General features: G+C 34.6%; 2 protein-coding genes and 1 long non-coding RNA gene across 21 annotated transcripts; 2 read left to right on the forward strand and 1 right to left on the reverse strand.

Moving 5' to 3' along the window:
- The first annotated feature begins 16,257 nt into the window (after nucleotides 1-16,257).
- On the forward strand, nucleotides 16,258-60,396 carry LOC125680722 (uncharacterized). Of its 19 annotated transcripts, XR_008800131.1 has the most exons (15): nucleotides 24,928-25,150; nucleotides 40,834-41,235; nucleotides 41,346-41,479; nucleotides 41,632-41,857; nucleotides 44,081-44,104; nucleotides 44,484-44,609; nucleotides 44,725-44,743; nucleotides 47,576-47,634; nucleotides 47,815-47,836; nucleotides 53,140-53,204; nucleotides 53,337-53,355; nucleotides 53,451-53,518; nucleotides 53,782-53,911; nucleotides 55,514-56,736; nucleotides 56,966-60,396. XR_008800131.1 is itself a non-coding variant. In XM_056154858.1 (14 exons), the coding sequence occupies exons 1-13, from the start codon at nucleotides 16,288-16,290 to the stop codon at nucleotides 53,865-53,867; spliced, it is 1,311 nt and encodes a 436-aa protein (XP_056010833.1). In that variant the 5' UTR covers nucleotides 16,258-16,287; the 3' UTR covers nucleotides 53,868-53,911; nucleotides 55,514-60,396. The 19 variants fall into 19 exon arrangements, 16 of the variants coding, with proteins under 16 accessions (XP_056010833.1, XP_056010834.1, XP_056010832.1 ...); XM_056154858.1 differs by lacking the exon at nucleotides 24,928-25,150 and adding an exon at nucleotides 16,258-16,348 and having other exon boundaries at nucleotides 55,514-60,396; XM_056154859.1 differs by lacking the exon at nucleotides 44,081-44,104 and adding an exon at nucleotides 43,949-43,972 and having other exon boundaries at nucleotides 55,514-60,396.
- Nucleotides 25,672-28,186, reverse strand: LOC130046401 (uncharacterized). Its single transcript, XM_056154875.1, has 2 exons — nucleotides 26,172-28,186; nucleotides 25,672-25,995 (listed from the first exon to the last, which is right to left on the reverse strand). The coding sequence occupies exons 1-2, from the start codon at nucleotides 26,304-26,306 to the stop codon at nucleotides 25,729-25,731; spliced, it is 402 nt and encodes a 133-aa protein (XP_056010850.1). The 5' UTR covers nucleotides 26,307-28,186; the 3' UTR covers nucleotides 25,672-25,728.
- Nucleotides 47,892-50,210, forward strand: LOC125674062 (uncharacterized). Its single transcript, XR_008800134.1, has 2 exons — nucleotides 47,892-48,346; nucleotides 49,960-50,210. It is a non-coding gene; the product is annotated as an uncharacterized LOC125674062 (long non-coding RNA).
- Nucleotides 60,397-71,697: the final 11,301 nt, after the last annotated feature.

The following is a 71,697-nucleotide window of genomic DNA, read 5'->3' on the forward strand; positions in this document are numbered from 1 at the left end:
AAATGGCCCATTCGTATACAACGAAAAGGAGAACCAAGAGATGGCCTGTTGTTCTATTATTGAACATGCTCGACATCAGCGGGATAGCAGCATACCTTGCAAGGACTATGGTCTGCAAGGGTCTGGGCCTCGAGAACCCGGAATTGCAATTAGTACGTTTTTTAAGTATCATGAACAGCAAGAGATTAGACAATGTTACGATGGATGATAATTATATTAAGTTATGTATGATAAACTGGAAAATGAGTTCAGTGTGTAACAAATAGGATAATAAAATTTATTTCGATTTCAGTCGACGATAATAAGCAAAATTCTATTTTGTGAAAATTGTCAAAAATACCAATATGACATTCATGTTAGATATTTTCTTGATAGAAAAACATATCTTGCACAGGTTTATCATAGGAAGTCGGTAAGGGTTCAGGCTAGACACACATAAACTAAAAAAAAGTCTGTCGATATATTTTGGGGTATTATGATCAAAATTTCTACTATCGGACTTCGAAGCAATCAGTGTGATTTTTTTTATCCTGCTACCGAAGGGTTAATGAAATCATTAATTATATGATTAATTTGCAGTGGTGTAGATGCCCAGACTGGTTTTAAGGCTCGTAATTTTAATTCTGTGTCTAGTATTGGGGCGATGTATATCACAATGTTTCCATTTATTCTTTCTGTTTTATTCCAGAGGACTTCTTTATTTAAGTCTTATATATTTTTTGTTGTGTAGCTCTAGTAATGTGGCAAAGTGTGTGAATTGGGACGTGCTAAAGTAATTACTATTGCACATTTTCCATACAAGAGTTGCTGGGTTTTTTCCATGATTCAAATGATACTATGATGTTGTGTTAGACGTTCGTCCCCTTTTTATTCTAAGAAAGTGCCTAAAAGAATACATTCTGTTTATTTGGAATTGCTTGCAGCATATTTTCAAAATAAATCTATTGTGAATAATGCTTGTGATAGTATTATATCATTTTCATGTTGCACATTTCTAATTTCTTTTATTTATGGAGTTGTATTTAAATGCTTCAATGTTGGAGTTATTTTTAATCCTTTCTGACAGAATTTTTGCAACATATCAATACACATTTGTGTATAGCAGAATTTCTTTATTCATTTGATATTTTTTTCGAGGTCCATCCGTTATTATTAACTCGATAAACATTGAATTTTTCAAGAGCTTTCAAATGAAGAAGTAATTCCATTGTGTATATTGTGTTTAGCATACCATAGAGATTCGGGTGTTTTTTGGTGGCTTTTTTGGAGTTGTTGTTGTTGTTGTTGTTGTTGTTGTGTGTGTGTGTGTGCGTGCGTGCGTGCGTGCGTGCGTGCGTGTGTTTTCTTTTCATTTTTATATTTCTACTATTATATTACTATACTATTACTATAAGTGTACTATTGTATTATATAAGTCTATTGTTGTATTACTATACTATTACTATAAGTCTATTATTGTATTACTATACTATTACTATAAGTCTACTATTGTATTATATAAGTCTACTATTGTATTACTATACTATTACTATAAGTCTATTATTGTATTACTATACTATTGCTATCAGTCTATTATTGTATTACTATATTATTACTATAAGTCTACTATTGTATTACTATACTATTACTATAAGTCTACTATTGTATTATATAAGTCTACTATTGTATTACTATACTATTACTATAAGTCTATTATTGTATTACTATACTATTACTATAAGTCTACTATTGTATTACTATACTATTACTATAAGTCTAATATTGTATTACTATACTATTACTATAAGTCTACTATTGTATTACTATACTATTACTATAAGTCTACTATTGTATTATATAAGTCTACTATTGTATTACTATACTATTACTATAAGTCTACTATTGTATTACTATACTATTACTATAAGTATATTATTGTATTACTATACTATTACTATAAGTATATTATTGTATTACTATACTATTACTATAAGTCTAATATTGTATTACTATACTATTACTATAAGTCTACTATTGTATTACTATACTATTACTATAAGTCTACTATTGTATTACTATACTATTACTATAAGTCTACTATTGTATTACTATACTATTACTATAAGTCTACTATTGTATTATATAAGTCTATTATTGTATTACTATACTTTTACTATAAGTCTACTATTGTATTACTATACTATTACTATAAGTCTACTATTGTATTATATAAGTCTATTATTGTATTACTATACTATTACTATAAGTCTATTATTGTATTAATATACTATTACTATAAGTCTACTATTGTATTACTATAAGTCTACTATTGCATCCAAACTTTATAATTGTAAACACCACCGCGGGTCATGGAAGATATTCCTTCCGAACCATGCTGCCAGTTGCTTAAATTTGCAAACAAAGGATAGATAAGCAACATTCTTGTCATAAAAGAGTTCAGTTAAGTATTCCAACATAATTCAAGTTCAAGTCTACAACGTGTATTTCTTACAGCTATACTTCTACTATTGCATCCAAACTTTATAATTATAAACACACTTTCCAGTACTTAGATATAGACCATCTTATTCTTAATCCACCTACGTCTTCTTCTTATAGTTAACAATGAGAACCTCAAATTACTTACGTTACAAAGACCTGGATACAGAGAACCTCCGTCTTTCAATTGGCGATAAAACTTCATCTCTATTGTGGATTCTGTCGAAGATTATTCCAGACGATGGACTAAATATGAAAAAGAACTTGATACATTGTCAGAATGGATTAAAAATGTAAGAGGGATATTAAAATCCCGCATTAGACACATCAAATCAAAAGTACGCACCATCTATCATTCTGTGTTTAGTAAAGCAGAAGTGATAAAAGAATTCGATAGGTTACATAAGGTTATGTGAAAGGTGAAGATAACGAATAGTGATCAATCTCATAACTCCTACAAGCAATACAAAATAGATAGTTGGGCAAACACGGACCCCTGGACACACCAGAGGTGGGATCAGGTGCCTAAGAGGAGTAAGCATCCCCTGTTGACCGGTCACACCCACCGTGAGCCCTATATCCTGATCAGGTAAACGGAGTTATACGCAGTCAAAATCAGTGTGCCAAGAACGGCTTAACAATCGGTATGAAACACGTCAGACAGCATTTGACCCAATGATATATATGTTTTGGTTCCAGTTGACAAAGCTTATAACAACTTTGTCTTTGTAAGGCTACCGTAATTATTACGACTGTATTTTAATCGAATTTGGCATTAATTCCACTTTTAGTAGTAATCGTACTTAAACTCCAATTGCCCTTTCAAATGATGAAATTGTTTACAACCATGCTTCAGTTTTACATTTAATATCCCAGTCAATGGGTCGGAGGAATATGAGTTACTGGTATATATTGAATTCCTAAACTTCATCAAAACCTTTACAAAGATACATGTACATTGCTGGATCCTGTAAATGGTCTACCAAGCCCCTATATTTGCTTCTCACGAAAATTCCAACAGCTGTGAAGGAGAAACCTCAGATGTACTGTACGACTATATATGTCAGATCTGGTGTAAATCAAATGTAGACCTAAAAAAATTAAAGAACTTTTAGTAAATTTGAAATCGCAACTTTTTCTGAAATCAACATCAAAACGCTTGACTTTTCAACACCTTACAAGACCATTCTTCACGATAAATTAAAGACTAGGCTTTTTGACATCATAGACAGTTGCTTTTACAACAAAAATGGAAAACGAAAATATATCTAGTGATCAGTCATCCAAAACATTACTTTGTTAAACACTACTCTCATTCCATGAACAAGTACTGTGAAGTTGAAATAAAAAATATTCTGGAGTTCCTCATTGACAATAACTTTGTAGGCTTTGGTGATTAGATCTTCTAACATTCTATTGGGATTCCCATAGTGTACGAATTGTACCCGTGTGTCAGCTGACCTGCGTTTATTTAGGGAATGACTTTACAGCGAATTACAAAAGACCGGTTGAGTTTTCAATTGCCTGCTGGATTGATCATTAGACTTTACAATTTGGTCAGCCAAGAATCACATTTGGTCTGAATTTAGGTCACAAAGTTACTCAAGCGTAGATTGCTTTTACAGGTAAATCTGAGTTGATTTCAGTGTCAATTAAATCAAATTGAATATATTTCTCAGATATACATTTCATTACTTTAACATGTTTAATTAAAGGTGCACCCTCTCTCTCTCTCTTTCTCTCTAATTTGAAACATTATTTCAAGTGTTTTTAAATCAATAAATTTGGAACAAAATCAAATTTGATTATATTTTTCTTTCAAAAATACTTTTGATTACTTTAAGTAAAGAAAAGGGTGCATTCTCTCTCTCTCTCTCTCTCAAATACAATTCTTTTTATTGATTAAATTGAACTTTACTAAACTCTTATCAATTTCACTTTTAAAAAAAAAATTCATTAGACATCTCACAAAGTGTCCACATGTACATGTATCATTCATCTGTTTGTCAATCTATATTTGAGGTAATTCCATTCATATCACACAAAGAAAACTTCCAGAAAACTCTTCTATTGTTACTGTTTCTGACAAATAGAATTCTTGTTATTATAGCTAACCATTTAAGTTCAGACTTTCTGTTCTATTTATAGTTTTTAGGGTTGGTTAGTGCACATCTACCTTTGGGAATTTTACAACACCTATTCAGCTTATAACCATGAAAAAAATAAGATGGAGAGATATTTTAACAAAGAAATTATTAACTTATACAATTAGAGAAATTATTTTTCCTGAAATAATCAGTAAAACTGAAGTGTTAAATTATCTTATTTATGGGGTTTTCACTCACACTGAGAAAAAAAAGTTGTCAATTCTTTGTCATACCTGAGTAACTTTGTGACCTAAATTCAGACCAAATGTGATACTTTGCTGACCAAATTGTAAAGTATGTTGATCAATCCAGCAGGCAATTGAAAACTCAACCGGTCTTTTGTAATTCACTGTAATTCTGGGGCATGTTATACGAGTATAACCTGGTTTGGGTCAGTTTACACTTTATAATCCGCGAAGCGGATTATATAAAAGCGTAAACTGACCCAAACCAGGTTATACTCATATAACTTGCCCCAGAATTATGGTCATTCCTTATAATTTAATGCAAGAGACAAAAATGCTAACCTTCGTTTATCAAAATGTACATTAAGTCGGAAAAATACAAGTCAAATGAGCTGCACAATGATTCACTTAGCAACGACACAAAGCGTCTCGATGTGAAAGTCGCCATCTTTAATTTTAGTTCTACGGAGCCTAGCCATTTATCCAAATATTGTATCGAGAGTGAAGTTTGTCATGATAGAAAATATTTGTAGACTATGCATGCAATGCGTATTTCGCTGCCTATACAGAGATCGACTTTGAAGTCGCTCGTCTCCGACAGATTGAGAAAATACGGGAAATAGCATTGTTTATGCCTACCCAAAATAAATCTTCAAATATCAAGAAATACAATAATTTGCGACTTTAACTCTGAAAACTTCTACTTCATGAAAACTTACCCTTGTATGCAACGTTATCGCTAATAGTAAATCCGACACAAGAAAATATGTAAGCAAATGACAAATTGCGATCCATATGCCAATGTGTCTGACGTCATGTGATAAAATGTGACGTATGAATTTTTGTTTGCTTTGTTGAAAGACGGATCAAGCAATGACCCCCCTCCCCCTTTTCCCCAGCGAGAAATGTATTTAAAAATGAACAGGGTAATGATAACTTGGCAAATCATTAATTCGAATATAATATCTTTGGTTTAATCTATACATACAGAGAAAGGTGTTTTATAATAGTGATTTGCGTACAAGTAGGTGCTAATATTGACAATGAGAAAACAACATGTATATCAAACCGAAGTATCTTATTGTACACGTTGACTTTCTATCCCATAAAAGGCTGAAAACAGTGCTGCGATGTAAATTTAGAGACATAGAAAAAAAATAGTTCCGGCTTTTGGTTGTCAAGGGGGTGTGTCCCCATACCAAACCAGTAATCGTAACTACTCGGCTATTTCCGTAACCGCAAATGAACCTCGTATGTGGATCGACGCCATCAGAGTTGGTTGCTACGTATACGTAAACGTAACTTTGACGTCACAGTCGTACGTTACACTATGAAACGTGAACTTTCAAATGCATCTAAGATATTATACACATCTAAGGTATTGTACCACTATCAATTTCCACTTACATGTTATGTATTAGAGTGAATAAGACGTTAATGATACCAAAACTGAATCTGTGGTGAAAATATAAATATCATATTATTCAGGGATTCAGTTCTGGCCTTTTAACACTCATCCACGGGCGTGCTTCCGGCGAAGAAATACATCGATTTGATGCAATTCTTGTGCCGATCCACGTCCGAGTCTTCTTACCGGTTACGGAAAAGGACGAGCGCGTGATCCAAACCAGGTTATACAAAAATAACTTGCATTCCTCAATTGGAAATTGACCAATCAGAGACAAGGATACAATAAGAATTAAATTATATTGTTATGAAGCAAAATTTATTCAAAAACTTCTACATGAGGAGAAAATATCTCTTGCTTTGGCCTTCAATTCGACATCGGGCCTAAAAGTTTACTGTTATTTCGGATTTCAAAAATTTCGGTCGAGCATCACTGAAGAGACATTATTTGTCGAAATGTGCATTTGGTGCATCAGAATTGGTACCGTGTAAGTTTTACATTATAACCCCTTGGTCGAGGCCTCTGCTGGTGGACTTTTGTTCCCCGAGGGTCTCTACAGCCCAGTAGCTAAGTACTTCGTTACTAGCTTGAAAATACGGATGTATATTTAATTGCTGTTATAAAATTTAGAAATTCATTTCAAAATTAAGGATTATCTCCCTCATGCATAGCTCTTATCCTTAGACGAATTTGACTCCACTTTTTGGCACTCTGTACGTTTTCCCCTAAAATAGCTCTTAGGACCTACAAGTTTACTGTTATTTCGGATTTCAAAAATTTCGGTCGAGCATCACTGAAGAGATATTATTTGTCGAAATGCGTATCTGGTGCATCAAAATTGGTACCGTGTAAGTTTTACATTACATATATCGATGACGTATTCTCTATCAACAATAATAATTTTCATTCACACGTCGATTAGATAAATCCATGTGAACTCGAAATAAAAGCCACCACATAGTCGTCTATTTCTGTTTTTATACTTCAACATATGCATTTCATTGAAAGTAACATTAATGTCAAACTAACAAAAACGGAATGATTTCAGCTTTTCCATCGTCAACTTCCCTCTTTATGTAGCAATACTCCATTACCAAATGCAAAGTACATCGAATGCATAGTAGAAAAGGCCCATTACAAATGGATCTTTCACAAATGATACAGGACCTAGAAATACTAAGAAATGAAGTCGTTTAGGTGCTAAAAGGTAGCAACAACTGCGCTCGCTAGGTGGAGCGTCATGTTCTATTTTTATTTCTACAGGAAAAGTGGGACGAGATTCCACCCTGTTTTTACGGGCTAGTATGGATAAACCTAGAGCCTACGAATAATGCGAATTTGATCGTTCGGATCTAAAATAGCTATATTTAGCGTATCTCACGTGATTAGGCACATTCCAGAAAATCCCTTTGAAATTGAAGCGGTTAAGCAGGAGTGAATATGTGTAAACATTGACTTAACGGTGAAATACGCAACAAAGAGCGACATACTAATAAATTTTATGCATAAATAAATTATACTGAGGTCAAACATGGACTATAATTGCCCGTCATATAGTATTTGATTGATTTCAATATCCAAGGAAAGATAACTCCCATTATTAACGTACTGTAGTATCTGGGGAGACTTCCCCAGTACGACTTGTTTATCCCCGGATTGCAGAGGATCAACATCCGGCAGCACGAGGAGATTTCCCGCGGTTATGGTACATGACAGACGTACAAGACCTACCCGAAGCTAGACCCGACAGCAGGCAGAACAGTTAAGTCCGCGGGACCCATGATTTATGTGTAGATACACAGTAATAAAGACTATAGATACTTCAGTACACACAACGTACCGGAAGTATACAATAATACAATGTTTATACATCACATGTATTTCTGAATGATGAGTGAATCTTTATTTTCATCAGAATCTTTTTCATCACACTCACAGACATGGTCCCCATACCCCTACCAGTGTCAATCTGTGACTGATAGTACGGTATTTAATTTGACTGGAGGAAATTCGAAATATGGTAGAATCTAGTGAAATTTCTTCCTCACTGAATTCACTGGATTTTTAGTGTTTAAAGAAAAGTGGAGTATGGTCGGGGGGGGGGGCTAAAATGCTATTTGCCAAATTTTCAACAATATTAATTACAAGGCAAGGCAAATTTAAAAGGGGTCATAAGCTACAGATGATACAATATTCGCTTGCAAGTTGCACTGCCACTAGTTACACTTAGTGACTTACTTACAGATAAATAAAGTAATTACTTACAGACAAATATTTTATTCATTTATCTATCATTTCATTTTTTTGATATCATGGTTTGTACTTTAAGAGTCATTGCAATAAAGGGACCTTATTGGGGTTACAAAAAAATCTGATCATGCAGTTTTTAATTTCTGAAAAAATAAAAGTAAATAAATAATAAACATTTCAACCATTCATTCTCAGACATATTCTGATACCACTCAGCCCCCAGACTGGCCAGAGAGTTCTGTTTCTGTCAGTTCTGATGCAAATCAGCCCCTAGACTGGCCAGAGAATCCAGTGTTTCGGTAAATTCTGATAATGATGCATCCCCCCCCCGACAGCTCTACCAGAAGTTCTTGGAAAAGACTTGCCGATGTTTAATAAATCAGTTTTCCTATTAGTTTTACTTTTGCCCCTGTTCATCAGTTCATTAGGCTATGACCAAATCTGATTAAATTTAAGATCTTTGATCCGTTCCGTATACCTCTTCCTTTCCTGTATCTGTGAAGTCCAGAGGTGAGATTATTCTTTCCAAGACAACTAAGAATGTTCATGGAACAATTTAGTATCAACTGTTTTCCTTTCTATGTTGTATGCCTTATTTCAAGAAATAACTTTGTGTCACTTTTTAATGTGAAATGGAACATTTTCCGTTTTTGACAACCTGACGGTAGGGGTGTTTAAGACACTATAACTCATTTTCTGCAAGAAAGTAGAGTAAAGGGAATTCAGATTTGGATTCAGCATACTCGAAATTGGTAATTTCACCCGATTTTTATTGTTTTGGGTAATGCTGTTTCAAGAAATAAAGTTGAGTAACTTTTTGATGTGAAATGAAACATTTTCCGTTTTTGACAACCTGACGGTAAGGGTGTTTAAGACACTATACCTCATTTTCTGTAAGAAAGTGGAGTAAAAGGAATTCAGATTTGGATTCAACATACTCAAAATTGGTAATTACATCTGATTATTATTGTTTTGGGTAATTCTTAAAAAATGAGTGGTGATTACTATAGAAAGCACAAAATTCGACATGTAAATCAAATGTGTGCATAAGGTTCCCAGAAAAAAATTCTATATGTTATTAGTACCAAATAACAAGTCCTCCAATACGGAAAAGTGATGGCCTCGTTTACTGAAATACCCTGCAATTATATTCATCGTATATATTTATTATTATTATTAGTATTTGGATAAAAACAATCTTTTAACGGAACATCAATCCGGTTTTAGACCAAAGCATTCTTGCGAAACAGCACTTCATAACATTATTGATAAATGGTTAAGTAATATAGATAGTGGCAAATTAACAGGTGTTCTTTTTATTGATCTTAGTAAAGCCTTTGACACTGTAAACCACCAGGTATTGTTACACAAACTTTCATCATTTGGTATTTGTCAAAATTCTTTTAAATGGTTTCAGTCTTATCTTAGCGGAAGATCACAATGTGTTAGATGGAAAGGTGTTTTGTCAGATGAAAAAGATGTTACAATAGGAGTGCCTCAGGGGTCCATATTGGGTCCATTGTTCTTCATTTTATTTGTTAACGATTATCCTAAATGCCTAAAGCACTCAAATGTCTCTATATATGCAGATGATACATCTCAGGATGTTTCACATCAATCTATTGATGTTATTGAGCAAAGGTTACATGATGATCTTTTAAACTCTATGAAATGGATGGAAAGTAATAAACTTACGATGAATTTAGCGAAAACACAATGTATGTTGATTGGCACTGCACAAAAACTCTCAAAGTGTAGAAAAATGTGTATCAAAGTAGGAGATATTGTTTTAGATACTGTTAAAATGGCCAAACTTCTTGGTGTACAAATAGATGAATGTCTAACCTGGTCTGTACACATTGATTCTTTATGCAAGAAACTTTCACAGAAAATAGGCATTTTACGTCGTCTGCAAACTTTTATGTCAAATGCAGCATTATTGAAAATTATAACACCTTCTACTGATTGTGCTGGTTAAGATTATTCTTATTATTCTTTTTTTCCCCTTTTTCCTAGACGCTAACTTTGAAGCTTCATATCTCGCTCATTTCTGCATGGATTTGCTCAAATTTTCAGGGTTTATAAACTTTACAGAACAATTTTAAAATCATGTTTTACATTTCAGAAATTCCCTTCTGTTCACGAGTTATTCCCCTTTGAATGAAATTTTAGGGGCTTTGGTTTCCAGACAAAGGCTCCGAGACTGTATAAGCTTGAGCAGAAAATGCATTAAAAATGAAAAGTAGGAGCATTGTAGTTGTGCACATCGGTTTTTGTTTTTTGATTACAGCGTTCGAAATGGTGGTTGACAGGGTTAAAAAATTAGGACACCTAAAGGAGCAAAAATTACACATATTTTCCTTTGTTTCTTTTAAACTAAAAATATTTTGTTAAGACGTGTAGAACAAAAGTTGTGCAAAATGTTAAGAGCTTTCTTTTGATATCCCTAAAAAGGGGCTGGTCCCTTAAATCAGGGATCTGGGGGTCTTCAAAGTTTTCGCTTTATAACTCAATATTAAACGGTAAATATTTCGATATGGCTTTCGCTGGAAAAGTTGTTCTTTAACATCTTATTGATGTCATAAATATAATATTTTGCTCGAGTATTGTGTTATATATGAGTGAAAAGCTGGACCCGCAAACAGGTAACCGTATCATTAGGTAGGTGAAAGGGGGGGGGGGGGGGGTATGCGTATAACTTAAATAAACTTGCTTTAATTGATAAATCTGACTTCATGAGGTTATCTCTTCTATGTTTGTTATTAAAACAACGATATATTTAATTTCAGACACAAACCTTCAAGCATAGAATAACTCAGTCATTAACTACACGCATCTTACATACACCGCGGGGTTTGTTTTTGTTTACAATTACGTAACCGCCTCGAGGAACCATCGCGTGTGAACCAGGGCATGTACACAAAGTAACCATTGTCATCCTAAATATAACACAGAATGTTATGTTTTTGATCATATTGGATTTTTCGAATAATTCAGTCTTTCCGGGGATGTATATACTTGTTTATACGTCCCTGGTCTTACGTTTGATTTGTTTTAAATTCAAAACTCTAGACCATTGAGTCAGGCATCAATTTTAAAATCTCCAATTTAATATACAGTTCGTTTCTCAATCATGTCTAATTGAATGTGTGTTTAATATCGGAGATTGATCGCTGCTGGACTAGCGATCTGTGATTTCACACTACTTTAACTGAACATACAAGCTTTACTCAAATTCTTCGTTGTGAAAAAGAAATTGGATACATTTTACAAACATAACGAATTATTTCTGAACATGTTTTGAAATCAATAGTTTATAATCATGATTAAACCAAATCTAAACATGGGTATAAAATATCCGAAACCCAAGACCGACCAGTCTCATTTCAAATGATTTGTTGTTTTATTATTTAAAAACAATGACTTTGATTAAACATTGATTCAGAGCTCCTGGTCCAAATTATGTAACTTCGGCACGTGCCCCTGGCGTGAAATTCATACGCGACTTCTGTGCGCACTGTGTACATAATATACCTACATGTATTTACGCAGATACATATTAAAGTTTAATAAAATACTAGTATTCAAGATTTGAGAGCAATTTATTTGATTTGTATATATAAATAATTCAAACTCGATGAATTATTCTCTTCAGTCCGAACATTATGCTATCATAATTTTGTTGTATGATAAAATATTGGTAACAGCTATAAACCTTTATTGTATGTCCTGAGCCATAAATTTCATAAATTTAAATAGTAATTTTTTCTTCATTATTGGGACTGAAAAGTTAAATGCTGAAAGAATTTAATCCCACATACACGCGCGCCTCAAAAGACTGATTCGTGGAATGAGATCATACACGCATGTACTTGAGTAGTATAAATTTATTAAACACCTTATGATAAAAATTTATAGTATACCTTTATAGCTTCATTTCAATAATATATATTAAATTCTCAAACTATTTCATAATTACATACGAGAAGTCAGAATCGCCAGCGTAGCCAAACTACTTATATCGTTACAGTACTTATCTTCCTGTCACAGTTGATCATTTTCTTTTTAAAAACTTTTATTAACTTAAAACTTGTATTCGTCTTTTGTAAAATCACTGGATAAGTATTTCAAATAATTTTTCCCGGGGTGATGTTACGTATAACATATCAAGAGGGAAAGAAGGCGAAAGTTAGATCCCACACACACATACTCATGTACGGTAATCATTGTCTTATGACATATGGTCAAGTTCAAGGTATTTATGTCACACAGCTCCGACGGAAGACCTCTCGTTGCTTTGCAACGAGCTTTGCTCTAGTTTTAACTATTGTTGCACAGTTTGGTGCTCAGCCAAAAACAGGGTTTTTATTGACAGACTTTTTAAGTTACAGAAAAGGGCAGCCAGAATTATATTGAGGGTGAAAGTAACTCAGACTTCTACAGCTGATATTTTTAGTGTTCTTAAATGGATGCCTGTTCATGATTATCTGGTATATAGAAAACTAGTGCTTGCTTTTAAGGTTCTTAATAACATGACACCAGAATATATGAACGTTTTTAATTTTGTCAGTCAAGTTGGTTCCAGAACAACAAGAAGTAGCGATAGTGGCATTTTATATTTACCAAAAGTTCGAACTGAATATTATAAACGGTCTTTTAAGGTATCCTCCACAATTTTATGGAATCAGTTGCCCGAGTCTGTCAGAAGCTGTGGTTCTATTACATCTTTTAAATCAGCATATTTGCAGCATTATTTCTCAAATAAGTGATATATAGATATGATATGATATATATATATATACATACATACATACATATATATATAAAAGCACTAAAGTTTCAACAACACCCGATACCTCAAAGTGTCGGATCCACAACATGGATACAAGGTCAAATACAAAAAATTATACAAAGCACTAAAATGACCAACGACACGAACAACGAGATTGTCAAATTTTCGGGACGACCCGTCCCTTCTTCAGGACAAACGAAAAGAATTACATAATGTGGTCAATATCAACAGAGCATAATAACAAAAACTACATATAAATACATCTAGCACTACAACTACACTAATCTACAAACGTATTTACAACGCAGACTACATGTTTTTGGTCTTTAGGCTTGCCAATCAATGTTAAAAGTGGAGCGAATTAGGACATGCCTTATTCGTCCAAAGAGCTGATCCAAAATGTCCGAAAAGAAAAATAAACTTAATTAATCTCAAGTGGAACGAGTTAACCCAATTACGTTGACAAATAGTAAAGCTAACTCGTACCCAGAGAGATTCTATTTTAACCATGCATAATTTATAAAATATAATAATAAGTAACAAATACAAAAAATAAATAAATAAATAAATGAAAATAAGCTATGTAAACGAAGTAAGAAATGAACAAAGTTTGAGAGAAAGATAATGTAAACAACAAGTTTGAATAAGTTAACAAAAAACTATTTTCCAAGAACAAGGAACAATCCTCAAAACTCATCTCACTAACAGAGGATATGATCCTTGCAAGGTACAATCTGCGATTGATGAGATGTCACTACAGGACCGACAGTATAAAGAAAACCCTCAGAATGACAGGGTTCCATTGGTCACTACGTATCATCCCGCCCTCAAGAACATCAACGGTATTCTGAAGAAACACCTGCCCATTCTGCATGCCAACAAACGAATGGCTGGTGTTTTTAAGGAACCACCGATGGCATCCTTCAGACGTCCCAGAAACCTGAAGGACATGATAGTAAGGATCAAACTGGATAACCCTTTACCCAATGGAGGTTTCAAAATATGCTCAGACCTCAGATGTCAATTACGCAAATATAGCTCAGACACTGAGGGTTTTAGCAGTCCTGTCACGGGTTGCAGTTATAAAATATTGGGAAACTTTTCCTGCAAAACCAATAACTGCATCTATCTCATCAGCTGCGATGTCTGCCAGAAGCAGTACATAGGAGAAACAACAGACCTTCGCAGACGGGTCAACAACCACCGGTCCTCCATCAGAACCAAAAAAGATTTGCCAGTAGCAACACATTTCAACGGCAATAACCACCGATGGGAGGACATGACAGTAGTGGTTATTGATCATGACCCTAGCTGGTGAGATACCGAAAGAAAACAGAAGGAAAAATTCTGGATGCACAGGTTGAAGTCATTTGAACCGCATGGTATCAACAAACCTACTGACTTCACCAGGATGAATACGGGCTAAACCCTTACTAGATTTTAAGCTTCATCTAGACCTACTCGTCTGATCATATCCCTAACAGTGGTACTATGACCATTTTTGAACACATTTTTTTTCCTTTTCAATTCTGTTTACAATCAGCCCATCTTTTTAAAAAAAATTTTGAACTTCATAACCGATTGCTTACATGTAAAACCCATTTATCAATTTCCGTGATTCTATGTTTTTTACACATCTACCCTAGACATGATCAGTACGGGAATGTCTGATGTTGATTCAATTTCCCGGGCTGCCTATTCTTTGTTTTTGTTTGGAGTTGGTCCATTTTGTTAACTTATTCAAACTTGTTGTTTACATTATCTTTCTCTGAAACTTTGTTCATTTCTTACTTCGTTTACATAGCTTATTTTCATTTATCTATTTATTTATTTTTTTGTATTTGTTACTTATTATTATCTTTTATAAATTATGCATGGTTAAAATAGAATCTCTCTGGGTACGAGTTAGCTTTACTATTTGTCAACGTAATTGGGTTAACTCGTTCCACTTGAGATTGATTAAGTTTATTTTTTGGATCAGATCTTTGGACGAATAAGGCATGTCCTAATTCGCTCCACTTTTAACATTGATTGGCAAGCCTAAAGACCAAAAACATGTAGTCTGCGTTGTAAATACGTTTGAAGATTAGTGTAGTTGTAGTGCTAGATGTATTTATATGTAGTTTTTGTTATTATGCTCTGTTGATATTGACCACATTATGTAATTCTTTTCGTTTGTCCTGAAGAAGGCACTTTATGTGGATACCCACTTCCGCCCCTACCCGGGGTTGAACTCACGACCTGCGGAACCATATCTCCTAGCAGCATGTAACCAGCGCGCTAGACCGCTCGACCATCTAGGCAAGTCATAAAACTTGCTTTCGATGACGATGGGATTCTCGCCACGCTGTCACACGCTACACGGTCATTGAGAATGGAAATGGGATACAGTTATTTAACGTACATTTAAGAGGATCATACATGATACACACTGTATTCGAAATATTCTATATAAAACACAGAAATAGCAATGAATATATATATATATACGTATATGTATGTATATGTTTATTTTCCCCCCAGTGATATCGTGTGTGTATTTTATATATATATTTTATATTATGTTATCTATTTTTCTATTCTCTCATTTATCTGTCTGTGAATATGTTTTATACAGGACCACAATGTAAACTAGTCATTTGTACTAATTGTGCTATCCTGTCTAAATAAAAGAATTTATTATTATTATTATGTCCTTTTTTTATTTTCTTGCATTAATTCAAGGGGGAACAGACAGCAGAACTCGCAATCAATGGCCCCATTATTCAGTGAACACGAAATGAAAGTAATCACATAGTGTTTCTAATCTGTATTATACAGGGATAATTTACTAAATGTACAAAAAGATATGGACATTGTGGTGTTTCACCGCTTAAAACCATATTTCCAAGCGTTTAAGAATCACTGGTTGTGTTTGAACATGTTAACCCCTTCCTTTAAAATTGATACTTCCGGGTTATAAGTAAACCACAATACACAGTTATCTATCGATCCATACCTGATAACAAAGTTTACAATGAATTCATCATGATGTATAAGAATAGTGCCCCGCTTGTTTTGTTGGAGTTACTATCACTTCTTAACCTAAGTAAGTATTACTGAATAACATTTATTTATGTTGTTTCATTTCATAATTGCAGGGTATTTATATCGTTCGTAAATATTTACCCATTTACAACAATTTCCGCTTCAGAGCAGGTAGTAAAATGAAGGAAAAACTGAACAGCAGCAAAATGATAATAATTGTCAAAATATTGGGTATACCTCCTATCGATGTAGTTCATAAACAAAGTACACATTTTTCATTTTCATATAAACAGAGAAAGTTCAATATCTGCTGAAAGACTATCAGAATCCTGTCTGTTCAGAAATGTAGAAAACACTTAAAGGTTGAGGTTTTCATCCGGTCGGTTTTCCTCAGGTAAGTTAAGTGTAAACGGGGAAGGATAGCAGACCAAACTAAAATAGTGTGTGGTAATAAGGCATTATAACGGAGAAAACAACATTTGATTTCATCGACCAGTGCTTTCCCCGTAAGTCCCGGTGTTACCATGTTGTTTGAGCCTAAGTGTATCATAAGATAGTTTGGTGGTGTATGTCTCTTGAGGAGATCCATAATAACAGGATCTAGTTGGTGCCACTGCATCCATCTGCGCCCATACCAATGGACTTTGGCCGGTAAATTGAGGTTTTTTCCCCCCGGACTGGTTGCTGCTAGCTGTCCTGCCCAGAATGGAATAGAAGATCCCAGGATCCATATTTGAGGTGTGTGATCTGAAACACTTAGTCTGAGTAAGAAATAGTACCTTTAGTCATGTATTTGTGAACTATAACAATGTAGGAAATGTTTGGGACACCTAGTGCATTCAAATGTATTTTTGGAATGCCTGAGACTTCCAGCGGCCAAATCTTTATATTAGGTGGTTGGGATGACCCTGTAGTGCCAAATCTGTTGCCCGGCCTATCCGAAAACTGTGGGTACCAAAGTGCCCAGGTGTGCCAGATAATGAGATGGATTTTTGGAGGACAGAGTTGAATTGGAATCTGGTAAGAGGGCATAGTTGTGGTAAATAAAGAAACAATGATTTCCTGAAGTGTGCGGTCGGAGTGCCAAACAAAACTGTGTATGTTTTTAACTGGGCATGCTGAAGTGTGTGGTTGTTTCTTAATGATCAGGATCGTTTTTGACCTGCTTGATCGGTTTTGGAATGCGCTATGGTTAAAGTAATTTGGGATGCCTGTCGGTCTAGAGTGACATTTTGTAGTTTGATGCAATGTGAATGTTTCCACTTGGCTGCGGTCTCGATAGTGAATTCACCCACACGGAGTAGACCAAAGTAAGCCAAAACAAAGGCACCTGTAAAAATTTGGTCTCGTACGGGGATGTGCATACTGAAGGTAAGACAACTAGCAATTTTTCTAAAAACTCGAGTGTAATAGGGTAGCGGGTATCAATTGTTTTGTTGTGACGTGTTAGGCCTTGTAAGGCTTATGGAACCAAAAATGATGAAGTAGGGTCAGAAACCTGTCTTATCTTGTGGAAAAATGACAATGCACTGATGTATAGCCGGACTGTGTTTGGGGAGAGGTTTTGGAAGGACATATGTGCAATGAAATCGAGGATGGTGGTGACAGGGAGTGGCCAGGAAGTTGACAAGTTATAAGATTTGGCGAACGCACAGAATTTCTTAAAGGCAGTATGATATGCTCTAAGTGTATTGGCTGACAATGAGTTGTTGATGAGGCGTCCTTAGATGTCCCAAAGTTGGTTGGGTAGCGGGTTTGGCCGCTGCACTGCGTCTGGGGCAAGTCGCCGGAATTTCCTCCACTGCGAATGAGAAATACTGTCAGCAATAGTATTACGTTTGGAAGGAATGTACTGGGCTTTAATTGTAATATTATGCTGTAGGGTGAGTAGAACTAATTTCCTAACAATGGTCATGACCCTAGTGGATTTTGAGGTGGCAGTGCTAAGAACCTGCACTACTGCAGCATTGTCGATGTGAAAGAGTATGCGTTGGTTGGCCAAGCGGGAAACCAGATAAAAATCGCAACGTATACTGGGAATAATTCGAGAAATGTAAGGTCCCTAATAATATCGGATTGGATCCAACTTGTGGGCCACCTTGAGTGAGCCCAGTTGCCAGCGAAATAAATACCCCCCTTTCTCCCCCCGCGCTATCAGTGAAGAGTTCCACGCAGGTATCTGAGGTCCATATGCACGAAGTAATGACGGAAACGCCATTAAAATTGGCAAGAAATTGTTTCCATACCATAAGATCGGCTTTAATGTCACGATTAATTCGTATCCGAAAATGTGGTTTGTCTACCCCGATGGTGGCATCGATTAGCCGTCTGGAGAAAGCTCTCCCCGGTGCAATGACTTTGCAAACAAAGTTAAGCATGCCTATTAATGATTGAAAGGATTTTAGAGTGGATTTTTTGCTGTCAAGGAAAAAACTTTAAAATATGTTGCTTGAGTGAAACGAGTTTATCTTGTGGTAGTCTCATGACCATACCAATCGTGTCGAATTCAATGCCCAGAAATGTTAGGGTTGTAGTGGGCTCACTCGTTTTTTCCAAAGCAATGGACACACCAATATCATCGCAGATTTGTTTAAAGGTTGTGAGTGTAACCTGACACTGATTGGAATGAAATGATCCTAAAAATAGGAAATCGTCGAGATAATGCAATATTTGCGAGTTACGGGATTTGTCTTGGATGATCCAATGAACATTTTATCGAAAAAATATTTGTTTTGAAACTTAAAGCCGAGCAGGTCGAAATCGGAGATGGCAATGGGTATTAGGCGGAATGCTGATTTGATGTCTGACTTGGCCAAGAGAGTTGCTGGTCCTAAAGAGGTAATAATGGCAGCTGTATCGTCAATAGATGCATAGTGAACTGTACACTCGGCAGGATCTATAAAATGATTAATGGAATCTGAATCGGGGAATGATAAGTGGTGGATGAGTCGGAAATCCCCATCTTTTTGGGGGGCAAGGCCTAGCGGCGAGACATGGAGATTGGGAAATGGTGGTGAATCAAATGGCCCCCCAACCCGCTGAAGTAGAACCTCTTTGTGATTTTTTTTGTTGTACTATGATAGGGTTTATGCGTACACTTTTGAGGTTATTGGCCTCTCTGAAACGCCTTGGTCCTTGGTAGTGCAGGCCGAAACCCGACTGAAAACCATTGATGAGAATTTTTTTTTCACGGTAGTTATGTAAATAGTTTGCAAGCTTAAAAACGTTGACAGGGGTCTTCCCAAGGGTGTACATGTATATATATTGATTAGTTGGTCTTACACTTGAAAGCTGGATGGCCTCCGCCGCACCTGTTGCACCTGTGGGCGAACTTGCAATTGGGTATGAATTTACAAGACATTTGGAAGAATTGAAAAAGTTGCAATACATAACCTTTGACAATGCTTTAGGCTTGTTAAACGCATCGTAGGATGAGCTGGGGGGGGGGGGGGTGTTTTGTGTTAGGTTTGACTTAATGGATTGTGTTTTGGTAGGGGTATTGATGTAAAGTAGCCATAATTTAAAATTAATGACACCCCATGATGATTGGGGGTCGGATTGTTTGCGCAGTCTGTACTGTTCGTCATATTATGCCCACCCTGGAGCTCTTGAGCGTGGGTTCTATATTTTTCTAGCATTACACTCATAAAGATCAGAAAAGTGGAAGACCAGTCGATGATTGATAACGAGGAGTTGACTTTGGGTTTAAGAAGGCACATTATGCCATTCTTAATAAGAATTTGGCCCTGAGATTCAAGTTGATCGTCCAGTTCTTGACCGGATTTCAACAAAAACGCAAGATCGATGTATTTGCCATCCCAAATTTGTTGTTTTATTTTGGGTGGGATGTGTGAACCGACTGGGTCGAAAAAGCTTGCCGTTGTGGGTGGGTTATATTCTGCGACAGTGAAATTTGGGCCTGAAAAATGGCTATATGTCTGCGTGATGTCTACCGGTGGAATTAACCAACTATTGTCACACTCACCTGCCGTATCCAGCGACTCTATTTCGTTAGTTGTGCCCAGAAGAGGTTGCACGGGGGCTTCTGGTCCTGGTGCCACTGCAGTGGCAACAGCAGGTGGCGTTGTTATAACATCTTGCCCTCGTGGTCGTGAGGTCTCAGTGGCCGGCTGTGTGGGGCGTCTTCCACGACGTGGTCGGCCCTTCCCCCTGGCTGGGGACGCAGAATTGGCCGTTTTGTCTGCATTTGAACGTCTCGTGGTTGGCCTGAAGACCGGGGGCATTGTTGATGTAAATGAATGTTGCTGAGCTAACCGAATGCTGTCTGTATAGTTCAGGTCGGTCTCCAAAAGGAAGCGGAAGTTGCGCATATATTGAAGGTCGAACCCGAGGTGATTGGGCTACCTGACGGTTGACATGCAGATAGGTTTACAGACCTGTTAAGCTATGGGTTAAAACCACGGTAAATCCTAGTCAATTAAACAGGATTATTTAGATATAGGAATCAAATAATCTCCCTTATCAAATTTGAAAACCAGATAGTTTTACCATTGTATAGTTCATGGCTGGTGTGACCGGTCAACATGGAATGCTAATTCCTCTTCAGAACCTATCAGAACTTTTTTCATTTAAACAATTTATTGCTCCATAATGATTTTTGCACTAGATTTAATGATTGAAATAAATGAGATATCTGTCAATGTTTAGATACATGAACGCGACAAAAGCTTTCTAATATATAGAACCTCAGAAGATTCAAAATAAGTGTAAATATGTTAACTTTGCTTTCATTCAACAAATTTAAATCAATACAATATGTTTAAAGATATTCGCATATTGCTTGATGTAAATTGCATGTGCTATCTATTGATCATTTTTTCAATATAATGAACAAGTGAATATAACAAACGGTGATAAATCTCATAAATCCCATAAAGAATACACAATTAACAGGAAGGCAAACATGAACCCCTCTACATAATATAGAAGGAGTAAGTGTCCCCTGTTGACTGTTACTTTCACATTTTTATTGATCACCAGGGGCGGATCCAGGAATTGTGTTTACGGGGGCGCCACTTTATGAGGCAGGAGGTCTGGGGGCCGCCTTAAGGCCCCAAGTGGGTCCAGAGCGAAGTCCTGGAGGGGGCCCGGAAGCTCCTGGATTTTACAGATTTTATAGGGCTTGAAATACGAAAACTTACATAAATCAATTCAGGAATGATTTTGCCGCAGGGAAATACAATTGAAACCATTCAATTCCACACTAAAGCAACGATAATCGTCATCATTTCAAACACTACATCCTTTCGCTATCAAATTCGCCTCCATGATAAACAATGACTTCAGCGCATGCGTCATTTCATTTTGTAAAACACCTAGAGGCCCAAGAGGGGTGAAACGCCTTACTTTAGTAAATCGCACAAAAATCTAACTTTTTCAGTTAGTTTTTTTCATCACACGCATCGTATTTTTGTGAATGGACATATTTTTCTGAATATGAAAATAAAAGTAAAAAGGAAGTTGTTACATAAATTATTCTAAGTGTTTGGTGGAATGAAAAATAAAAGAAAATGTAAATTAAATGTAATCGCATGTCCGATATTGTCTGAAATAAATGCGCATATTGTATTTGCTGTGCTCTTTGTTTTGAAAATGTCATTGTTGTAACAACAAAAAAAAAAAAAAAAAAAAAGGAAAAAAAAAAAAAGAAGTGTTGAAATATATGGGATTGAATAATATTTGATTGATCTCGATCATAATATCAGGCGCGGATCTTGATTTTCAAAGAGAGGTGAACCAAAGGATGTTGAATGTTGTTGATACAATGTACCATGATATGTGTTTTGTATAGTGCACTTATTTTATCGTATGCATGCAGTTTTATAAGTTAGTTACCGATTAAAACATCCTTTTAAAAAAATTAAAATGACAAACGTATTTACAATGTTCATTGATAAATGTTCAATGTCTGACAAAAAACTTGATTTACTTAGTCTTCATCACCCCCCCCCCCTTTAAAACAACATTTGATGATGTTGAAAATAATAATCAGTGTACATTAATATCAATGTCAGGTTGCATAAACTTGCAGGAGTTTTGAAACCCTCCCCATGAATATTTAAAATAAAATTTTGATCCGGCATTGATCATTTGACATTTTCCATAAAAGAGTTCAATTGATTCTTTTTGGATGCATGTGAATGAATCTCTTTGCTAGATAATTAATGTCCAGTTTGACATTGGGGGTAATAATTCATTAATGCCACTTCAGAAAGTCTCTCCTTGCCCATTGTGGAATGTAAGTACATCTTTACAAGTACGTGTTTGAATTAAAAGGATCTTTCTGCTTTGCAGTTGGTAACGGGTAAGGTGCAGCTGAGGTAGAATTATAATTTCTGCGGGTTGGAAAATATCTTTATTGAATTCCGACAGGCATTCCACTTGGCATCAACTCAACCTACGACTGACGACTTCTGTTTCCAAGCGCTGACCTCTTGTTGGAGAGACGTGGGCGATTGAAAATCGTTTTCCCGCATCAATAAACTCTCTCTCTCTCTCTCTCTCTCTCTCTCTCTCTCTACAAAATCAAAAGGGGGAATGCAACCCCCTCCCCCGTTGAGATCCGCCAATGAAATTAATCACGTTTACTGATTTACAGTTTAACAGTCTGTATAAACAGATAAAGTTCTTATGTCACAAGTTTGTTGTTCTGTCATAGATTCGTTGTTTTTCAATTCATGTTATGAAATTCCCTATAAGAAGAGAACACCCCCCCCCCCTCTCTAAAAAAGGAAGGTATAATGAATAAATAGAATAATATTAAAATATGAAAATAAAAGGGGAAAAATAGACACACGAGATGCGGTTCCTCTAATATGTTATTTAATCCCATTTCAGAAATGCAGTACACACTGCGCACTTTGAATGGTCTTTTAATATTTTTTATTTCCAATTACATTTTTACTTATTTTGTTTCCAGTAATTCATCATTTTCATATTCAGAAGAATAATATAAGTCCATTCACAGAAATGAAGGACAATGCGTATGATGAAAAATAAACTTAAACAGTTAGATTTTTGTGCGATTTACTAGTAGTAAGTCATTTCACCCCTCTTGGGCCTCTAGGTGTTTTACAAAATGAAGTGACGCATGCACTGAAGACATTGTTTATCATGGAGGCGAAATTGAAGTGTTTGAAATGATGACGATTATCGTTGCTTTAGTGTGGAATTGAATGGTTTCAATTGTATTCCCTTGCGGCAAAATCATTCCTGAATTGATTTATGTAAGTTTTCGAACGATTCACATCAAATGTAAGCTGAAATAAATTCATACCGAAGCGCGACTGATTTCCCACATACTTTATGAAGGCTTGGACAGAAACGAGGGGGATAGGAAAGACCGAATATAAATAACCCCCTCGTTTCCACAGAAATTAGCTGAGGGTAATATTGAAATTTTCAGCCCTCGAGAAACTACGCCTTGGTTGACAATGGTTTTCTCGGGGTGAAAATGTTCAATGTTACCCTCAACTACATGCAATATTTATATCATGTTCTAGTCCAGAGGCAATTTGAAAATGACCTTGCATTCCTCATTATCTAAATTAGATCTACATGAATGCATGGCTTAAAATAAAACCAAAATTCCTAAGTGACATTGATATTGCCAAAAGGACAATGTATCTCTGAAATATTTTTTGCGCATATGGCATCACATTATGAAACTTCGTATAATTACTCAAACATTGATAAAGATCTCGATTGCAATTCTGAAGTCTATATGGGATAAAATTACCTGAACAATATTAAAATTATTTGATATTGATAATGAATAAATTTTCAGGCACGTAATATTATCATCGTTTTTCAAAGTTAAATGAGGATGACTTTACTATTTTATCAGATCCTTCAAGCAGGGAGATGGCTAAAATAGGCTGTGCCTGCTGCCCAATACTATTTATTTTTGAATAAAATATTGTTTAAATTTAAATCAAATTAGAGCCTTCAAGCTTACATTCATCTCATTTACCACTATTGTTAAAGGGGGGACAACCAATATAGATTTTATTTGCATTACGATATAACAAACGATGGACATGGTTACCCCCTTCCGATTCTGCGTGGCTAATCTCGATGATGCATCCATGAAGGTTAGAAGTGATATCTAGAAAATGGAAATTGTTCAAAAGGAATAGCACGGTGTATTAGTAAGTTCTTAATATAAAGCCATTTGAAAAGACATGACAGATACTCTTGAAACATGGAAGGAAATATTTTGAATGTGTAGAAAAAAAAACACCTAATAATTCTTGAAAACTACTCACTGTACACCCTCACCTGGCTGATGAATACAGGTAAACTTCCATTGAGGGTACTAATTATCCAACCAAACCAATAACAAATTGCACCAATCAAGATAATAGCAAATAGCCAGTCCTCTACTAGGGGGGAAGTGGTGGCTTTCTTGACAGAAAGACCCTTCAGTTATATTTATCGTAAATAATTTTGTACAGTTTTTAAAAAGTGTGTTACCTTAACCCAAGGGGAACAGAGAGCAGAACTCACCATCCATGGTTCCATTATTCTGGGAACTCAAAATATAAGTAACCACATAATCTTTTTCATCCGTATTATACAGGGATAATTTATAAAATGTACGAAAAATGTCTGGATATTGTGGTGATAAAAAGCTGTATTCCCAAGCGTTTAGAGAGACTGATTGTGTCTGAAAGTGTTAACGGTTCCTTTAAAATAGATACTTCCGGGCTTTTTATATATTAGTGTAAGTCAACCACAATACACAGTTCACCTGGTAACAAAGTTTACAATGAATTTATCATGATGTATAAGAATAGTGCCCCGCTTGTTTTGTTGGAGTTACTATCACTTCTTAACCTAAGTAAGTATTACTGAATAACATTTATTTATGTTGTTTCATTTCATAATTGCTGGGTTTATATATATATATATATATATATATATATATATATATATCAGGCGCGTCGGCAAGTTTTTGACATTGGGGCGGCGAACTTGATTTTTTTTTAAAAAAAAAAAAAAAAAAAAAGGTGGGGGTAACGTATTTTAGCTAGTATATTCACCAACACCCCCATATTTTCCTAATATATATCTTTCCATCTATTGAAAAAATTGCAATATTTGTCTTCAATTCAAACATTTAATAACTTAAGTAATATCAAGGAAGTTGTATGCAAGTTAAACACATTAAACTCATTTTTATCAAATTATATAAATGTACATTGATTCATTGAACAGTTCAGAAACGTCCAAAAATAAGTCCTCGTCCATCCCACGCTGAGACAAACTCGTCAGCGACTTCTGATATGTCCATTTTATCCGTAGCTTCCCTGTGGGTATGTATAATCAGAATAGTGATTAAGCCTATCCTGTGTCATAGTCACACGAAGATAGGTCTTGACTCGGCGCAGTGCAGAGAATGTCCGCTCACATGCGGCATTAGTGGCTGGCATCACTAAAATGAGTCTTAAGAGAGTTACAATCTCCGAGAACAGACATTTGGTAGCTGGTTTCTCTGGGAAGTCTCACTTTTCTTTCCACAGACTCTTTGTGGCAGTCGGAATCTTGATGTTTCCTGAATTTTGACGTGGCATCCTTCCAGTTATTGTAGCCTGTAGATATAAAACTGCCCTCAGCCTTGGAATTAGAAATGTTGCCTTCCTTTGCGGCGCCCATGCAAGTGAAACAGAAAGCCAGATCTTTTGCCTGAAAATACTTTTAAATACAAGTATAAATAAACAGTATATCATTTTCAGAAATATCGACTTTAGTGTAATTACTGTAAATGAACCAATGATACATTTATTTCATTAATTCATTAAATTAACCTCTAAAATATCATGGAATAAATCAAAACATATAAAATAATCTCATACACATACCTCGTCATAATGCAACCATGGGTATGGTTTGAACCAGGAGGAGTTGAACGAACGTAGTTCTGGATTCTTTTTGCCGAAAGACCGCTTTGGAAATTTAAAATTAGCAGGTTGATTAATACGTGTTAATCCGTCCATTTTTGAAATCAAAATGCAGGAATATATGTGACAAAGGTAAACAAAAAATCTAAAAAAAGTTGTTTCAGACAGTAATTTTGATTCATCTTCGGTATTTTCCTTTAATTCACATGCTCATTCAGCTCGTGTGCTCATTTATTGTAACAGTTATTTTGTTTGATAATTGTTTAATGACTAACGACTTGCGGTAGTGTACAATGTAAAGCGTCCAAACATCGATCGATCAATTAATGAAGCATACTTAATATTATTATTGTGTTTATTCAGATAAAGGCACGTTAGACAAAGAATAACAACTGACATGACATAATATCACATAAAATAACACTTTCTATAAATAATATCACATTTTGCATTTACAGTCACAAATTGGACTTAAAAATTGTCCCAGCACTAGGCTCACTTAAAAAACAAAATTAAATACTGCCCTTTATCTTGGATAACCCAAAAAAGCCAACAGGCTTATTTCCATTGGGGTCCATTATAGGATATCGACAAAAAAAAATGTAAAAAAAAAATAATAATATATACATGGTTAAATAATCTCAATGCATCAATGACTAATTGACTAGTGTAATGAATAGCATTTAGGTACATGTAATAGTAAAATTATACTAGGTAACATTGAAAATAGCTCATTATTATGAATGTTAGATATAAAATACAAAAAGTGAAGTTCAGTAGTAAAAGAATTCATCATCTTCGAGTCTTTTCATTTCTTCCAGGTGTAATTTGACCATTCTTTTAAAGGTGAACTTATTGTTGGCAAGTTTGATGTCAATAGGAAGGGCATTCCATTCTTTAACTCCTATATAATAGAATGAAGAGGACTCTACCCCCAGCAATCTTAGGAACCACAAAGTTTGACTCGCTAGAACGTGTTCTATATGTACCAGAATTTTTCGTGAACATATTGTTTAGATAGTGAGGAGCTTTCCCATGAAATATGTTATACATGCAAGGTGAAGATAACGAACAGTGATCAATCTCATAACTCCTACAAGCAATACAAAATAGATAGTTGGGCAAACACGGACCCCTGGACACACCAGAGGTGGGATCAGGTGCCTAGGAGGAGTAAGCATCCCCTGTTGACCGGTCACACCCGCCGTGAGCCACATATGTGATTGAGTCTGAGCTGCTTAACCCTATGAGAAACATTCAAAAATTTCAAAGCATCAAATTCTCTGTGACAAATTATGTCTTGGATTAAGATTTAAGATAAAACGAATCATTTTATTTTGTGAAATCTGTAGTTTCTTTTTCAAACACTTTGTGAGACCCTCAAACCAGCTGGCACATGCATAATCTAAATGACATTGGAGTAAAGCTGTACACAAGGATTTTCTTGATGATAAAGAAAGACAACCTCTATTTCTGTATAAAAATTTCAATCTTTGATTCACCTTTCTAACTATGGAGTTAACAATGCTTTCTCCACTTAGTTTATTATCTATAAAAATACCTAAATATTTTATACAGTTTTGAACACTAATAGTGCGATTGTTCCATTTAACACAAAAATCTTCAGCTGCTTGAGATAATTTACTCTTGGGTCCAAAAATTATACTCTCTGTTTTGCCCAAATGAAGGGACAATTTGTTATCAACTAGCCAGTCATGGCACGACTCCATAACAGAAGACAATTTATTTGAAATTACTTTAGGGTCTTTATGTGAATAGAGAATGGCCGATTCGTCTGCATATAATAAAACCTTGCAATCTGCATCAATACTAATTTTCATGTCATTTACATAAATAAGAAATAAAAGTGACCCTAGTAAGCTTCACTGAGGGACCCCGCAGGTGACATCACAAACTTCTGAATTAACTCCATTAATGTTAACAATTTGTTTTCTCTGTGTTAAATATGATTGGAACCAAGAAATAGATTCAACTCCGAGAGTAGATGATTTCTCGCATAAAATTTGATGATCAACTGTGTCGAATAGTAAGTTGTTCTCTGTCAAGAAAGACTCCAACTGAGTGTAAACTGCTCTTTCAAGAATTTTAGAAACAATACTTAAAATACTTACTGGTCTATAATTTTCAGCTTTGAGTCTGTCGTTTTTTTCTATAGAGTGATTTAACCTTAGCCTCCTTGAGTTCTTCTGGTACTTTACCTTCTGAGATACTACAGTTAATGATGAATGTAATTGGTAATTTTAAGACTTCTGTGCCATCTCTTAGAAACCTAGCTGGGATACCATCAAGGCCCATGCTTTTATTTACACTAAGTCCACAAAGTTCTTTTGACACAAATCCCTCTGTTACATGTTTAAGATTAAATTTGCAGTGGCCCTTGTTTCTATAAAAAAAAAACTTAAAAAGTAACTGGATGTTAAAAATTTCCCTTTGCCAATAGGCAGTTTTTCAACAAGTTTTGATGCAACATTGGTAAAAAATCTGTTAAAATGGTTTGCAATGGTAATACCTTCATGACAGTTTGACCCCCCTATATTAAGGACAACATTCGAGCTCGATTTGGGGTTTTGTTCATAACCAAGTTTTTAAAATTGCTTCCATAATTCCTGAGGATTATTCCTATTTTCTTGAATCTGATCATCAAAATATTCTAATCTAGCCTTTTGGCACATACGTTGAACTTTATTTCTTAGTTTATTAAACATTACATGTTCTTCCTTTTCCCCTGACCTTCTAAAATCCAAGCGTGCTTTATCACGTGCTACTATACATTCTAAAATTTCATTATTCATCCATGGTTCAGACCTTTGTTTCAGCCTTACTTCTTTGACAGGTGCTATTTTGTCTAAAATATTCATGAAAATAGATTTAAAAGACATCCAAATATCGTTTAGGTTTTGACCATTAAAACATGAATCCCCAATTTTTAATTATTGTGTACACACGTCGGGCCCAGGTACCTACTTCACCTTTTTCTTTACTATTAAATTTTTCATTTTTATTTTTAAATTTTTTTTGGGGGGGGGGGCAAAATTATTGGGGCGGCGACCGCCGCCCCTATATATATATATATATATATATATATATATATATATATATATATATATATACACACACACACAAAGCCACGAAAAACCAGATTGACAATCTGGTTGTTCGTGCCGTTGGTCATTTTATATATATTGATGATCAGATGGAGTTCAATCACATAACATTTATTTTTCTACAGGCTGTTCCGTAAGGGGATGGTTAAAATGACATTTTTTTAATGTCATTTTTCTCCCGACGAGTGAGGGGAAACCATCCTCTTACGAAACAGCCTGTAGAGAAATAAATGTTATGTGATTGAACTCCATCTGATCATCAATTTATGTAGCTCCGTAAGGCCACGTCGAGTACTCTAGAAGATTATATCGGAGATACATCCCACTATATATATATATATATATATATATATATATATATATATCTTATAAATTTACCCATTTACAACAACTTCCGAATCAGAGCAACTAGACAAAATGAATGAAAACCTAACAGTAGTAAGGTGATACCAACTCTGCAAAGATATTGGGTAAACCTCCCTATAGATCTATGTAATTCAGAAACAACAGAACAAAAGAAATTGTGTAGTTTAGCAATTTTATTCATTTACAAAATATTGTTGTATTATGTATATCATTATTTGATATCATGTATTTTCTTTCAATCCAAACATCTATTTACGCATCATGTCTTCTATGGTTGATACGAGCAGGCACTGAAAATAAAAAGGTGAAAAATTTTTCACATGCTTAATAGTGTGTATGACCGTCATTTTTGCACCGATGTATTCTTCACAGCTACGACGCATTGAACGATATGCAGAAATGCCAAAATGTTTCACTATATGCGCAATAAAAAACGACGCAACGCGTTCAACGTACAGGGTATTTTGATGTGGACGCCCGAGTAAGCAGGGGGTGATGTTAGACTATTTCGATGTCTATATTCGACCCTCCTGAACGCATTTTTCGTACACTTTATAAAATTTGTTACGCATCCATATTCGAGGTCTGTTCTGTTTTTATACAAAATGCGGAGAAACACTTGTAAAATCTCAAAAATGAGAAAAAATCTGTGCAATATCGTTGTATGACGAACCCACTACAAACAATTTTAGAACTTTAGAATATCCGGTTTAAAACAGTCAGATAGAGTAGTTAACTGGTTTAGACAGACCAAGTAATTGACCGATAGTCAAGCTTACATTGATGTTCAAAATACACCGGTAAAGATTAAAAAAAACAAAGACTAGAGAATTCTTTTCAATTCATTTTCTTGTACATTACCTATATGATATAAATATAATTGTCATAAATATTGCCATTCACTACCTTTTCATATTTAAAATCTCTCTCTCTCTCTCTCTCTCTCTCTCTCTCTCTCTCTTCCCTTTTTTGTAAAAATGATGTGGACGTTTGTGCGCAGTATGCCAAACTTTATAATGTTATGTTATAGAGTTAAAGAAGTAACACATAAATTACATTAAAAGATTAAATCCAGGTGTATAAAATATTTTTAAAAAATCAATTTTGGACTTTCAGTCGTTCATTTGCAAATAAAATTTAGAAGAAAAAAAAATGAAATAAAAAGTTTAATCTTTGTGATATTAGATACATTAATTGTTGGAACAGAATTTCAAGCTCATTGATAAATGTAACATTTTCTATAAATAAATCCCAATAATATACTTTTCATATGAAAAGGGAGTTATCAATGAAGTAGATATTTTACATCCCCGTTGATGTTCTCTTCATTCGTAGAAGGTACAAAATAATAACAATGTTATGAAATGTTATGATTCAAACTAGAAATTTGGACATTGTGTACATGTGATATCAGTAAAAGACATAAAAGTATTAATCAATGTTACCCAGAAATTTCTAATATTTGTATGGTCTAAATCGTTCTATCATATCGAAACTAATAGTGGATATGTATTTTTCCATGACAATTCATTAAGGTAGTACTCTACATCGTCATAATGGCTGACTTCCTTTAAAAACATGGATGAAAAAATCGATATCAGCAATATTTGACTTTTCCTTTTCCATTTAAATACCTAACCGAGTAGCTCAGTAGGTTAGAATACCGACTGCTGACCTGTAGGTCGCAGGTTCGAGTGCAGCAGGGGTTTTAAATTTTTGTCAGATTACCTTCTACTAAAACTGTATTTTTTGACAAAATAAAGTAAATTTGAAAATTTTCAACTTCAAAATATTTTTGTACATATCCTCCACTTTTCATCTACATCAAATTTCTCTGGTGTAGCACACCTCCTTAATCGAGAACCCGAAAACAAAGATTCACGTCCAGTTCAGATGGGGAATATGAACAAGTGAATATCTAGTGGAACTCCCTCCACTTACCCGTGAATTTGAAATGATGAAAATGTGTGCGCTAACCAAATAGCAAAATTATGAAATAAAGATGCACAGCGTTTTCAATGAATGTGTGCTGGAACAGTTTGCTCGGTATCCTTTCTTTATCTATGATATACTTCAGAACTACCAATGATCAATGGTCCCGTGGGGACCCGAGTTAGAATAGATCTTCAGTACCCCTTTGCTTGTCGTAAGAGGCGATTAAATGGGGCAGCCGTTCGGATGAGATCGCAAAAACCGAGGTCCTCTGTTTCAGCAAGTGTGTCACGATAAATATCCTTCTCTGCTCAAAGGCCACAAGCGCCGAGCATAGGACTAAATTTTTGCAGCCCGTCACCGGCAATGGTGACGTCTTCATTTGAGTGAAAAATTCTCGGGCAGGGCGTTAAACAATATACAATCAATCCGTCATGAAATTTATCATAAAGGTATTGTCATCGAAAATTTCGAGAATCCTACAAATACAAAATGGACATTTGCAAACATGTATTTTGTTTTAAAGAACTTAATACCATGTTTATATATCAAGTTGTTTGACATTAAGGCAAGGTACATATTTGAATTACTGAGTTGTGCTTGGAGGCAGTATCCATCCAGAATTTGTAATCGGACTGTAAATAGCAGTTTCAAGCTCCAGCGTCTTTCGATAGCTTTTTCAGAACCTAACATGATTGATAGTGTAATTGATTCAGTACTTCTTGTCAGATGGTACACAGTCATATCAAGAGCGAGGTGCTTGGGAAATATTCATTTACCATTCATAGCTGATGCACATATGTGAGAGTACGATTTGACAAACCTTTTTGTCCTTGAAAAAAGAGAAGATGGGTTGTCTGATACGACTTCAGAGAGAAATGAAATAAGATTTCGAAGATCATTATTCTATTTATTGAGAGATGATAGAGGGGTGGCCACGGTATGCGATTGGCAGTTGCTAACGCAAATACAGACTCAGTTGCTTGTTCAGTAGCAACACCTACAGAATATATGTTCGCCATTTTGGAGTTTTCAAGAATTTGATTTTCTTACCAAATTGTCTTTCTATTTTTGATTTCAGTTTCCAAATGATTTGTAATCACTGTTATATGAGTCGGGATAAGATATCTCTCTTTGAGCATTGTCATACTATCAACCATTTAATCCTGCACGATTATAGACGTACTATGAGATCATGCGAAGTTGATGATTATAAGATGACTGAACGCTCTTTTATTCTAAACCACAAAATCCTTAATTTATATAACTTTTTATACGCCCATCGTCAGAGGTACAATATAATGTGACGGAGCTGTCCGTGCGTCTGTCCGTACGTGGAAATGCTTTTCGGACTTTTTCCGTAACGGGTGCATGCGCAGCATTGAAATTTAGTCACAATTTCTCCCTCAAGAAGCGTAAGAGTGAGATTGTATTTCAGCTGGATTTGTGTTCCGTGACCTACTTTAGGGCTAACAGTAGGTCAATTAGTTTTCCGGACCTTTTTCTTTACAGATTCAGATATTGCCTTGAATTTTACTTTTTGAGGATTACAAGTTGAGTTTGCATTTCAGCTGGATTGGTGCACTAACCCAAGTTAGGGCTAAAAGTAGGAAAAACATGGATACAAGTATTTCCGGAAGTATAACCGAAATATTCTTCCCATCGTCGCAAGCCACACCTATTGTTTCCGTTTACACTACGTCAAATGCCTTGGCTGTATGATTTTAAAAATCCTCGACTTCATGAATATTCATGTTCATTAGTCAACCCCAATCGGTAATCTTCCATGAGTTTCCCCCACCCCCCTTTTTTTTGGTGGAAAGAAAATCATAAAATCATTCGGAGGCCATTGCGTACTCGAAGCGGACTAATTGGAAAATTGCTGATTGAGGACAAACTGGGCACTTTTTAGCTGTTGTAACTAATGGTACCTTCACATTCACGGATTTTTCTAACGGATCCTTACGTAATCCACAAATCCGTAAATGTACACGGATTGTTACGATTTAGACACTTTAAAGAGCTATTTAAGAAAGTTTTAAGAGTATTTACGGGCCATTTTCGGTTTATTACGAGTTCTTGCGATGCATGTATTTACGGCAAACATCTACGATTTGTTCCGAGTGAACACGGATAAATACGAACAATTTACGACATTTTGTGAGCTTTTTAAGGATTATTACGAGTATATTATGGAAATTTACGATTTAGCTTAGCTTTTACATGTAAATCATGACCTGTTAATGTGTTGATAAAGTGCTGTTACGAATAGTTAGGAGTAAGTTACGATTGTTTACGTTTTTGACTCAAAAGTGTTCGCAGTTGGTTTTGTATCATCATTCGACAACTGACATAAATGTGTAACTTTTTTGATGTCTTGATAACAACTGAAAGAAACTGTCAGATTTTGCGTCTTTTATACCTTTCCTTAATCGTAAAGTTTAAGTATGTACTCGTAAAGTAATCGTGTCTATACGTAAGGCGCTGGTAATGACTCTGAACAATCCGTAAAGCGATTGTAACCTGACGTTAATGAAATCGTAAATATCACTTAGGTATTCGTAATAATCCGTAAACAACTTGTAAACTATCCGTAACATGTCGTAAACTAACCGCAAAGATTCGTAAAAAAAAAAACCTTTTACGAGTGTTTTACGAATTCTTACGAGCAGTTTACGTGTTCTTGGGACCAGTTTACGATACTTACGGATTGTTACAAGTTATTTACGGGTTATTTACGGAAAATGAAATCCGTGGACAATCGTGAAACTTTTTTTGACATGTCAAAAGATTTGCCCCTACTTTCACGGATCCTTACGAGTGTGCGAGTTGTGACGAGTTCTTAACGGATACCGACGAGTGATTTACGAATGCTTGCGATTGACTACGAGTCGGAGATCCGTAAGGACTCGTAAGAAAAATCCGTCAGTGTGAAGGTGGTATTATGGACGCTTCTTTGTTGACTTCACCGGTGTAATAAATATACCATATAATATGCGTAACCACTCCGTTCTCTTTAGATGATTGTCCGATTAACTCTAGTCTTCTAGTCTCTCATATTTCAACACATCCACTTTACCCCGAATTTCTCCATCAGTTTTGAGAATACGATTAAGTTTATTAAAACAGAATTTACAAGCGTAACCACTACTGTTAATGCGAATTTCATTTGATAAATACTTAAAAACTTTACTTGCTTCTATAAACAGGGATCTGTAGCCTTTTTGTCCTTTATTACTTGTAAACAAATACCACACGGTTTAATTGTGGGCACAGCCATTAAATTATCGGAAATCTATTATTGTGTCTGTGATTGATCAAAACATTATTGTGTCATTTCATTAATATTCATGGAAATCAATGGTTTCGCCGAACGTGCATCTACAGTTTGGGGTAGGGTAGGTACTACCAGACTTAGAAACCGTAGCTAGCGACGATGACTTCTTCCTCTCAGTAAAATACAGATTCAGATTGAATTTTAGTTTAATTGGTGCACCCTGACCTACTTTAGAGCTAAAATTAGGACAAATAGTTTACTGGACTTTTTCTCATTATGGATACAGATATTGCACAGTTTCTCCTCTCTGTCGGATGGGCATTTGATGTACCGTTTGGGGTATTCTTGTTATACCCCCCGCAACAAGTTGTGGGGGGGGGGGGGTATACTGGAATCGGGTTGTCCGTCTGTCTGTCTGTCCGTCCGTCCGTCCGTCTGTAGACGCAATGGTTTCCGGACTCTAAAGCATTATCCTTTCCACCTACCGTCACCATATCATACATATGGACTACCCATGGGATGAAGATGTTCCCTATCGATTTTGGGGTCAAAAGGTCAAAGGTCAAGCGCACTGGACATCGAAGTAGCAATATGGTTTCCGGGCTCTAAAGCGTTATCCTTTCCACCTACAGTCACCATATCATACATATGGACTACCCATGGAATGAAGATGTTCTCTATCGATTTTGGGGTCAAAAGGTCAAAGGTCAAGCGCACTGGACATCGAAGTAGCAATATGGTTTCCGGGCTCTAAAGCGTTATCCTTTCCACCTACAATCACCATATCATACATATGGACTACCCATGGGATGAAGATGTTCCCTATTGATTTTGGGGTCAAAAGGTCAAAGGTCAAGCGCACTGGACATCGAAGTAGCAATGTGGTTTCCGGGCTCTAAAGCGTTATCCTTTCCACCTACAGTCACCATATCACACATATGGACTACCCATGGGATGAAGATGTTCCCTCAAACTTCCACCAGAGTTCGTTTGCTCACAAACCAAACTCTTCCACTTAGGCATTATGGGATAGCGATTTCTTAAGCCGCGCATACTGTGACGTCACTGTAGACTGACGAAAAAGCATAACGTCAAACGTAAACAACTTTCAAAACAAGAACGTAAACGTCAAGTTCATTACTTTACACAATAATTTGAACAGAGTCTCCCTACTTTTTAATGATCTTTTGATCATTTTATGTTTAAAATAAAATCCATACTTTTATATTAATGCTCTTAATATCAATATCTTCAAATTTTTAACTGCGAACTACTTATTTAGTGTTATTTGCCTGCGTGATAATCGCGGACTCACAATATACAAATCTGTATATTGTGCTGCGTCACATAGGAGAGGTCTGTTCGTAGGTGACGTAATGAGGCCTCGACTGGGAGTTTGGATGTTCCCTATCGATTTTGGGGTCAAAAGGTCAAAGGTCAAGCGCACTGGACATCGAAGTAGCAATATGGTTCGGTTTGTCATGCCATTTGTTTTTTACACTCAGAAAAGAGGTAGTTTATACCTATTACCAACACCCTTTGGGAGATTGGGGTAAGCGGGGGGTATTCTTAGTGAGCATTGCTCACAGTACCTATTGTTGCATGTAAGTTTTAGTAAATACAACAGAATCACCAGAACTTTGGGGGGGGGGGACGATTGAAGTGGCCAAGAGGATAACATCGCTTGAATATTTTGTTGTGTTTGCTCTTTAACGTAGGTTGCAGGTTTACAGACTTTATCACTCGGTAACCCCATCTGAAAAATTTGACAGATGTATCTTGAAAACGTATAATTACTGCTGTGTGAAAATTGTTTTTTATTGGACAGCACATTTATTTAGTAATTACATCTTAAACACGCCATTCTTTTAACACTGGTGAGATAGTTTTCCGTTGAGTTATATAGAAAATGATAGTGATTAATTCCACTCATTCCATAATTCAACTTAAAATGAATAGAATACAAGGTCACACGATAAGGTCTCATGCACGTTGGATAGAGGAAGGGGAAAAACCTTCAAAATACTTTTGTAATTTAGAATCCCGAAATTATTTAAATAAAACCATCAAAAAAATTCAGTTGGATACTGGTACAATTTACAAACAGTCAGACATATTAGAAGGTGTCAAGAAATATTATGAAGCCTTATATACTAATAAATTAATAAATGATTTTAACTTAATTAATGTCGACCTGGAAAGCATCATCTCAGATTACAATTCTCCTAAGTTAGATACACATGCAACCAAAAAACTGTAGGATGATATTGAAGAAGCAGAGGTTCTTAAAGTATCAAAAAATATTTAAAAAAACAAATCCCCGTGTAGCGATGGTTATACAACTGAATTCTTTAAATTGTTTTGGAATGACATTAAATATTATGTTGTTAGAGCTATTAATTGTATATATCATAAGAGGGAACTTCCTATTTCGCAAAGACTAGGAATCATTTCATGCTTACCTAAAGGCACAGGGGCTAAGCCCGTTTTGGGCCCGAACTCTGTGATACCATAAATATAGAAAGGGGTCTAACTCTGACACAGATAAAAAAAACTAACCACTCGCTTCAAATGCCTAAAAAATCTTAAACTAGGTAAGCTATGCGTAGTTTGTCGTTTTCCTTGCATAGATTAATGTTTTAACTACTTGCATGCCAAATTTCAAGTCACTGGTTCTTAAAATAACAAAGATATACGTCATCGTTCTCTCGATTTCACTTGTTTATTTTTACTAGGACATTTATCTGAACAGTTTGATATACAAAGGGGATGTAGGCAGGGTGATCCCATTGCACCTTATTTATTCATCCTATGTGCAGAAATTCTTGCAATATTAATTAAACAAAACAAAAGTATAAAAGGCATATGTATAGCAAACACAGAACACAAAATATCGCAATATGCAGATGATTCTTCACTAGCCCTTGACGGTTCACCTGAATCGCTTTTTGCAGCTCTAGATACGATAGAATTTTTTTTCCAGTTTTTCTGGTCTAAGCATTAATTCTTCTAAAACAAAAATTGTTTGGATTGGTTCAAAGAAATTTTCAGATCAAGTTTTTCACCATACAAGATGGAAATTAGATTGGGGATCAACAACTTTTAATTTATTGGGTATTAATTTTTCAGTTGACCTTACAGAAATTGAAGATATAAATTTCAGAATTCAAATACCAAAAATCGTTGCTCTTATTGAACAGTGGAAAAGAAGGATTCTTACTCCCATTGGGCGGGCTACTGTCATTAAAACCTTGCTTATTCCAAAATTGAATCATTTGTTTATATCACTTCCTACTCCAAAGAAAGAAACAATTTCTTATTTATACAAAATTATTTTTGAATTCCTATGGAAATCTAGTGTAGATAAAGTTAAGAGGTCTGTGATAACACAAGACTATTTATCGGGTGGTATCTAGATGGTTGATATAAGCAACTTTATTACATCATTGAAATGCTCTTGGATTAAAAGGCTTACTAGGTCCAACTGTCAGAAACCATGGATGAATATATTTTTTTTGCCATGTATGGAAATGATATTTTAAAGAAATTATATGACTTTGGAGATAGTTTTATTGTGGAACAATTATGTGTTAAAAGCAATGTTTTTTGGAAGGATGTTTTTAATGCTTGGTTTTTTTATTTGAAGACTAGTCAAAATCTTCCAAATATTAAAAATAATTTTCATAATATTCCAGTGTAGTACAATTCTAATATTAGAATTGCGGGAAAACCTGTGTTTTATGAGAAATGGTATGATAAGGGGATTAAAGCTGTTCAAGATTTTTTTGATACTGATTGTAACTTCCATACCATAGAAAAATTTCAGTGTTTATACAATCTTCAAGAAGTATGTGTAATGAAATACAATAGCATTATTACTGCAATTTCAAAATATTTAAAATGTCTGTCAATTGATAGACACTCAACCAAACAAAATGTTAATCCATGTATGCCTATATTTTTTGAACCAGTTTTATTACATGAAAGATGTTCTAATATTATTTACAATATTTTAAATGCAAAAGAAGATATCCCAACTTCTATGGGCAAGTGGAAAACTGAACTAACTTCATATGGAGTAGATGATATTTCAGTGCAAGTTGTGTTTAAAATTTGTTTCAAAACATCTAGTGATTCTTCTGTTCAGTGGCTACAGTTTAGAATTTTACATAGAATTCTTCCTGTTGGTTATTATTTGAAAAACATTAGTGTTAAAACAAATGATCTCTGTAGATTTTATACAAGTAATATTGAAACAACAACACATATTTTTACTTCTTGTAATAAGACCCAAACATTGTGGAGTGAGTTAAGTCTTCATATATATAGAACAATTTCAGAAAGAATTGGTTTTAATGTGTCAAATATAATATTTGGTGAAATTCCACTGTCTTTAAATAATAAAGCTATAAACTTTATAATTCTATATGCTAAACAATACATATTTATCTGTTTAATGCAGAATAAAGAACCAAATCTTGTTGGATTACTATGTCACTTAAAGTTTAAATATCATGTAGAGAAATATGCTGCAATTCAAACATTTAAAATACATAACTTTGATAAAATATGGATGAAGTGGGAAAATATTTTTGCAATTGATTAATTATTACTACATGTACTTGTCATTATTTTTAGTACATGCATTATTGTTATTATTATTACTTTCACTATTGTACAGCAAGTAACCTAAACCGCAGGGAGATTGAAGCATGTATGCATGTATGAAAGGTATGTTTGTGTAAGTGTCTGATGTTTTGTATGTGACCAAAAAAATAAATGAATTATAAAAAAAAAAAAAAAAAAAGATGAATAGAATTCGGTCCTGTGGATCTTGACAATATTGATATCAAAACCAAACAAAATTTTTTTGATGAGTACTGAAGCAAACAATTATGGGATAATCAAGCTTTTTTCGCAAAAAAAGCTGTCAAAATTTCATATAAAAACTCACAGCAACATTTTTTTATGAATGAGATTACGAATATTCGTAACATCTTTCAACGACGCTATTCACATAATTTTCGTACACAACTTCAAAAAAGAATTCAGACAACGTTATTAGAATCCTGCATTGAAGGGGAAATCCAATATATACTCGTGGGTATTGATAAAATGTCAATTATTTACAAGATATTAATAAAAACGTTTTGTGTTTAGATTACGTCAGCAATTCTGAATATATATACGTGTACATTTATTGTGTTATAGCTTCATTATGTTTAGCTGCAGAATTGTAGCTCTTTCTACATTATGTTACGAACATATGCCTAAATTTGAAGCCCTTCACCGGTATTTGGTGACGTCTCCATAGGAGTGAAAAATTCTCGAGAGGGACGTTAAACCAGATACAATCAATCAATTATGTAATTGCACGGCTAACAGATGGCATTCTTCATCATTTGCAATCGCATGATCGCAGTAACAATTAATGAAATGATACAATATTCATTATTTTGTTTTTGATACCCATAAATGTAATTTTCGCAAGTTTATATTGAATTAATTCCTTAAATATTCTTAATGCCAGAAACAATCATAAATGATATTTCATCTTAATTTGCAAATACACTGAACTCCAAGGAATTTGTGTTTCAGATATTATAATAAGATATGTATGGTGTAGTTTATACAACATGGAGAACATACGTACATATAACATGCGTATATTCAACATGTAAGTACTTACGAAGTGGAGAATACACCGGTACCTACATGTACAACATTAAGAATATACGTACTTACAAAATGGAGCACGTACTTACAACAAGGAGGTGATAAAAGATTCAATTTGACAAGGAATCATATCTTACTAAAGTTCTTTCTGGGCGGTAAGACATTGCTACAGTCTGTATTATCTAAACATTCTAATTATATCTATATAGGTGTAATAACAGCTTCCATTTATACTCTGTTCTTACAGCTTCAACACAGAACATACAAATTGAAGCTCAACCCCCCACTGTAGACCTGAGACAAGATGATCTGGTTATCCTGTGTTCAGTCACTTCTCCATCACAGATTGAAACAGTGTATACAATACAGTTAATGAAAAACAACTCCGGTTCTACACTAGCAAATGTAGTTTCAATTCGTTCTGGTAGTGGTGTCGTATCGTGGCAGGACTCGAATTTACAGAACAGGGCTACAGCAACAGGCTCCGTCAGTTCACCTCAAACAGCACAGCTAAGGTTAAGCATACCTAAAGATAACGTTCAGTGTCCAGCAGATTTCACAGGATACAAATGCACCATGAATGGCTATGGGACTGGTTCAATAGGTTCGGTTAATCAAGAAACAAACCAAATATTCGTTTCTTACAGAAGTATGTGGACATTCCAGCTAGTGAAACTACCATTTGTTCCTGTGTTTTAAAGTAAACATTCCACTGACAGGTGTATATGTCATTACATGTTAGAGGAACTTCTCTTTCAGTCCAGCCGACACTCATTGAGATGCCGCGGGTTCGGATACTCGGGGAATTTTCTAGCACGGCCCAGAGACAGTTTCCAGTTGGGAGCGCCCTTCAGCTGACATGTACAGGACAAACAGGAAGTGACCCAAGGGCTGTAGGTATTCACAGATAAGGGATATAATCTAATGAAATAACAAATGCTTTAATTTTATTAATTTATCACTGTCTGTATAGAGCATGAAAATTGAAATGTAGTGGGTTTGATAAAAGAAAAATATTCAGCTATGTATGATCGTTTATTTAAAGACAATACGATGGTGCGCTAAGACTGCGAATGCTTTTACCTTTACGGGACTTCCTCAGACCCCTATCCACTCCGAAGCCTCCCTATCAGGATGTCAGTACACGCGGTCTAGTACTATCACCTACAACCTGACTAACAGCGACACCTACACACAGTTTCTGTGTGAATCTGGGAATTCTGGTCTCTGTGAGACAGGAACAGCTAAACAATACTTCAACCTAACAATAGGTACGTCGTAGTCCTCCCTTGATGTCGAAAGTTTTATCATTAAAGGAAGTGAACATGCAAATGGGACAAAGGGTTTTAATATATCATTTTGATGTATGTCGACAGGGGATGCTTACGAAGAGTGATCAATCTCATAACTCCTATAAGCAATACAAAATAGAGAGTTGGGCAAACATGGACCCCTGGATATTCAAGATGTGGGATCAGGGACCTAGGAGGAGTAAGCATTCCCTGTCAGTCTATTTGTGTGTAAACATTTGCAATTACACTCACAGGTGATAGAATACAATAACAATTCTATTGCAAACTTGCAATCAAAATGTATGGCCTACAGACAGTTTATCAACTGGAACAGACGAAGTTATCCTCTGGGGGGGGGGGGGATCAGAATGGTGTTGTGACAAAAATCAAGGAAGCATTTCCTAACGTACACTGTAATTATGAAGGATTTCTTGAAATCTCAGACTGATACAGATTCAGAATAAGTATTTGTAGTGTAGATAAATAATTTAATTGTTAGAGTCTAATTGCATCTCCAAAATTTATCTTTGTTCCATGTATATCAATTATCATTAATATATAAATTATATGACAATATTGCAATAATTTTATATGACACAGTCACAATCACCTTAATTATCTTTAAATATTTTAAAATCCAATAAAATTAATTGATTTCAAATCTTGATAAATACAGTGCTTCTCAAGTTCAGAAGTTGGAGGAGCTGAAGATATTTTGGGAGAGTTTTCTTCATTTTCTTAATGGATTGTTAATAAATTTCAATTCTTTTTGCTCCCAAAATTCTAACATGAATCCATTTTCTTCTTCTGTTGTAGGTGACCCAGTCACCAACAGCAATGTGTCTTATTTACATCAGAGCACATATGCATGCTAGAAAATAATAGATGACCTCCATAAACATTTCAGGTATCACACCGTTAATTATTTATAGAGGTAAAAAGCATTACAAATCAGTTTGTAAAATTAATGCCGAATAACGCAGTCGGAAATGTCTCGTCTGCTGACATTCTAAAAACATAACCCTACGCGACATTTTCGAATAAACAATTTGCCAGCAAACAAGACTACTTTCAAATTCACGTGTTTTTCACATGTGTAAAACACCCTGAGCGCACCTCAGGAAGTAGCCTCACCTACCAATATCACCTGTGTAAAAACACCCCGAGTGCACCTCAGTTAGTAGCCTCGCCTACCAATATCTTATAGTTCCTTTGTATACACTTGGTAATTTCTGTGAATCACACAAAATTTTCTAATCAGGGGTACACAAATTAAGAGTGAAGAAGAAGAGGACATGAAAAAATAATCGCGCGTGAAAAAAAATAATCTTTAAATTATATGGAACTAATATTGACTAAGTTCATTTTGATTGGACAATTACCACTGTAATACCTTCTATCTTGCAATAGCACTAAACAACTTAATCCCAGGCCTCACTTTTTAGTTTCAGGGGTCTTATAAGTTTATTATACAATTGTTTTTTCATGTTCACTTTCTTTATGAAGCAAACCATGTATTCGTACCTTTATTTCCAGCTATATCTCGTTGATTTTGTGTGCGTGTTTTTTTTTTATCTTTCCTTCACTATCAAGTTTTTACGGCCTCTGCATCGTCGCAAGCCTGTAACGTATGCTCTCCCCTTTCACTCGTGGCTCTCTGTGTGACAATTTCTTCGTATCTTAAAAATATGCATGACAGGAGTCGGCCAATCGCTGAACTTCCAAGCAAATGTTAGGTAGAGATTTAAACTGTTTATAGAATATTGGTATATTACTCTTAACCAAGCAGAACGCCTGTTCTTCCACCATTTCGGTAAACTAACTAACGCAGAATCCGTATGTATACAACGTGTGCTTGACATTGACAGTTGTGAACAAACCGATGTTTCGGTGCATTTGATGAGGAATAATAATGTTTTTCTTTTACTAAGAACAGGTGTTTGGAAGTCTCTATGCGGTGAGTGGGAAGTTTCCAATGCAATATTTGGAGACAATAACGACAAGTGTTGTGTATTGGTACTCACCTTTTTTTTTATCATAAACTTAATTTTGTATCTGTCCTCTTTGCAGAAGGCAATATTAGTACTCCAAAACGTCAGTTTTGATCACACTGTGAATATTATTTTTACTAACTATAAGATTAACCTTCGTTATCTTCACCTTTTTATCTTAAACTTAATTTTGTATCTGTCCTTTTTGCAGAAGGCAATAATAGTACTCCAAAACGTAAGTTTTGATCACACTGTAAATATTATTTTTACTAAACTATAAGATTAACCTTCGTAAATTTTGAATATTTTACTTAATTATAAGATCATGTATATCAATTATCATCAATATATAAATTATATGACAATATTGCAATACTTTTATATGACACAGTCACCTTAATTATCTTAAAATCCAATAAAATTAATTTCAAATATTGAAAAATACAGTAGATCTCGAAAAATATAATAAAACTACAAGCACAACACAGACCATTCTCACATAAAAGTTTGTATTACAGTTATTTATATTTCAATAGATTCTAAAATGGCATTCATAATGTAAACTGACATTTTGTATACTTAATAGCATTGATTTATGTAATTGAATGTTTTAGACCACAAAATTGCCAGTGATGAAAAGGCAGAGATAATCGGCAGCGTCGTTGGAGCTGTGGTATTCATCGGTCTCCTGGTCATTCTGGTCTTTATGTATAGGCGTTATACATGCAACTGTAATATAGGTGATTACTTAATAATTCAATACTGAAATATATACACTCTCCTTATGTCTGCCTTATTATCTGTCTTGCTTTCCACCTTTAGTGAATTTATGCATTTGTTCTATTATATTTTTAGATTTGAAGAAAAACAGAGGGTAAGCTCTAATAGATATTACAACATATTTTCAAGTACATGGGATATCCTTACATACAAGATGTCACATAGATTTCGGGGGGGGGGGGGGGCAAAGATACACAAAAAACTTTACCGATTTCTGTGTTATTTCAACATTTTCTAAACAGATTCCTTTCTGCCATCCACGATTTTCTCTTCGTCGCCTTTTGTAGATATCATTTCGTAGCTATGTATAGGAAAACTGAATACGCCCATCAGCATGTACTTGCATCTGTCAGCGATATTAACCAATGAGAAATCATATACCAATATCATTTTAATAAATGTACAATGTATTTATGCAATGAAATCGGAAACATTTCAAACTGACAAGCATTTAGCAGCCAGCAGAAAGTCATTATTGCGTTTAACGATGTTTTTTTTTCTACAAAGAGGGAAATCTGTAACCGTCATTTTACCTTTAAAGAATGTTAGCATATATTGTACTGGAATAATTAAATTAGCATTGGTCTATCAGGATTGAAGATGAGAGTAGTGAATTAGTTTGGTATACAAATCTATTTATTATGGGAATGTTCTTCTATCGAGATGGAATTGTGGATAGTTTTACGTGAAACTTTATTGATTCTATGTCGTTGTCATAATATTAGTGCAAAGAATATAATGATTCGACAGTATTTAGTTTAATATCTACATCTTCAGCTGAAAAGTCATTTTAAAAGATTTTTTTAGCTTAAATTTTATTTTACCTTACATTACAAACTTATCTCAGTGGTTAGGTATTTTCATGCTGTATATTTTGGTTTTTGGCATCGAGTATGTGTAACTGGTGTCGATATCTCTAATATCATTTCTATATCGAGATTAGTGTTCACATCCCTCCTTATGTTTTACGAGTCGTTTTAGAACAGTTATACCTAAACTATTCCTAATTCTGTTTTACAACCTTGGCTACATAATAGGAGCAATTATTGCTCTCTTTAATTGAATTAATGCAATCAATTATTGTTCTCATCAAATGAATTAATGTGCGCTTCAATTCAATCATTGCTCTCATCAATTGAATTAATGCGCGCATCAATTGAATTAATGAGAGCAATAATTGATTTAATGCACGCATTGATTCAATTATTGCTCTCTTCGATTCAATTGATGCGCACATTAATTGAATTAATGAGAGTCATAATATATTTGATGCGCGCATTAATTCAATTATTGCTCTCTTCAATTCAATTGATGAGAGCATCAATTTAGTAGAAATATTGCTCGCAAGGATTAATTCAGAGCTCGGTATAAATAATTTGATGATCTCTTTAATTCAATTGAAGATATCTTTTAATCATTTACAATGCTTTTGTATAAGGAATTAATGCGCGCATAAGTTCTTTTAAAGAGAGCAACAATTCAATTAAAGAGATCAATAATTCAATTGTGGATATGTTGAATTGAAGATATCTTTAATTATATAGTTGCTCTCTCTATAAGAATTATTACTCTCTTCAAATGAATCAAAGATATCATTAATTCAATTGAAGAGAGCAATAATTGAATTAATGCGCGCATTAAATCAATTATTGCTCTCATCAAATGAATTAGTACGCGCATCAATTCAATTATTGCTCTCATTAATTGATTTAATGCGCGCATCATATCAATTATTACTCTCTTCAATTGAATTGTAGCGCGCATCAATGCAATTGTTGATATCATTAATTCATTTGAAGAGATCATTAATCAATTAAAGCGCGCATCAATTCAGTTGAAGAATTAAAGCTATCATCAATTCAATCAATGCGCGCAATAATTCAGAATTGAAGATATCATTAATTATTTGAAGAGATCTTTAATTCAATTGCTGATGATATCTTCAAATAATTGAAGATATCTTCAATTATTTGAGTTTATGTTAATTTGGCCCTCCATACACTAAAGCTCCATGTTTCATGTTCAATACCGGACCAAGTGCCAAATGATACATCAATCTTAAACTTTACTTTACATCTTATACATGTACTTAACAATCACAATACAGAACGCTAAACAAAACCGTATCTAAATTCAACCTGAACATGTGGAGTCTTCTAATCTAAATCTTCATCAACACGTGTGGTCATGAGCAACGCCACTTCCGGTATCCTGTTTAGGTAGACAACTCGACTTTCTACAATGAATTGTAATGTTTGGATATTGAAAATACAATTGATCTTTCTTAGATATTGTGATCAAACATAAATGTGTACAAAAGAAAGCTACAAAATATTTTATTCGATTAGTGTAAAAAAAAAACAAAAACATAATCATTGGAAGTGACCTTGTTCATGGCCACCAAGACAAACAAGGGAATTGCACGAAAAATGGTTGCGAAAAACTGTCGAATATTCATGGTTATATGCGACGTTGAGGATAAGTTTTATTGAAGATCCATGGAATAAATATTGAACTTACTGGATCAGAAAGAACGTTGCGGTGGGTGACAATATAAGCAGAATTAAAGAGCTACTTTGAATCGACGTCTTGAGTAAAAATTCTATTTATTCCTTGTTCTTTTTCTATTAAGGGTGGTATAGTATAGACCCCTATTGCTCTTATTACAGACAAATTATTATGAATTTGATCAGGAAATTATCTTATGAAAATCTCTGAACATAATGCCAGAATATCAGTGATTTACTCTTTGTTGATAAGAAATGATTTAGTTGCATATGATTTATGAGTCTGATAAATTATTCAAGCTGACATGGTTACAGTGTCTTACGATTTACAACATCACTGTGCCTCTTATATACAACTACACATACATGTGTGGGGTGACAGTATTTGATTTGTTTTGTAAAACTTTTTGAATATTTAGAGACGGCGGTGTAGTTACAACAGATTCCAAACAAGGCGAATGTTACATAAACATGGCAGGTAAATAAATGTTACTCAAGTCTGCTTTATATTCTAAAGTGTGTGTATATGTATGTGTGCGTGTATGCGTACGTGTGTTAGCTAAACGATTCGGTTTGATTTTAATATTGGATGCGAATAATACTTATACAAAATGCTTCATTGATTCCATATATTGTTTTGTTTTTGCTTTCCTTTCAGCACAAAATAGACAGACAGAGAGGTAATTCATTGATCCAGGGAGATGGTTAATTATGACCCTATGTACTTGCATATAGGTTGTGAAAGGACTAAGACCATGTTTATCAAAATTCGGCCTAACGTCCAAAGTGAATAATTTTTTGTTAGAAATATTCTCTAACATGTTCTTTTCCTATAATGTACTGGTTTTTATATGTAGAGTTCGTGAAAGAACACTATTTTAAGGTTTACATTACTAGTATAAATCCTATAATTTGCTCTACTTTTTAAGATTGCGTCATACAACGTCGCTATATATTATTAGAAGTGGTAACGTATTGTAAAACATAATTATGCAATGAGTGGTTTAATATATAATAAGATCTTGAAAAAGAAATTTTCTTTCCCAATATGCAATAAGGTTATTTTACTTATAGCCCGAATGGCACACCATATTTTTCAATCCTTCATTCGGCCTTTTTCACACGCCGCGCCGTTAGCCTGTTTGAGCTGTTCGTGGAAGTTGCAGAGGATGTACTCATCGCATTTCAACGTAAGTTTTAGAAATATGAATATACTTCACCTCTACTCGTTAAACTGTATAACCAAATAGGTGTACCAATTGCTCTTAAAAATAATAAACAAGTCGCATGGAACGAATAGTATGGTGCGCCTGTGGTGTGTTGACATAAACTCATAATATTCACGCATTGGGCTGTTGGAAATCCCACAACAAATCTGTTAACTGTTGTCAACATATATTTATTGTTTATCTATTATAATTATATATTGTTAAGATTTAAAATTGTATGTATATCAGCTGATCAGAAAAATCAGCTGTTTCACGATCATGCCATTTTCAATTCCAAGTGCATGACCTTCTCGGGTCTATTTGAATTTTCTTACATGATGTTTGACTCACTTCACACTTTGAACTTTCCATGTATCATTGTATGGTCTAAAAAGTATTTGTATAGGTTAAAGAGACATATAATTGTATATAGATGTATATTTCCATAATGGTATATGTCTCTGGGGTAACATGTATAGACCTGTGGGGGGTTATAGGTTGAATAATTTTCGAATGATTTGGTATTCTAGTATTCTACTATGTTTAAACTTAACTTAGTGATTATTTAGTAATCAAATAAAAGTTATATGATGAATCGATACATTTCATCAATTTACTGTAAACAAAAACTGTTTCTGTGGTTTGGAATCTGTCTGGTATTAGTGCATAATAAATAACTTCATAAGTCAATAAATATATTCTTGTTGTAGTGATGACATTTGCAAAATCTGTGAGAATAGAAAAAAATGTGTTAGGGTCAACAGAAATTTTTAATTAGGGTAGGTCGGGAAAGTGGAAACCAATTAACATATATATTTTTTTTTTGGCCTTATGCGGAAACATGGATTAGAAAAGTCGGAATGATTTTTACATTCAATAATTTTTAAATACTTAAAAGCACCATTAAGCCAGGAAAATCATAAGAACAGTTTGGTTTTATAATTTAAATATGCCTTATTTCAAGATAAATTGTAAACATGTCAAACTTAATTTCAACAATTACACTTACAACTTACATGCCTGCATTGGGATTAGATATAGAATCACTCAGAGAATGTTGAATTTCATGGGTACTACCATGATTTAAGCATATATTTTTTTGTTAGCTTATCTCCTTTATATTATTGAATATTAAATTTTTCCATACATCTACCACAAGGAAGAGCATGAAAGATAAAAATATTTTGTGAATTTGCTGATAATTGTGAAGTAAGATACATGTAATATATCAACATTAGCTACAACAAAAATTATTAGATGGGGAATCGAATTCAAATGAAATGTTTGTGTATATAATTATTTATGCAGAAATGTACATGTAGCTAAACTGTCCTCTATTGTTTAGTTGGAGACATGTTAATCTCCCACCGAATACATAAATGTAATTTTTCTGAATTCTGTATCAATGAAAATACATGAGGGCATGAAAGTACAACTTTTATGTGAATATTATAATACAGGGGTTCGTGTTTGCCCAACTATCTATTTTGTATTGCTTGTAGGAGTTATGAGATTGATCACTGTTTGTTATCTTCACCTTTCATTTATGATATAGTTTTGATAATGATATAATACTGGAGTAATTTGAATTTCAGGATGATATAATATGTACAGCAAAAATTAATGGCAAGGTACCAGATTATACAGCAGTTATGTGGAAACAGATTCCCACAATAGGGGGACCAGATTGACACCTACATTGTACAGTATCAGGCAGTTATATCAGAACTGGAAAAACTGGATCCAAACAAGACTATATTGCTTGGAAGAAACATGTCGACTCTGAAGTTTAACCCTTATTAACCCATGGCACTTCTATGTCATTTGAAATATACCTGTGGAGGTTTTTAAAGTGTTTTTTTTTTGGGGGGGGGGGTATTATTTGGAAGAATTCATATTTGATGATTCAAATGAAAATCTGCATGTTGAATTATGAATGTCATAATGTACTTTTTGAATGATGAAAAGTGTAGAGTCAAAAGTTATCAAATTGTCAAAAACACTGGTCAGGTCTGAATTCATCATCTTGGACACCTTGCATTTGGAATTATGATCTCTATGAAGAAATGCTGAAAATCTTGCAAAAGAGGAAATGACAAGTTGGGGTCCAAGGCACTTGCATATATGCATGAGAAGGTGTTCTATCCAGGCTAGAGGTCAATTACATAGCAATGTAACGCCTTACATTACCTAGAAAATTTCACATTACCATTACTCCTATTTTGAAATATAATGTATTACATTACTTGAGAGTGAATTTACATTACACATTTACATAACATACTGTCAGATATTAAAGAAATGGCATAAAAATTATTTCTGTATTATGATTTTTAATTATACATTAACATAAGTACACAAAATATTCAGCAATGTTAGGAAACATATCTATTAAGTTATTCATTGCATTTGATTGTCATCAATGTTTCAAATGCTTCAGTCAATCACTAATAAAATGAATTATTCTAAATCTTCGAAATATCATCAAATATTTGAAGTAGTGTAAATGTAATGAAAAATGTGCAGTACAGTATGCATTACATTACCATTACTTGTAATGCAAAAATGGTCCATTACACCCCCATTACATTGAAACTGGTTGTCATTTAATTACCATTACCCCAGGCCTGGTTCTGTTGAGAGGTATTGAAATTCTCTGTAGAGACTTTGTCTCAGGAAGTGGCCGAGATTGGTGGTGACAATTTTGTTGGATGTGAATTTACTGACACACGTCTACACTTGCTACACAATATAGCATGTGGTGGTTTCAACAAGAAAGTTCTTACTCTGCAGGAAATGACGAATAGCTAATGGATTCACATTTTTTCTGACTTTTCTTCTGTACATTAGATGCATTGGAAAAACTTTCCTTTTCATTATCTTTTGCTGGTTCATTCTTTGAAATAAAATCAAGTCCGAAAATAAAGTATTTTGGTTTGGGTTTTTTCAATGAATTTTAAAAAATGTAATCTGTAATCCTTGCATATTTTGTTGGTGTTCTGTGATTGTTATTTTTATTTGTATTCAGGTATAATTTCATCTTCAGTGTCTTGAAAGAAATTAATTTTTCAATAACGCCAAGAAAAATGAAGTTAACAGTATGATTTAAAAAAAAAAATATTGACACGGGTAGGAATTGAACCCGGATCTCCCGATCGAAGGACGGGCTCTCTACCACTAAGCCACGACATCTATGACGTCACACGCTTAAAATCCTTGATACGTTTACTTGCCCTAGTTAACGTTATACTTTCGATATATCGGCAATAGTTTTAGTTATATCAATGCATGTTCTATAAATTCTTTTCATTTTGATCTTAGTGATTCTGTTGGTGTCGTCTAAATAAAAACTTTCTATAGCATTGAAGGTCCGATTTGTCGGACAGCAGATTCGTTTGTTTACGCATCAAAATTCTATAGCTTTTAGAATTCCTGCACAAACTTATGATAAAAACACCACATATGGGGTGTATTCTGGATGGAAATGATGTAGACTCCACATAAGTATGTTGTTTTAATTTTTCAAAGCAACATAATTAATAAAATACCCACAACTCTCACAAAAATAAATAATTCCGGATTGCTCTCGATTTAATTCAAAGTTGATATTCATCAACAGCACACCTTTCGATCCAAAAAATCGTTCGTGCAAAATTTATTTGTATTGATAGATTTTGATAGACTACAGTCAGTTTCTGGATCGAAGGTCGTGTTTTATATGAATTATATGACTAAATTTGAAAAAAGTGGAGATTTCTGCAGAAAACCAGACCGATACCGGTTTTGTCTTGTATAGAATTCCACAAGCTGACGTTTTGGCGGGGAAATCTTGGCACGTCGCGATGGTATAAAGATTATATTATCAAATGATAACAATTTTATTTCAATTCATTCTGCTTTATTTTTTAACACACCACAGGGCCGATATAGCTAAACATGGTCTTAGTCCTTTATCTGTTCTTTTCATTATAATCCCGTGAAAAAGGGTAAAGAAAACGAACAATGATCAAATCCTATAATGATAAAATAAATAATTAAAAGTTAAAATAAAGAACTGTCTGATAACTGAAATGAAATACGTCACACAGGATTTCTCATAATGACAGGTTGTATTTGAAAATAAAATCATTATAATGTCGATCTTTATCTATTTCCTCAAGAGAAAGAAAAGTATGAGTGTTTCTGCAGCAGTGAGTACATTTAATAATGATAAACAGTTAAACGTTTTTGTCAGTACATATCCATATTGCTCGGCTATATAAGAAAAAAAAACATGTCTGAAAATGACACTAAACATGCACATAGGAATACCTACAATTAGTAGGCTGGCTAGTTTGACACTCGCTTCATAACCAGGAGATCATGAGTTCGATTCTCAATCGAGAATGCTAAACTGTTTATCATGTGTACTGACTGCTGTTAACACATAGTATCTGTCATCACAAGCGAAAGCCACCGTATGTTTAGAATATCACCTTTAAAACAAAGATATCACGTCATGTTAAGCGTTGATACTGAACACCATCCACGTGTTTTGAACAGCGCTTTATGAGTGAGCAAATATAGGAATCCGTTAGTTACTTTGGAAGTCAATCGCAGTATGGAATGTTAATCAAGTTTTCTTAAGAAATGGTTCTGACTATCAAACATGGTTGAAAATATCACTGAAAGGAAATACATTGTTAATAAAAATGATGACTTCCATCAATATTCACAAATCATTTTTATTTCATAGATTGGTTTTAAGATATTGTTGTCCTACATTATTGTTTCAGAGACCATTATGAACAATTACCAGAAGAAAGAGCTGAGAATCAGTACGACCACCTGTCCGTTCAAGGTAAATACGCGATACCAATATCATAAATGTTTACCATAGGAGGGCGTAATTTGATTTTAAAAGTACTTCAACACATATCTTGCCTTACCATACACATACCATACATTCATTGCTTTAATTCTGTTTTCACAGATACACCAGGAAGTAATGCGTAAGTTTAACTCCTCTCTCTCTCTCTCTCTCTCTCTCTCTCTCTCTCTCTCATGTAAATGCATTTATCACTTTAGGAAAGGTTTTATTTTACAGGCAAACGTACGAGACCTTACAGGATTCAGCTGGTGAAAACAAATATGCGAAACTTTCATATGACAAAGGTATGGTATTTTTTTTTTCTTTTTGTCATTTCTTTATCATAAGCGAAAATATACTACAGAAAAAGTACACAGTAATGGGAAAATACGTTTTCATTTTTGTCACCTTAAAGATATGTTTTAATGTATATATATTTCCGTACGTACATAATGTAGTATACACAAAATTAATTTTACAATTCTTAAAAAAAAGAATAAAAGAATTAATTAGCAATATGAAATAGTAAAGCTGATAGTTATGATAACGCGATCTGATAAATTACTAGAACATGCACACCATTCACCTTCAACAGGGAGCATATATTTCACATCTAGAGAGTCCATCTGCCAACCCACATTGTGTGCAGGATGACTGTCTCACCCTGTAGTAAGATCCATACAAGCTACAATTCAAAAGTTTTCATAGTTCATAACCTTAAGGACATTTTTGAAAGAAAATGTAATTACCCTTACTATGCAAAATTGTCATAGCATTTGAATACGACATTAATAACGATTTAACAGCATGTACCAAAACAATTCTCATTTTAATCAATATAATCAATTTATGCGTCTATATTATATATGAAATAGTGGAATACACTTTGTTGTACAATCGTTTTGAGTAATGCTCATCCAGATAAAAACCACTAACAATGTATTTCCATTGCACATGAAGACCGGTATACTCACCGTTTCCATATATTTGACATATTTTCACAGTCCAAAAGTGAATGTCTTGTATTTTTGATTATGACATGTTTTACCTTGTTTGTTTATTTACATATAGAACATCATTCAGAAGTTTGTAATTAAATTCTGCTGTATTTTGTCTTCTATTAATTTCATTTTACATAAATATTTGTTCCGCATTGCTAAATACTTGAAACTGGTACTTTGTTTACGCTGTGAGCATGAAAGTTTTAAAGAAGGATTAGATTTGATTTTATTCTTTTTATGTTTTATATTGTTTTATAAGCTAAATTATCGGTGTAGTTGTTTTTAAAAATGAATTTTTGAATAATGATATTTGTTATATCCACAAATTTTGCTAAGTACAGCTCCTGTCAAATCTGGCGGTTCGAGGATAGTTTTTGCTGTAACTAATACATCATAAAATAAGATGAACAGCGTTATAAGAGTGAAAATGTCATTTAATCAAATAAATGACGTAAAAACACAACATATAAAACAAAAAATCTAAATAATGATAATAATTGACTGCGATATACAGACAAGCAGACATGGTAAAATCTGACTAGATTCAATGAGAGACATAATGACTAGTCATACATTAGTTATCCCAGCCAATACAGCTTTAAGGAAACTAATTACATTAACTAAACATAAACCTTACCAATTATAATTATAAAGTATTGAAAACGTTAACACTATGAGCCAGAGGCATATTTTGGAAAGGAATAAAGGTAAAATTGAAATAACAAATTACATATGGCAGATTTTTATCGTGATGAAAACTATATACATAACTAGTATTTTCAGGGGGGGGGGGGACTGTAACAGCTTAGAAGATAAAGACTGATTGTACTTTAATAGTGACAACAAGCTAATAACTTGTTTTAGTCACTGATAACAATTATTTACATACAAGTGTCATTTTACTCACTGGAACAGCAGACTAATTCTGACCTGTTCCTTTCTAGCAGGCATATATTGTAATTATTGAAAACAAGGTAATACGTGCACAAATCTGGGTAATAGCAGATACATTCTGGCCTTTTACAGTTTGTGAGAGTACAGGTGTACACAATTCATTACAAAAGCAAATGTACTCTAGAATACAAACAGCAGACAAATTCTGGCCTGTTTGAGAATTTCTGTCCATCAATAATATCTAAATTGCATACAGTCTGTAGAACAGAAGACAAAGGCTGGTCAGGTCTTTTTTAAAACTATAATCTGTTGAACGTGAGCTAATGAACACCATCACAGTAGTAAATGTAAAAGGGGTTTTCAGGGTAAAAGAACTTATTCTTATATAACATTTTATTGCACTAGAGTACCACCGTCCTAACTGTTGAATGTGATTTTCCGAAAGACCTACTTTGCCACTTCTGTTGCAGCTCCAATCCTGAAGCTATGACCTTTATAAAAGTTTGTATTTAGGCCACAATTTAACTGAGTCACAATAAAAGAATGTGGAACTGGTGTGCCAGATTGAAAGGAATAAAAAGGCCATTGTGACAAAACTTGGAAATATAAACTTGCGAGGCTTGAACGGGACATATAGATGAGTCCCTACTTGGTGTTAGAGATATGGTGATTGGTTGATTGTTCTTCATATTCTTGAAATGTCTGAGAACAATCTGAACACCTTGACCTTTAATAAATGAGACATTAGTTCTCTGAATGACCTTTGAAACATGGGCATTGTCCTGTGGTACTACTTCTCTTAATCTAAAGAATCAATGGAATGCTGACAAAATTTGGAGTAAAATAGTTTTTGTGATTGTCATTCTGTTATCTGGAGATTTATTTAAGTTTGAGCACCCTTAATTAATACAATGCTGAGTGGGATCTGGCACATTACAAAGTTTGTGAACATGGCTGATTGCAGAGACATGAGAAGCTATTGTTGATGGTCAAGAATTTGTACTATGTAAATTGCCAATAAAATTGCATATGAGTGATAGGGAACAAGGTAATTCAAGAACTGAACTCGATGAACGGCAAAATTCATGTAATGGCTTCCAATTTCTTAAGTATGCTTGCTGAGTTGCTGATGATAAAGATGCACAAAGTAACTGTTGACTTATTGGGCTTAAATGTAAATCATGTGTTGTGGCAGCACTGTTTGCTGGGGGTCTAACCATGGGGCCAAGGCTATGGCCTCCTGAAATTTAAAGCGAGACAAAAAGTCTGGGATTGTATTTGATTTGTTTTGCTTTAAAAAATTAAATTTAAGGGCTGCTAAAACTGAATTAGCCTCACAATATTTTTTTCGTTGCTTGATTGTTGATTATTCACACAACCGCCATATTGCCTGAGGATAATAATATTTTGTGATTTTTCAATTTCTGCCCCCAGATTTATAATGCTTAAACAATGAGGAAGAGTTCTTTAATTGTTATTTGATATGGCTGATGATAGTCAAGCCAAGAACCAGAAAACCAGCTATTGCTGCAAAATTAATCTCTCAGTCAAGATTGCCAATACAACGGAATGAAGGCGATACAGGTTAATGCTGATTGGTCAATAAAGAAATTGGGATTCCCAACAGGGTATCTTTTAAAAACAATAAGGCTTCGAAGGGATAATCAATATTAATACAAAATGTGTATATAAAACAATTTATTGTGCCAATAAATGTTTATTGTTCATATTCTGTATTTTAAAAAAAACTTCGAAAGTATCACGAATTTACATAGCCATTTTAATGAGTAATGGATGAAAGATCGTCTAGAGTGTTAAGCTGGTTTTGTGTATAAAATGTAAAAATTTTCCTTGTAGGTACAAGTGCTGCTGGACCAAACATGTTGTATGAGAACTAATTCCGTGTATCTTCCTGTGGATTTTCTTTACACTTGTTGAAGCATGAAGAAATCCTTATAGAAGAGTGGCACATGTTGAACAATATGAAATGTTATTGGTTTTTTTAGGTAGTTGCAATGTAGCAAATATAATTATAATAGCTATTTATGAAATTATTATATGATTAGTTCGCACCAGTTTAAATACCAAACATTGATTTTAAGGCTCGTAATTTTAATACTCTATCTACGTAAAGGATATAAGCCTCCAACTGTCCACTATGTGAGAGAAAGAACTGATCGAGGCCCTTGGTCAGGTAAATGGAGTTATTCGTAGTCAAAATAAGTGGCCAAGAACGGTCTAACAATCGGTATGAAACACGTCAGACAGAATTTGACCCAATGATAGGTTGTATTGGCAAACTAGATCGTTATAACGATGATAGAAATTGCGAAATGCTGACTTTAAAGGTCAAGTACGGTGATTTTCCTAAAACTTGAATTTTATACAGGAAAATGTCTGTCGTACACTTACGGATTAATTTCCATGGCAATTTTGATAAAAATCACTTGGCGTGAATTACACGGCGCTATCAAACTTTTACCTGAGCGATCGATAAATGTGTTGTCACGTGAGTTATCGCTCGTAGCTTATGACGTCATCTGCGACAACTTTCGATTGCATTGATAGGCTTTTATAGTGTTTACATAGAAAAGTCCTGCATTTGTGGTACAATGCGCTGCTTTGAACTGCAATGTGAAATCGGGACAGGGATTAAGCGTGTTTTTTCCTCAAAAGACCCTCAATTTCGAAGAATTTGTACACTGAAACTGAAAAGAGATACTGAGATTTGTGACAAGCCACGAGGATCAGTGAGCGACACTTTAATTAACGAGGTTTCCATCAACCCTGACGCATCATCCTGTTTGACTCCAAACAAAGTGCAAAGTGATGATTAACTGGGCATCCTACAAAACAAGTGGAGGGATGTATTTTATGGGGCTCACGGCGGGTGTGACCGGTCAACAGGGGATGATTACTCCTCCTAGGCACCTGATCCCACCTCTGGTGTGTCCAGGGGTCCGTGTTTGCCCAACTATCTATTTTGTATTGCTTGTAGGAGTTATGAGATTGATCACAGTTCGTTATCTTCACCTTGCATTTTAATTGTAAAAAGTTCAACCCAAAAAAGGGGGATGCATTCCATCCCTCTCTACATCCACCACTGAATGCTTTAATGCGACATTGTATTTATTGGGTTTGCGATTGCACATAAAAATTAATGTCACCCATTACCTAGTTCGAATTGATTTTATTTCTTTAATTAAATGAAATATCTTTCGCATATTGTCGAACTCATACTATATTTATAAGGGACTCATCATTTCATTTCTTCAATATATATATATATTTTGAATAAATAAAATATAGTAAAAATGGAAATTAATTCAATTTAAAAACCAATTTTGATAAAACCTTATTTATTGCGAGGTCAGTCCAATTTTCAAAGCTTTTTTTCCCCAAGTTCATTATGCAAACAAGTACAAGTTTTTCCTTTCCCTAATATGCTTTTAAGTGCTACATTAATTAATATATCATAAATCATTAAGGCAAAATTTCACACCTCAAAATGCTACAATTCGTTAACTTTGTGCCGTAATATCTCAATTTTGCATTTGACGTGTGTTGTGAAGAAATTACATGTCCTAATAGGCCTAATTTACATTTTATGATATTGAATCTACATGTAGATGTTAAAAAGGGGGTACAAACGTTGTGCACAATAAGTTTTTTCTTTTGTCTTTTGTTGTTCTTTTTTCAAAAAGACATTTTTGAATTGAATGTATATCTAGCTAAACACATTATAATCTGAATCTGATACAAACATGAGAATCAATCTAGTTAACATCAGATCCTAAAATACGCTCACAATTGTTACAATAGAGTATACGGCGAGTATCTATGAAGTCTGATTTTGATTAGCCTAGCTATAGATTGTGTAAGATACAAAGGTTATCTTTTGATGAACATTTTTTTCCAATATCATTCCAAATTTTCTATGGACTGTCCCGGTAAATAATTTCTAACTGAGATTCCGATGAGATATTTGTCGAACATAGACATATTACTATCTGATGATTTCGAAACGGGTGCATGTACAAACATAAAAGGTTGAATCCCTAAACTCAAGTGTATCTACGGTATTTCACCGTCACTATCCACGGTATTGCTAAAACTGGCAATTTCTCACAGAAATTAAAACGATGATATACAGGCGTAAATAACTACAATTGTCTCAAATGACGTGATAAGAAAGGGCGACAATTCCTTCATTCGTTTCTATAAACAAGGAATTTTGAATAGGTATTTTGCGCATTTATTAGGATTTAAAAAAATAAACGCATCAATAAACTTTTCAAAAGGGGTTTCAATGAATTATAAACTTTATTTTCAAATCTTTTATTACACTTGACCTTTAATCGACACTGTTGAAACCCCTGCACCATCATCTTGTCTGTCAGCAGCCTGATTCGATTTAAAAACTAACCATGCGCAGAACAAACTCTTGCGTTTCGAATCAGTTGAAAGATATAAACACCATATGCAGGTGATAATGGAATATTGCTAAATAGATATGGGAAGTTGACGACGGAAAAGCTGAAATAATCCCATTTGTCCTAAAGTTGAGTTGTTAGTTTGCCGTTAATATCTACTTTCAATAAAATATCTAAGTGTGAAGCAGAAGTGGACGAGTATGTGGTGTCTTTTATTTCGAGTTTACATGGATATATCGAATCGGCATATGAACGAAAGTTTTTTGTATTGCTTATAGGAGTTATGAGATTGATCATAGTTCGTTATCTTCATCTTTCATGTGCTCGTTGGTAAATTTGAATTTCATGAGTATTTTCATATCTTCACCCTTGTCAATAGATAAAAGAACACTTTTACCTTATTTTCACAACTTGTTCATCAGGGTCGTATATCCCCGCAGAAGAGAGGTTTGTGTCACAGATTCTCACATTTATGTTACAAATGTCAAAAATACACGATATTTCAGATTAAAGTCAAAATTCACAGGAAAAAATAAAGAAAAATTATATTTATGACAAACACATGACTTCAGCTTCCGAATCTCCATCGTCAATTTCCTATAGTTATCTTCTGCATATGAGTCGCCCAGTATAAAAAGGTGTCACTCTGTGGAGTCTATAAGGCAAAACAGTATGTCTTAAAGAAACATAGCAGTCTTTATTTTGGGTATTAGAATGTTGGTTTCTGTATGAAATTTCGCCTACAAAAGTACTTTTTTCCCGAATATCATTTTTTTTTTTTACAAATGTTCTGCTATACAATGTCAGTTTGTACTCGTGTTTACCCAAATTACGCAATAAAGATATCTATATGTTGATGGTGTCTTTATTTGATAAACTGTTGCAAAAGGCCACCCTAAACCAGAAATAAAACACTGAAATTGTTTTACTTGAGTATAACTGTACATAAGTCTATTTGAGGAAATTTGGTTTTATGTGGCCCTCTTGTTGAAAATGGCTAAACTATTTTTAAAAATCGTTCTCAAAATTTACCTTGAGATTTAGCAGCCTGTCAAACGTAAAACCTTTAAAGCATACATTCCGAGTTCAAGTCCGATATTTTCTGAATCTTTTTTTTTTTTTTTTTTTTTTTTGGTCTTTCATTTTTTGTTTGGTGGTGGGGGGTATAAATGTGATACCGGGGTACATATATTTTAACAAATATTAGTCATTTTCATCATTAATTCGCAAGTTACGACTCAAAGTAAAAGAATTTATTCTGAGATCACTGTAGTTCCGTTTGTTTACACTAACCTGTTCCTGTGTGCACATGATTTTCAAACCGTAATGTGCGTGACGAAAAGCTAAACAAATACTACAAGAAGGGGGGGGGGGGGCACAAATGCACAGCATGGAATAATTAAAGATATGTCAAGGGACGAAAATAATTGTTATACAGTTTGACTTCTCAAAGGTAAATATCAAAACTAATGTAGTAACTGTCATATAATATTTAGGCAAAGCGTAACACTCGAATTATCAACCAAAGGCAAATGAACTGATGAAATCTATTAAAGGTGCTGCAGAAAAAGACAGTGAGCTAAGTAATATATCTAGAAGGGTTGTTGTGTGATGTGAATGCAAATATTGTACTGTTCATCATTCCACATAGATCCCGCGGGGATTCGGGTTAGAATAGATTCTGAGTACCCCCTTGCTTGTCGTAAGAGGCGACTAAATGGGACGGTCCTTCGGATGAGACCGTAAAACCCGAGGCCCCGTGTAGCAGCAGGTGTGTCACGATAAAGATCCCTCCCTGCTCAGTAGTCATCAGTGCCGAGCATAGGCCTAAATTTCGCAGCCCTTCACCGGCAGTGGTGACGTCTCCATATGAGTGAAATATTCTCGAGGAGGGACATAAAACAATATTCAATCAATCATTCCACATAGGAACATCGTTTATTGCTTAAAGACCGATTCATACAAATGTCAGTAATGCTAAACTGCAGCAGTTATTTATTTTGGTTATATATATATATATAATAAACCATATAGATGATTAATTGTCTATATCCTTTGAATATGGCCCTGTTTTGTCCGTCTGTATCCGTTTCCCACTTCGCATGAATTCTGTTCCTATATGAATGATATGACGACCGTTCCACGTGTACCACATGCTGTTAAGTCGACTTGGAGATTCCTCCACTATGACATACGGACACTCTTTCCGCTATAATAATCCTCCGGATCCTGATCCTCAGGTTTGACTGGGAAGTAGGTAATATCCAGAGCCTCGTCTGTACCTGTCCACTACTGGTGCAGATTAATGTCGGGAACCTCGTCCTGGCATTATTGATAGGCCTACCCCAGAAACCTTAAACAATAAAGCTTACATAAGCACAATATGACAATGTCCCTAACATTGAGTCATAAATATCAGAGTGCTTTCTTGACACTCAAAATATACAAGGATTTACACACCGTAAAGAACGGCAAACAGTACTAACAGTAATACTCTTCGTGGACTTTTGCGAGATGGACTGACTTTTACAGTCAACGGCTGACTTTGACACGAGCATATAATATGGAAACCTTTTCGTGATAATCTAAAACTAAGTATTGATACATTTATATTTGATCACTATTCTCTTTCTCATACATGCATGTATAACTATAACTCATCATTTTCATACTTCCATTCATACTCTAGAATTGTTAATGGAAATTATTAAAGAAAGAACTTACTTTCAAGGTCTTCAAAAGATTGTCCGATTTCCTTCAATTCTTAAATAATGGCAATTATGTAGCACTGGCAATCTCTCTGACTGCTAACTTCAAAGTGATTTAAATTTACAGAATAAAACTCTCAAGAACTTTGACCTTCCAATAAAATTCCAGGAATACTTACAGTGACCAATCAAAGACTACTGACCTCTAAACTAGTCCTCTGCCTATACTTGTCTTGAATGAATAAAACACTAAAGACAACTCTTATTCTAAAGAAAGATAATTCTGGTTATACTTCAGTAATGGAAACATGTAGTGCTGGTTAGTAATATGTACATGTATTTTATATAAGTAATAAATTTGTATTATTTATTTACAAGTATTTAATTGGTATATCAATACTTAGTTTTAGATTATTTTAAGTTTAAAAACACTTCAAAATAATACATTATCACATATACACGAATAAGTGATGTACAGAAATGGTCAAGTTGTCCAAACATTATAGAGTTGTTTCGGTTCATTTCCATACTCGTACTGTTTCTGAAACAGTAAAGACTATGTGACTTAATATCCCCTTAAATATTTTGGTCACCTGACTTAATGCAATTGGTCAGCATTTGTCGTCGTACACCGTGCGTGAACACTTGACCATTCTTAACTTTTTCCTGATACTGTAACTGCCATTTAAAAAATTTCAAATCTGGTATGAAACATCTTTGGGACAAGGGGGTATAAAGTATAAATTTCAGGACTTCTGCACCCCCGGGGCCTTAAGGATGGAGCAAAAATTGACCAATGTTAAAAATCTTCCTTACATTTGTAAGAAAATATGGTCATGTAGAGCTGGAGGGCCTCTACCGAAATTGTAAATTCTATGATATTCGGGGTAGACGTTCTGAATCCAGGTCGGGGCCAAACTAGGTACTAGTATTTAGTGTTTATGTGTAAACCATTTAAAAATAGCATAGATCTTCTTCAATGCTATGCCGTGGGCCTCTTGTTAGTTAAATATTTTAGATGAAACAATTCCAGTTCCACCCCCGACAAGTTCTGTTTTTATATATCAATATTGAAAAGATTAATTGGAGAAAGGGGACCAGACTCATGGCTTTCATAACGTACTAGGATTTCTTTTCAATATTTACGTACTTCATATTGGATAGAATGAATAGATATAAGAATCAACAGAGTTCGAATTGACTACTGCCTAACACGGCTACCTCTACAAACAGATGCGTTTTTGGTTCACATGCGGCTTTAATAAATGTTTGGACAGAAATACGGTATACTGGGAAAATATGTTAGGAATTTTTTTTATATTATTATGCGACCTACGTCGTAAATCGAAGGTTTTCATAATGGGTGGATTTGCAGCTCTCTGGTATGTCCAAATATTTCCCCAGAGAGCTACATATCTGCATTAGTGCAGATGCACATGTAATTCCGAATTAGGGAGAGAACTGAAATAGGCTATGCCTGCTGCCCAATCCCATTCACTTATTAGTGAACAGAATATTGTTAAATAAAAATTCCGAATTGTAGGTACGTTCATCATGTTCTGAGTTGTACCTGTGTGTTTGATTGAATAAAGTTGTATAACAACGTCATGTATTTTCACGATAAAGTAAAATGCAAAACTCTTGCATGATAAACTTACATTTGATTTATCATGATGTAATGACTTTTTGTAAAGTTTTAACAAGGTATCTGTGCGAGTTAAAATCTTGCACCCAGGTATGCATGCAAAAATGAAATGAATCAATAGCCTTATGTGAAATATGTTTTGATAATTGTCAGACAAATAAAAGAAGTTCAAATGGTTTGAAACGTAACAGGCCTACCGTAATAATATTGTAACGTGCAGTGATCTGAACACGCTCGCCGTTGCTTAGAGAGAGACTATACCATATCACTAGAAAAACTACCTCACTAGCGAGGCCGTAGAAAATCCCTACATACTGTCTGCTACACTTCCCCCGCTCAGGGAGGCTTCGTCCCGAAGCTTAGCATGGGTCTTTTCTGATTTTTGGCACCTCTTTAGCAAAAGCATCTGTCGTTCACGACAACAACCACCGTCGCCCCAGGACGAAACAACGTGCGAACATGGACACACAGTCCCAGAGCTCCAAACATACTCTACCTGAAGCAAGCCTCTGGACAGCCAAACACCAGAGTCACTACACTGTCACCATTTTGTAACGTGCAGCGGTTTGAACACGCTCGTCTTTGCTTAAATTGCGTGATCAAGAGAAATCACTTAATAGGAGTTATGAGATTGATCACCGTTCGTTATCTTCACCTTGCATATAGCTAGCTCAAGAGCGAGGTAAAAGTTCCCTATATTCTGTTCAACAAATCGACATTGCATATATTTAACGATTCCGTGCTTCCATACAATACGCAGGTTTAAATGTTCAAGTCAGCCGTTGACTGTGAAAGTCAGTCGTTCTCGCAAAAGTCCCATAAAACATAGCAGTATTCATGAAACAGCGTGTCTGTATTCCTATACATTGCACAAAGACCGAGTTACATTTTGATAAGAATGTCTTAACTCTAGCTATGAACACGTGGCAACGATGGTCGGTAAATCTATAAAATATTTCGCTTCAACGAAATTACACAGAAACTATAATGAGCAAATTAAGATGTTTAGATCAAAATAAAAGTAAACTTACCCCGTCTGGAGATGCTATTGCCATAAAATTTAGTCAAGAACTTGTTAATAGTGCTGCGTAGCTCAGATTTTGTCTCTGGAAAATCATACGCTTCTATAGTGAAAGAACTCGGGTTTATATAGGCCTTTCAAAGCGGATAGAATAACTCAGGTTGAGTCTATTATGCAATTATGCTGACCGTTGCAAGAAAGTAGGAAAATTGGGCTCCACAAAGGATAAATTCATAGTAAAACGTAACGAAACATCGAGGGTCAGTAAAGGATATTTACAAAACCGATAATTGATTGTGACATCACCGGACCACTCCATCTTGTCCATGAAGGTAAGGATTGTGGGGGGGGGGATACCATCACACAAACAATCCAACATTAAGCACCCCTTTTCGTACACAACGAGAAGATCACTGGATCAGGACCCTAGGCACTGCATTTCCATATGGATGCAATGATAATGTATATGATGTGAGAAATTTGACTAGTCCACAAGGAAAAAACGTGAATCTTTTCCAATACTCAAAGACGGAAACGCAGTCATGGACATCGTTCATATAAAAGACCAAGTATAAATGATGTTACGTTTGATTCACTTTTGTCTTACGTCAACAGACAATTAGGTCCACATCATATTCGTACAAAACTTTACTCTATTCCATTGAGATATTTACATAAGTTATTTGAAGAAGCTAGAGCTAGTCTATACTTGGATTTTTCAACACCTGAATATAGACTGAACCCCATGATTATGGATGTTATCTATCACAGTCTTTTTAAACCAGCACGGGTCATGGACAATATTCCTTTAAAAGCATGCCTCCAGTTCCTTAAGCTCCAATTTACAAACAAAGGAATATATGCTGTCAACATAAGAAACATGCTTCGTCATAAAAGGGTTCAGTCGTGTACTCCAACTTATTTAAGGTTCAAATTTACACCTTGTATTTTCTACAGCTATACTTTTACTATTACATTCAAACTTTTTAATTATCAGCAAACGTTGCAGTGCCTAGATATAGACCATCTTATACGTAATCCACCAACGTGCTATTCATATTCTTTCAACTATAGTCCAGCTGAGCATGTCATTACTGGTGATGTTGATATAGTTGAAAATGAGGACCTCAAATCACTTATTTTAAAAGGTCCTAAATACAAAGAACCTAGGATTTTTAATTGGCAACATAACTTCATCTCTATCATGAATTCTGTCGAAGACCATGCCAGACGATGGGCTAGATACATGTATGAAAAAAAAGCACTTGATACATTGTCAGAATGGGTTAAGAGCATAAGAGGAATATTAAAATCCCGCATTAGACATATCAAAACAAAAGTACGTACAATCTATCCTTCTGTGTTTAGTAAACCAGAAGTGATAAAAGAATTAGATAGGTTACACGAGGAACGTGTTTTGGTTCCAGCTGACAAAGCTTGTAACAACATTGTGTTTGTTTGTAAGGCTCATTATTACAACTGTATTTTAAATGAACTTGATATTAATTCCAGCTTTGATAATCGTACTTATACTCCAACTGCCCTTTCAAAACAGGAAATTCTTCAAAACCATGCTTCTGTTTTAGACACATTTAATATCCCAGTCAATGGGTTGAATGAATATGAGTTACCGTATCTATACTGGATTCCTAAACGACATAAAAACCCTTATCGACCTCATAACTCCTATAAGCAACACAAAATAGAAAGTTGGGTAAACATGTACCCCTCAGGTGCCTAGGAGAAGTAAGAATCACTTGTCAACCCGTCACACCCACTGTGAGCCCTATATCTTGATCAGGTAAACGGACTTATCAGTAGTCAAAATCAGTGTTTTAAGAATGGTCTAACATGGTAGACAGCTTTTAATCCGATGATAAGTTGCATTTGCAAACTAGATCGTTATAACGATCATAGAATTTGCGAAATACTGACTTTAAACGAGACTGTTGAAATCCCTGTACCATCAACCTGTTTTCAGTAGCCTGCCTTTATTTAAAAGCTGATCACACACATATACATGCAAGGTGAAGATAACGAACAGTGATCAATCTCATAACTCCTACAAGCAATACAAAATAGATAGTTGGGCAAACACGGACCCCTGGGCACACCAGAGGTGGGATCAGGTGCCTAGGAGGAGTAAGCATCCCCTGTTGACCGGTCACACCTGCCGTGAGCCCTATATCCTGATCAGGTAAACGGAGTTATCCGCAGTCAAAATCAGTGTGCCAAGAACAGCTTAACAATCGGTATGAAACACGTCAGACAGCATTTGACCCAATGTGAGGTTGTATTGACGAATTAGATCGTTATAACGACCATAAAATTTGCGAAATGCTGACTTCAATCGAGACTGTTGAAATCCCTGTACCATCAACTTGTTTGTCAGTAGCTTACCTCGATTTAAAAACTGACTATACCCAGAATGTAGATATAGACAGACACACCATACGCAGGTAACAATGGAATATTGATACATAAATATGGGAAATTGACGATGAAGAAGTCGAAATCATCCCGTTTGTCAGAATGTTGAGTTAGTAGTTTGCCATCAATATCTATTTTCAATGAAATATCAAAATATGAAGCAGTAGAGAACGACTCGGTGGTGTCTTTTATCTATTTTTAAAACTTCTACATGAGAAGAAGAAAATCTTGCTGTGATTTTCAACACGATATTTAGATAATTCAGTGACTTTTTATGTAATTCATTATTTTTATTCAGATGTTGATTCGATATATCCCATACAATCGAAATAAAAGACATCACAGAGTGTTCCATATCTGCTTCATATTTGGATATTTTAGCATAATTGTTAACGGCAAACTACCGTGGTATCAACTCAATTTTATATCTAGGTTGTTTGCCGTGAGTCCTGTATCCTGATCAGGTACACGAGTAATGCGTGGTCAAATTACCATGTAAAGAACGGCCTAACAATTGGTATGAAACACACCAGCGTACATTCGACCTAATGACTGGTTACATTTGTAAACTAGATTATAACAACCATAGAAGTTTGCTAAAATGCTGGTTCAACGCGACCATTGAAAATCCTACGTATCAATACAGAATATAATGACACAAATTGGAATAAACTTATTTGTTGTTACATAGGTGGCTATCATAATACACTATTTTTGTTTTTGTGTTAATGTGTACATAGTATTATTATTCAAAATATACAACAGATACCTGGTAGAAAATAAATTATTCATATTACATTTTGCATTATTGCATTCTGCGTTGAACTCAACGCAAAATGGATTTAGTACATTTTGCATCATTAGTACATATTGGGTTGCTACACCCTTGTAACATCAACTTATTTGTCAGAAGAATCTCACAAACACTTTTCTAAAAAATAGAACGTATTTTCAGAATCTCAGAAAATAGGCCACAAATGTCAATAAACAAAATCTAGTACAAATGTAGTAAACAATAATAGCAGGTATTGAACAGGATAAAAATGACTCTTAGAAAAAACAAATAATTTTGCAGAGGAATTCGATAATAGGGTAATCATAGAACCCTCTATACAAAAAATAAGAGTTACCATTTTTGTCCTGATTAAAAGGAGATCCAGTTTTTATAAGGTATTTCTTGTGTAATCTAACAGCTTAAGTTTTCCTTTTCGAAAAGAGTAGATCCATAATCTGTCTTTCAAATCAATACAAACATGATAACATCCACAGTCATCTTTTAATTTCATTGCAAAATCAGTCTTCTAATAATCATCATTGTACACATATATTGTCCAACTGTCATTCATATGTACCAATAGATTGCCAGCAGAATCAACACAGATGTTTGTAACAGGTGTATGACACTCAAGCTTTGTCTTCAAAATCCAAAATTCATTGTAAATTCGAACTTCTCCATTTGATGTTATAAAGGAAACGTCTTTATTGTAATGCTAATCACTGATCGGGCATTGAGGTTTTTTTCTTCTAAGCAGACGTGGGATCTGGATTTCTTATCAAACTGAATGATTCTTCCGAAATTTCTATTTTGTTGACAAAGGAAAACACGACTGGACAGGCTAGAGGTGATATCTTCCACCTTCCAGTCCGTTAGTTCTGTGGACACAATTTCTTTCTGATCATTGTTCAAAAACATATGATATATTATACTGCCCTGGCTATCTGTATAAACAAATTTCATATCCCGAGTTACAGTACATGCCTTGACTTTTACTGGAACTGAAATAATGGAAACTTGACTTCCATGAATATCGTAAAAACATATGTATATACCGTCGTATATCCAAACTAAATTAGGATTCACACTAGAAAATATAACAATTTGCTCTTTGTTGTATTTATGGATACAGAATTTTACAGTAGTTTTGATACGGTCTAAATATTTGCTCGTTCCTCCTCTTAGTGATCTGGAGATTGGTTGGATATGCTGGAATGTTTTCGTCTCATTAGGAGTACCTGACGCGGTTTCAAACGATGTAATTTCTTTTGAAAATGTGGGAATAAACTGGTAAACCAATAAAGGAATAGTGTGATCAAAAAAGTTCACTGTTCTCAAATACTTCATATCTGTTAAACAATTGGTGTTAGCGTTCAAGAAATCTGTAATTTCTTCTATCCCTTTGCACACTATACGTCTTTGTTTTAACAGACACTCCATTGAGTTTTTCAATATCATTGACAACGGTGAAGATTCACTTCCTTCAACATCAGGAATGCTTGATATACCTGCAGTTTGCTCCATTTTATAAATCAAAATATTCTGACCTAGAATCTTTTCTTGCTGCATGTATTCAAATTGAAGTATTGCTAAGATATCATTTTCGTGGTACAGTCTCAGAATGTTTCTACGCATCGCATCTTCCAAAGGTTTTACTTGATGGTGGTCGTTTTCGTCAATACATTCCTCACATACTGATCGTTCACAAATTGTACAGAACGTTTTGCATAACTTATTCTGATGCCTAATACAACCAGGACAAAATGTATACGGACGACTTTTATCCCTGTACAGGGTGACTGTGTGACCAAGTTCGAAATGAGTGTCTGTACACACAACGCATAATCCAAGTGAACAAAATGAACAGTGATATTGTAAAGGTTTTAAGCAGCCATGTGATTCACAAAGTTTACATTTCTGTACTTGAGTTGTAATGCTTGAGGTTCCTCGGTTTTCGCAGTTTTCATCCAAATCAGAAAACCGTAAACACATAACTCTGTCTTCGGACTCTGTGCATGACACACAACTAACTTCACAGCCCATTGTAAGATATCTTCAAAGATATTCCAGAAACGAAAGCTATGCCTTTATTATAGCTCATCCATATCTACATTCACTGGTAAAGGTTTAAAGAATTTACTTAGAATAAGGTTAATATCAAATGGCTGGTGAGATAGATGATATCCATTACTTGCATAATATTGTAAATGCATCAGTTCCGGAGATCAATTTATGTTTATCCAAACAAAATCAATTCACAGGATGAATTTTACCTTCTATGCTTTAGCATTCAATCACTCATAAAATCAATACCTTACACAATTGCAGTGCACCTTACACAATTGCTTTGCTCATTCAGAAGAGCAACTTTTAATCCGATCGATAAATGTTCCAAATATTGCAATGTAATTCAATGTTAAGGACAGGTATATTTGAAATTGCCTGAGAGCGTCCTTTTTAAATCACAGGATATGTGATAACGTATTTATTGCTAACATCATCTATCTTAAGATTGTTATTATATCCATGTTGTATTTACATTTGATTTACACTAGATCTGACATATATAGTCGTACAGTACATCTGAGGTTTCTCCTTCACAGCTGTATGAATTTTCGTGAGAAGGAAATATAGGGGCTTGGTAGACCATTTACAGGATCCAGCAATGTACATGTATCTTTGTAAAGGTTTAGATGAAGTTTAGGAATCCAATATATACCAGTAACTCATATTCCTCCGACTCATTGACTGGGATATTAAATGTGTCTAAAACTGAAGTATGGTTGTAAACAATTTCATCATTTGAAAGGGCAGTTGGAGTATAAGTACGATTACTACTAATAGTGGAATTAATGCCAAGTTCGATTAAAATACAGTCGTAATAATTAGCCTTACAAAGACAAAGTTGTTATAAGCTTTGTCAACTGGAACCAAAACATATATATCATTGGGTCAAATGCTGTCTGACGTGTTTCATACCGATTGTTAAGCCGTTCTTGGCACACTGATTTTGACTGCGTATAACTCCGTTTACCTGATCAGGATATAGGGCTCACGGTGTGTGTGATCGGTCAACAGGGGATGCTTACTCCTCCTAGGCACTTGATCCCACCTCTGGTATGTCCAGGGGTCCGTGTTTGCCCAAACTATCTATTTTGTATTGCTTGTAGGAGTTGTGAGATTGCTCACTATTCGTTATCTTCACCTTTCATATAACCTTATGTAACCTATCGAATTCTTTTATCACTTCTGCTTTACTAAACACAGAATTATAGATGGTGTGTACTTTTGATTTGATGTGTCTAATGCGGGATTTTAATGTTCCTCTTACAATTTTAATCCATTCTGACAATGTATCAAGTTCTTTTTCATATTTAGTCCATCGTCTGGAATAATCTTCGACAGAATCCACAATAGAGATGAAGTTCTATCGCCAATTGAAAGACGGAAGTTCTCTGTATCCAGGTCTTTGTAACGTAATTGAGTTGATGTTCTCATTGTTAACTATATGAAGAAGACGTAGGTGGATTAAGAATAAGATGGTCTATATCTAAGTACTGGAAAGTTTGTTTATAAT

Source organism: Ostrea edulis, chromosome 2, assembly GCF_947568905.1.
Source record: "Ostrea edulis chromosome 2, xbOstEdul1.1, whole genome shotgun sequence".
In the NCBI taxonomy this organism is placed as follows: Eukaryota; Metazoa; Mollusca; class Bivalvia; order Ostreida; family Ostreidae; genus Ostrea; species Ostrea edulis.

What these genes read in the sequence shown, in the direction of transcription:
- LOC125680722 (XM_056154858.1), top strand. Translation starts at nt 16,288, where the DNA reads ATGATGTATAAGAATAGTGCCCCGCTTGTTTTGTTGGAGTTACTATCA. An exon ending in ACTATCACTTCTTAACCTAA is followed by an intron (nt 16,349 to 40,833) that starts GTAAGTATTACT and finishes CTGTTCTTACAG; the next exon opens with CTTCAACACAGAACATACAA. An exon ending in GAAACTTTCATATGACAAAG is followed by an intron (nt 53,519 to 53,781) that starts GTATGGTATTTT and finishes ATAAATTACTAG; the next exon opens with AACATGCACACCATTCACCT.
- LOC130046401 (XM_056154875.1), bottom strand. Translation starts at nt 26,306, where the DNA reads ATGGACGGATTAACACGTATTAATCAACCTGCTAATTTTAAATTTCCA. An exon ending in CATGGTTGCATTATGACGAG is followed by an intron (nt 25,996 to 26,171) that starts GTATGTGTATGA and finishes AAGTATTTTCAG; the next exon opens with GCAAAAGATCTGGCTTTCTG.